A 72,089-nucleotide genomic window follows, 5' to 3' on the forward strand; every position below is an offset into this window, starting at 1 on the left:
AGACCATAGCCTATTGTTGCCAGGAAAACATATAAGTTACCACACCATTGTTGGAAAATCAGGTCTTCTAACTCAACTCTGCCCCTAAAAAACCTGGTGACTCGTCAAGTCAAACCTAGTCCGTGCAATCACATTTCCCTTTAAAACAATAAATATAGATAAATACTTTAAACTAAAAAGGGGGAGGTTTGTGTACATGGCCGTGCATGGTACACGGTTGTGTTTTCAACCATTGGATGGGCATGACCATGTTCAGTATACAGTTTCTCATCCCCATCCAATGGTTGAAGGCACAGTCGTGCACCATGCACGGCTGTGTACGGAACCTTTTACCAAATAAAAATACAGTAAATATGGAAACTGTCAAAAAAAACAAAAAATTAAATCAGAGAACCACAAATTGTTCATCAGCAGCATTCACAAGAGTGATAACTCTTTTAAGGTCCATTTGCAGAGGGTCAGACCCAAGGCAAATCAAAACAACAAACACACAGGAGAGGCAATAATAAAAGTGGATAATGCACTTTTCATATTTAGACTACCAGTCTCATGCTCACAAGGATCAACTAGTAGCAGTGGGCTTGATGTTAAAAAAAAATGTGATAAAGAAATTGAATCATCAAAAACTTCTTAGAAAAAGAAAAGAGATGTAAATCTGTGTGGTCCTTTTCATGCCCAACCCAAACCTGAACCCCTTAAGCAAGTTTATTCGCAGGAAGTTCGGTTCCATTAGAAGTAGTGAGCTAGTGTATCTAACAATTATTTGATAGGAATCATTCTACTTTTTATATCCAAAAAAAACATATATCAGAAATATTTTACTTCACGGCATGCATGCTATAACCATTTCTCTTCAAGAAAACTTTCATATTCATAACAACCCATTCTGGACAAAGTCCAAACATATTTTCCGTAATAAGAAATCCATAATTTGGCCAGGTGATCCACGTGAAATGGCAGCAAGTTTTAAGGGTAAAATTCAAGAAAAAAAATAAAGATTCTGACATTTGCAGTGCTGAGTTCACATCAGGGAGTTCGGCAGCAAAACAAGTGCCAATGGCGTTCAGAAGAATGTTTTCCCAAATAGTGCAACACACCAAGGCTGTATCAACTTAAACTCACCAAAATGTTGTGCCCAGAACAAGACGCCAAATTGTTAACCTTCAATGTTTTGGGAGATAGGACTTGACTGATTCTACAACCACCTGTTTTTCACCAAAAAATTGAAGTTCAGATCAAACTCTCTGCACCTTCAAAGCATGTTTAATTGGAATGGTGAAGTCTTAAAGATTGACTACCTGTTGTCACTCTAAAAATATGTTATAGATGTAAACGGTCCAGTATAAATCACAGGTGCAAGTACCCATATTCCAATTTTTTGACCGTTATTATTGTGCCAGTTTAGGATGGTTCTAACAGCATATTAGTACACAAGAATTTACCACAGAATACAAATAAAATATAGTCAAAAAATGAAATCTGAGGACATGCCAGATACCGAGTGTCAGGGTGAGGGCCCTTTATTGTTTTGGCCAGTAGCACACCCGACCCAGGTCAATGCTAGATATTAATGTCATACACCAAAGTCACACCGAACTAAACCTGGCTTGAGCTTATCAGCCCATTAATACCACATTTTCTGGGAATAATATGCAACCCCAACCATAATACAAGTCTAACAATTAGTATCATGAACAAACAAAAGGGAGCCAAAAAAAAAAAAATACAAGAGAAAGATGTTTTAGGTCAATAACTGTATAAAAAAAAATACAAGAGAAAGATGTTTTAGGTCAATAACTGTATACCACTAAGTGATGACCTAACTGTATACAACTAAGTGCTGCCTCACCACTGGGGGGAACAAGAGAGTGAAGGGAGGGAAATAACATACAAAATGACGCACATGGGACTCACAAAACACATATGATGCCCCCCAAACCTCTAAGCAAAAAGCAGCATCAGAATGGAAAAATGATAAATATATTGCAGCACGATATCTGATTATCTAGTCTAGGAAACAGAAATGCAGCAGGGGGACAATTCAATCAATATGTCTCATCAAAAAAGGTCGAACACCCACCACCTCACGTCTCTAAATAGGTTATATGAGACCCAGGCCAAGCAGTGTTTCATTGAAACACTGCCTCATATTATGATGGGAAAAGTTTCATCATAATAAATGTCAAGAAAAAAAAATATTACCACTTCTCCATTTGTTATCAAATAAATTGCAGAGCTTTGTCATGCAACAAATAAAGTGCTAAGTCATTCTAGTTTAGGTGTAATATTGTCTAGTCGTTTACCCTCCCATCATATGACAATGACGCAAAAATCCAAGGTTCTCGAGAGCTCCAAGCAAGGCCTGAAATAGAAGTCATAAATTAGTCAACCTCAATTTGATTGTAAAAATTAGCCAGAAGTTACTGAAGATACGAGCATCACCATAAACACTATCTTCATAGTCACTATATGAGTTGAGTAATGGATCTACACGCCGAGAAGGTGAATGTAACACCCTATCACCAAGAAACATTTGTAGGATGTGAGAAGAATAACATAAATAGAAAAGGTGATATTTAAACAATTAAAGAATGCAAATTACAGACCTTTCCGATGTTGAACCATCACTGCTACCATAAGAAACTGACCATAAATTGACTGCAGAGTCTGTTCCAGCACTCTGCAAAATTTTACACCTTTAGTCATTGAGGATAATGGCTCAAGAACCAAGACAAATTTTGCCTGAACCACCAGAGTAAGGGAGGACATCCTTCCTACATCTATGCCACTCAAAGTGCACACACCATACACAGACAGGGTATTGAACAGAGTATACAGTTTGGTCTACAAGATTGTCAACCAGAGACCCAATCAGATGGTTTTAATCATACAATCAATAGACAACTTTAGTATGGTGTCATAATGCATTCGCCCATTCAAAAGAAAGAGACAGGTTCTATGGTTAAAAAAAAAATCATGATAATCAAATTAGGATATTATCATGGTCTATGTCTCTTGCAGACAAGCCACAGAAAGTGATCCAACTCCTAAAAAGCCCCCCCCCCCCCTTTTAAGGTTTATAAGACAAATAGGCATTACTGCTTCTTTGTGTCCTTATTCATTAGCCCAAGTGTGTGTGGGACTGGTTAGCTACATGATTCATGCAGAGAAATAATATAGGTTCCAAGAATCTTCCATATGGAAGGTTATGTGGCTACCCAGAAAGCGTCACATATTGGGGACTCAGTCATGTCAAATAACAAAACAATGTAATCTTTTCCAAGGGGGTCTTCAAGGGGGAAATCCAATACATGTCATGCCATGCCATACAGTGTGTAGAAAGGAGAACCAAACAGTAGTCCAATCCAGAGAGTCTCCTATCTTACACACCATTCAATTAAGCAGTTTGTTAACCCACATGGATGAAACAGGAATGAACATTGTGCCAGGGGGGGGGGGGGGGATGAGTGTGTGTGTGTGTGTGTGTGTGTGAGAGAGAGAGAGAGAGAGAGAGACCGACCAAAATCAGTTCATCATACTCAGGGTTGAACCGTACAGCCCAGGTCCTGCCAACATGACCATTCAGAAATCAGATGACAGCTACAAATGCATGTGTATACGAAAGAGACATCTAAACATGCTACCAAAACCCAGACAACTAACAAAGATCATGCAATCAAAGAGTGATGTGGCACCCATAGTTGTCAGGGTATCTAGGCGACCATTGGAGAGGGTCCAAAATCAAGGCGACACCAACAAGGCACACAAGGCGTCCGCCTAGGTGCCTGGACACCTTGACAACTATACTGGCATCAAATATACAAGTATGCTTGTGATGCATAAGCTTGGTGAAACAGAAGTGCAACATTAAGTTAAAAACAGAAGGAAATTAAACAGAAGAAAAGAATGAGATGTACCAGTGTGCATGCCCCGGAAGCTCACTGATAGGAATCTTTGGCATTCTAAGATCCCATATGCGTATCCCAGACTCATCCTCTGCAGTAACCTGTGTAAGTTGGTTGCAATTTTGTAACCTCAATGTGAAAGAAACACTAATTCACTGCCATCATGAGATTAGAAAAAAACCCATCTTCCATATCTTATATTTATTTTTGGCATTTATCTCAAAAAGATAATAGGAACCAGAACCAATTATTTCTATCCAACTGGATAGAATAATTATCACCTCCAATTAGCTGCCCGCTCCAATTTCCTCCAATTCCTCACATAGGAGCGGAAATGACCACCCTACCCCACCTTGGGCAGTGTGTTCGGGCAGGGGGTAGGGTGGTCATTTCTGCTCCTATGTGAGGAATTGAGCGGGCAGCAAATTGGAGGGAATAACGATTCAACTGGATACACTATTGATCCAATTGCCATGAATTAAAGCATCCAAAATAGGGCAATACCCCCTCCCGCCCACCCACCCAAAAAAAAAAGAGAGAGAAAAGTAAAGAAGCTTAGTTAGCCTTAATAATCTTTAAATACTCCAAAAAGCAGTCTAAGAAAAGGAAGAAGTTCCAGAGTTGTCAACAAACAATCCCTGCTGACTCATTAATACTGCTTAAGCTCAAAAGTCTGGTCTATTGATGCAGATCAGAGGTACTTCAACAAGTACGAACACGGGCAAATCCAGAACCAACTAAGTTTACGGTTCTGTTTTTGAATCATTTTTCTGGTTCAAAACTGAACCACAGTTTAGTCTGGTTTACCCCAAATCGCGGGAACTTATCTAGGATTATTTCATTCCAGGTTCTTAATTATTTAGTTCCTTGTAAAGGCTGGAATTTTTAGTAATTCTCAGCCTCTTTATAAGGTCTTTGGATAGAGTCTTGATTGACTAAAACTCTTCCTACATTGGATAGAGTTTTAGTCATGTGGGACACCTATTCCAACTAATTAAATAAGATAGAGTTTTAATCATGTGGGACACCTATTCCTACTTTGGAAAGAGTTCCCTATGTTTGTTTTACTTTCTTCTTTCCCATTCCAGTTTCTATATAAACAATGTAAGGTCTAGAGCCCCACATGGTTTTCACTAGTTGAATAAATTTGGCTTTGCCTCCATATGTTCTGTGAGATTCAGAATAACGTTGTGGGATGCAGTGCAACGCTTGGTGAGAAAATAGGGTCAAGGCTTGATGGGATTTTAGTCTAGTTCCAGGTGAGATGCTTGATCATATCCTCTATCCACTCTTCTTCAACCCATCCATCATCAATCAGGTCAGTACTACTTTGTTTCTGTTCGGATTGTTCACTTTCTAGTAGCAGGATTTTCTGTTTTCTATTGAAGACATCTATTTCATCCAATCTGATTTCAAACCTAGCAACCGGATTCTGTTTTGATCATACTTATAGCTCCAAAATCTGATCTTTACATCAGATCATAAGCGTCCTTCAACCACTTGGATTCTTAAGTACTTGAGACCTGATTCTAGGTTTTGGCTACTAATCTTGATCACTGTTTTCAACTCCTAAACCAGTATTGTTCTGTTGTTTCATTCTGAGTTTTGCTACTTCTGTTCTTAATCTATTTTATTTCTGTATGCTGTTCTAAGATCAGTCCATTTCAGTTATCAGTTCTTGGTTCTAGAACAGACATAATCCAACTAGTATTCTTCTATAACTTTGAATCGGACAGTTGAATTGGTTCCAGATTCTGATATGCTGTTCTATTAATAGAGTAGAGTATTCTCTAAATTCTAAAGTGCATCTGATATTGTGATCTTTGTTTACTGTTCATTCTTTAATACTGGTCATTATCTAATCACTGTGATTCTGATTTTATATCAAATTTCTGGACCTAATCCCTTAGGCTTCTAGAAACCCATCACCTATCCTGCTGACGGGACAAACATGGCCCCCCTTCCAAAGAATGCACCGCTTAAAATACTTCCCTCTCCAACAAACCATCTAAGTATGATCATTAGACGAATTGACTTAGTAACTTATACTGGTCCTCCATAACAATCACTTATGGGAGTTCAAAGTTGAAATGCATAAACCAAACTGCACCCCGTACAATAGGAGGGAATAAAAATGGTTTGCACGAATTGTGTGCTTTAGTACAAAATTTTGAACCAGTATGGACAATTAGAAAGGTAGGACTCCAACTAGGTTGCCAAGAGCTAAAAAAATATAAAACTTCTGGAACACCACAGTTCTTGATCATCCAGTGTATAGTCTTTCAGACTATTTGCCCATATATACTACCAAGTACAAAAACTCCAAGCCCGAATGATTTAACATAGCTGATTCCACCTTGCATCTGGCAAAAAAGGGACCATATGGGCACATCTATCCATATCTTACCACTTGGATTGGCCAATGTGCAATCTATTTCTAACTAGGGTTCCCACTTCCCAGTCGCAGGACGGTTTTCACGAGGTTTGTCATTTCCCTTGCAAACACACCCCTCACTCTTGGTTTACTTAATCTTTTTCTTTTTCTTCTTTTTTTCTTGCTTTTTACAAAGTAGATTTTGCATGGATGAGAGAGAGAGAGAGAGAGAGGACTTAACAAAGAATCTAATGCAATCTGAAAATCCAGACTATGTATCTCAGATGCAAGCAAGTCTGATAATCAAATTTGTTCAGATCTGAGATAAGTATCATCCTTAGTTGTTTTTTCCCTCCCCCGGATTTTGATGTATCATCCGTTTGTTAGATGTTTTGGTCTTTTGATGGGGATCCCCCTAGGCTTGCCTATTTTGGCTTCTATATTGTTTTTCTACTCTTTTCCCTTAATATATTTTCCATTCAACCCCCCCCCCCCCCGAAAAAAAAAAGAAGCAACTGCATTATTAAGGGAAGAAATCAGATTGATGGAAAGGGAGGGAGAAGAGATGAGACCGATCTGCTTGGGAGGAAGAAGAGAAGAAATCAGGTATGCAATACCAATCCCGAATCACCATATGCACTGCTCAACAGCACCAAAACTCTTTAAAAAACTCACATTCTTTACTCAAATCATCTCCAATTGATTGGGGGTGTATTACATATATAGAGACCTTCAAAAATTCCAAAATTGACTCATAGAAGGACTCTTAATCACACCCATGCACTCAATATAGTAAATACTCTATCTAGCTATTAAGTATTCTAGTCTAACTCAAACACTTAACTATAATCCCGTGTACTATATCCCCACCTTATGGGCATATAATTCGGCCCATTATAATAAAACACAAAATAGTTAAAAGGCCCAACCTAAAATATAACAACCCAAAGGTCAATTTCAGCCCATTGGTCTTCTAAACTTATACATAGGCATCCATATAGGATTAATGTCTAATGCAACTGCATCAATTCCCCCTCGATTAAAAAAATCTCATCCTTGAGTTTAGTAGAATGTGAGAATCTTCGATTCACCATCAGCAACCACTCTCCTTGACCCAACAAAACCAATGATCAGACCACAATCCAACAATACAGAATCAGCAATAAGGGGTCCATTGTTGAAGTTATAATGTAGAGAAGCACAAATTCGAGTGGTTCAATCAAAAGATCAGCCAATTTATGCTTCTCCATGGGTGATTCTTCATTACAATGGTAAGGTTGCTCCATTGCGACCTAGTGGTCGCAGGTTCAAGTCGGGAAGCAGCCTCTCTGCGAAGTGGGGGTAAGGCTGCGTCAATTATGACCCTCCCTAGACCCAACAATGGCGTGAGCCTGGTATACTAGGTAGTAGGTACACCCATGGTGATTCTTCAATGATAATTGGATCCCATACGTCTTCCATCATTGGAGGTCCGTTGTCTTTTCCTTCCACCCATTGTTCAATGACAGATCAATTTATCGAACGAAGATCCCATATGATCGCATGTGATCAGCAATCTTAAATTCTTTTTTGTCGCCGAGTTTCTTCAATATTTGTTTCAACCGTTCGTAGTTTTCTTGTACGATTTGAAGTTAATGGCAGATAGCAAACAAGAGGGTACGATCTATTGTATTAAAAGACAGGTTTGGCTCTAATACCAATTAATGCAATCTGAAAATCCAGATTATAGATCTCAAATGCAAGCAGGCCCAATGAAACAAATCTGTGATCAGATCCCAGGTAAAGGAAGCAACAGCGTTGTTAAGTGAAGAAATCAGATCGATGGATGGGGACAGAAAAGAGATGAGATCAATCTGCTTGGAAGGAAGAAGAGGAGAAGAAATCAGGTATGAGACAACAATCCTATATGCACAGCTCAATTGCACCAAAACTCTTTAAAAAACTCATATTCTTTAATCAAATCATCTCCAATTGATGGGAGTGTATTGCATATATAAAAACATTTTGAAATTCATAAATTTACTCATAAAAGGACTCCTAATCACACTGGTACACTAATAAAGTAAATAACTCAAAACAGAACTCTATCTATCTAGAGCTATTAAGTATTCTAATCTAACTCAAACACTTAACTACTAATTCTGTGTACTAACTTTATCCCCACTTTATGGGCTTATTATAAATTAGGCCCATTACAATGAAACTCAAAAAGGCTCAATTTATAATATAACTACCCAAAGGTCAATTTCAGCCCATTGGACTGCCAACTGCTCTTGGGTAGGTATGTATACGGATTGGATTCGGCTCGGATACGGATCGGATGTGATTGGATCTGGATATTCCCTGGCCGAATACGAATACCTCTAAACGGATTCGGATGCGGATTGAATTCGGTTTTTCGACCATCCATTTACATCTCTGCCTTGTGTAACCCGGACCTTCCTCTCCCTAGCGGGTACAATTCACTCCCAATCCATGTATCTTAGATCATGATTCTCTTTTCCTCCTATTCTAGAACCTGTTGAATCTTCAAAAACCCCTCAAGATCATTATTTACTTAATTTTTTATTATTAAGTATTTGGATTTTTTCCGGACAGATTTTTATCGGAGTATTCGGATTTTTTCTGGATATCTCTAAACAAATATGGATGCCCCTAAATGGATACGGATGCGGATCGGATTCGGATTTTTCGGTTATCCATTTACATCCCTACTCTTGTGGGGCCAGTCTAAACTTACACATTGGCATCCATGGGATTAATGTCTCATAAAACTGCATTAGAATCACATCCAGTTCTTTCTCTAAGAAGTGCATTGATTACTGATGAGTTTAGCACATTCTGCATTACTATCTACTATTGTGAACCCAGGCCTGTTGTATTGACCATACCAGGATCAGCTGAGACCGGTCATATGCTGGATCTGATATTTGAATCCTTTTTATCAAAGAGGAAAAAGTTTACTAAAGCAACAAGAAGACCAGATTAGACACTGGTATCTGCACCCTCAAGCATTATCTCACAAAAAGGACCTGAGCTCAAGGGGTACATTCTCTACAAAGAATAAATTCTCAGACATAAGAATTATTCCAGCTAAATTATCAGCAACTCAATTTTCCAATACTCTTAATTCTTGTTTCAACTGCAATCCATGACACTAATGACCATCAATCATTTGAATTCATGTAAATGGGCTCTTCCAAATGCAAGCACCTTTGCTGACACTATGAAGAACCAGTTTCACATATTTTGCTGCATTGCCTCTATTCAACGGAAGTATGGCAGAATCTGAACCGGTTATTCCCAAGGACCATAAGAGTCTATTCACTTTTTGGAGCTTTTCCCATTTCCACCGAGGGGCTTTTCTTGATGGCATTTTCTTTTAGCTGCAGTTTGTAAGAGTACTTGGATGCAATGCAATGGTTGCATTCTCAATTACAACATAAACCTTGTTATAGAGTAATGGAAAATAGAAAATCTTTTCCTTCAACCACTTAATTGTAATGGACAGACATACACGCTATTGGATCTATCATCTGGATTTTTTTTTTTTTTTTTTTGAGGATAGTCTTTCTACATGCCATTTTTGGGAAAGTCTACTTGTTATTGATAAAATTTCCTTAACAAAAGAAATGTCTAAGAAAGCTGATTCATATGGTCCCACCTCTGGCACAGACAATATTTGGCTAAACAATTGAACAGTATATATGAATTCATAAGTGGGCAACTGAGAGTAAGACTTTCCTGCGTCCATTGAAAGAGCAAAGGCTATCACAAGAAAAGGTCTATAATTTGGAGTCCGCATCAATTTTAATCCAACTAAATTACTTTCCGACTCTAGTCCTAACTTCGACATGAATCCAGCACTATTATTGGCCTCCAATCCCAATTTCAACCCAACCAAGTTTTATCCTCTTGAAGCTCTCTAACTCAGCCACTTCTTGATGCAGATAAGTCACATAATGGGCTTATTTTATTGGAACTAAGCCTTGGGTGGGGTTATGTATGCATTGGGCCTTTGATTCTATGTGTTTTCTTTGTAATGGGCCTTGTTAAGAGTAGTCGTTTTATATTTACTAGTTGCTGTGGGTATTTTTGTCTTATTCATATTTTTAGTTTATTCTTTCTAGGTTTATTCTATTGTGAGGGTATTTTGGGGAGTTCACTTGTAATCACTTAAGTGCTGTGTTTATAAATAAGATCACTCTCTCACGATTTGCTCTTAACCAAATCGTGAGAGATTTTACCCTCTCAATCGATCTCTCTCTTTTTCTCTTCTCTTCTCTTCTCTTCTCTACTTCTTCTTCTTCTCTGTTATTCCTTTGCTGCTGATCAGACTTAGGGCTCTAATCTGTTACATGGTATCAGAGCACTAATTCTGATCGATTGTTTGTCCCTTGATTGCTGTTTTGAAGGTCTCTCCTTCCCCTTGCTCCTTTATCGTGGTTCACAGCAACCAGATGCGGTACTTCTTGTTTTGAATCCTAGTCGTATCCTAATGAAAGACTAAGATTCCTTGATATGCTGAAGATATTTTTTATGTGTGCCTATGCTTGATGCTGCTCGAGAGTTTTCTGCTGATCGAAGTGAGGCTTGCTTGCATCTGAAAAATCGATTTTCCAATACCCTGTGAAATCGATTTTTCCCTTTTCTCTTGGGATTTCTTCTCAACATCGACTGCTGGTTTGGGGTTTTTTTATTCCTCAATATTTGCTGATTGTCTCACCAACAATTGATCCAGATTGGACTGTTCAGCCTTCTTCATCTCAAGTTCATCGATTTTACCCTTGTCAGGGTTTTGGGCTGAAATCGATCTCTGCCTGATCTACTGGTTGTGGCTGCCTCTACTACGGACAACTTCAATATACAGATTACCACCATCAAACTGAATGGTGCCTCCAACTACCTCCTTTGGTCTCAAGCTTTTGAAGTTTACGTTACTGCTCGTCGGAAGATGACTTATCTTACCATGACACCACCAGATTCTACAAATGACAAATATGATGATTGGAAGGCAGAAAATGCAACTCTTCTTTGTTGGCTTTGGAATAGCATGAAACCTTCCATAGCCTCTACTGTTATGTTTCATAAAACTGCCAAGGGAGTTTGGGAAGAACTCAAGGAGAGCTATTCTCAAGACACCAATTTATCTCGAATTTATGACCTGTATGAGAGGTTTTTCTCTTTCAAGCAAGAAGGAAAGTCTCTTGGCGAATATTACAGTTCTCTGAAGGGAATGTGGGAAGAACTCAATGTGTACCAGCCTATATCTACTGATGCCTCTGTGATCAAATCCCAACGTTCGGAATTTTTGGTTGCGAAGTTTCTCTCTGGATTGGATCCTGATCTTCAATCCGTCAAAGACCAATTATTGGCTGGTGAGAAGATCCCGTCTATGAATGAAGCATATTGTCGAATCCAGAGAGTTGTTTCTCCTTCAGTGGTGAAATCTGATCCAACGCCTGTCTCCAAGGATAATTCTGCCCTCTTTGTTTCTCCTGGAGGACGTGGTCGTGGTGGTGGTACCTCTTCTCGAGGTCGTGGTTCTGGCTCTGGCCATAGTTGTGGGGCTGGTTCTGGTGGTCGTAGGGCTGTTTCCAACCCTGCTGGTTCATCTTTTGGTGATGGTACCTCTCGGTGGTGTTCTCATTGTGGTCGCCCTAACCATACTATTGACAAATGTAGGCTGAAACATGGCAAACCACAATGGGCACGAGAGCTATTTGCAAACGCTGCAGTTTCTGATGGGGCGGCTGATCCTGTGCATCCTCTTGACACTACTCATGGTTCTTCTTCTACTGATGGTGGTAGTTCCTCTAATGACCTGGTTTCTCAGTTATTACAACGAGTTCAGCAACTTGAGGCATCATCCTCTACGTCTACAACTGTCCTTGCCCACTCAGGTACATCTACTACATGTTTCGCCTCCTCATCTTCTCCGTGGGTCATTGACTCCGGTGCCTCTTCTCACATGACTGGTAAGCCCAATTTATTTGCATCCTTTACGCAGTCCGCTGTTCCATCTCGGATTTCTATTGCCGATGGCTCTTCTATACCCGTTATTGGTCATGGGAACATCCCCTTAACTTCCGATTTTTCTTTGACTAATGTCCTTCATGTACCTAAGCTTCCTTTAAATCTTCTTTCTGTTAGTCAATTAACTAAGACTTTGAATTGTTCTATAACCTTTCATCCTTCTCATTGTGTCATACAGGATCTTGCAACAAAGACGACAGTTGGTGGCGGGCATGAGAAGGGTGGCCTCTACTATTTTGATTTGGCATCTACTACTACGGCAGCGGTTGCTACCTCTACTAGCGTGTCCCCGTTACATTGGCACTATTGTTTTGGACATCCTTCCTTATCCAAGTTGTGCCATCTTGTTCCTAGCTGCAAATCTGTCTCCCGCATTGAGTGTGAAGCTTGTGAGCTTGGCAAGCATCATCGTACTGTTTTTTCTTTAAGTCTAGAGTCTAGGAGTACTTCTTTGTTTCAGTTAATTCATTCTGATATTTGGGGCCCTTGTCGGGTCAAGAGTCGGTTACGTTTTTCTTATTTTGTTAGTTTTATTGATGATCATTCTCGTATGACATGGTTGTATCTCTTGAAGGATTGATCTGAATTTGTTTCTATTTTCAAGCAATTTTATAATGAAATTCGTGTTCAATTTGGTATTCCTTTAAAAATTCTGCGTACTGACAATGCCCTAGAGATGATACAACGTGAGGTTTCTTCTTTTTGTTCTGACAATGGCATCCTTCACCAAACTAGTTGCTCTTACACACCACAGCAAAATGGTGTGGCAGAGTGCAAAAATCGCCATTTGTTAGATATTACTAGGTCATTGATGTTTCATATGAATGTCCCTAAGGTCTATTGGGCTGATGCAGTATTAACCGCTTGTTTCTTGATTAACCGTATGCCTTCCACTGTTCTTAATAATCAAATCCCCTTTAATATTGTTTTTCCTGATCGGCCTGTTTTCTCTCTTCCCCCTCGTGTCTTTGGTTGTCAATGTTTTGTTCATGTGCTTCGTCCTGGCCTTGATAAACTATCTCCTAGGGCTGTCAAGTGTTTGTTTCTTGGCTATTCTCGTACCCAAAAGGGTTATAGGTGTTTTGATCCCGTCTCTCGTCAACAATTTGTTTCTGCTGATGTTACATTCTTCGAAAACTCTCCTTATTTTGCTGGTTCTTCCATTGATGTTGATCTTAGTGTTGATAATGGTGGTGTTGATCGTATTATTGCTGAACCTTTCCCTCCTCCTGTCCCGTTAGTTGCACATCCTAGTTCTACCGCAATAAAGGTCTACACGCGCCGTGCTAAACGGCAGCCGCTGCCACTGCCACTGCCACCTCCACCTATTGATGCCGCTCCTCCTCCGCCACTAGCTGCCGCCTTGCCTGCGGATCCCACTTTAGACATTGATGATCTCCCTATTGCAAAGCGGAAAGGTACTCACACTTGCACTCAAACTCCCCTTTATCCATTGGCCAATTATGTTTCTGTTTCTCATCTTCCTCTCCATTATCGTGCTTTTGCTGCTGCATTACATTCTACCTTTATTCCCAATTCTTATACAATTGCCTTATCCCATCCTGGGTGGAAAAATGCTATGGATGTGGAGATGGATGCCTTGGTCTCTCGTAAGACTTGGTCACTGGTTGATCTACCGCCTGGTAAGGATCTTGTTCGGTGTCGTTGGGTGTACACGGTTAAGTTCCGGATGGCACTGTGGAACGGCTCAAGGCCCGTTTGGTTGCCAAGGGGTTTACACAGACCTATGGGGTGGACTACTTTGAGACTTTTTCTCCTATTGCGAGATTGAATTTTGTCCGTATTTTGCTCTCCTTGGTGGTCAATCTTGATTGGCCTCTCTATCAGATGGATGTGAAAAATGCCTTCCTTTATGGTGATCTACAGGAGGAGGTCTACATGGAGCAACCTCCTGGTTATGTGGCTCAGGGGGAGGATAATGTCCGGGTTTGTCGCCTTCATAAGGCAATTTATGGACTGAAACAATCTCCCCGTGCGTGGTTTGATAAATTCAGCAGTGTTCTGGCTGGTTGTGGGTTCTCTCAATGCTACTCTGATCATTCTATATTTGTTAGACGTCAGGGGTCTAACGTGGTTGTCTTAGCAGTCTATGTCCATGACATTATTGTTACTGGTAATGATGCTCCTGGGATTGCACAGGTAAAGACATATTTGCATGACAGTTTTCAGATCAAGGATTTGGGTAGCCTCAGGTACTTTCTTGGCATTGAGGTTGTTCGCAACTCTCGAGGTCTTCACTTATCCAACGAAAGTATATTCTTGATTTTTTCCCTCCTCCAATACCTAGGGTCACCTAGACACCATGACAACTAGGTAACCATATTCTATAAACTTCAACAAAAAGTATAGGCAAAAGTTTCTCTAGACAAGCATGTTTAGGGTTATCTCTTGATAAGCAATTCATTTCCACAAGCTAAATTTTATGGCCCATGTCAACTGATGACACACCATCTAGTTGATGTTTTCCCTTTCTATTTCCGGCCATCAAATCAGTAGAAGATGATATGGCAATTCTAACCATTGGCTAGATAGGGAACAACACGTAGAATTGTGGATTTTCCATCTGTCTAAATTGAAAGCCAAGCTCAACAATATGGTCCATCATGTGTTGAACTATTTCTCTAGCTGTCCAAATTTAATCAAAACTGACCTGTTGATTGACACAATAGTGTGATGCTTTTGGGCTGAGACTTACCACATTAGTTAAGAAATGATTAGGACAAGAAGTCCACAATATATAAAGTCCAAATACGCACCCAAGAGTTCTACTACTTATAGATTTTTGGATCCAAAACCCATAACTGGAAGACACTTACAATTATATGGTGTTTCTTAGGATTATAATCCACATTACGAACATGAGCATGATCAATCGAATTTGTCTTCCTGGAGATAAGAATATAAAAAACTTTTTAGCCATCAATACTAACCTGAACTTAGATACAAGTCCACAGATGTAGTTGAAACATCCAAATTTTAGCAGTCTTATAAGTTACTTTTATCAGTACAATATATAATTAACAATTAGCTGAATATTAAAGAAATAAACTGAAACTTCACAATAAATATTTTACCAGAGAAAACAAGTGACGAGAAAACTGCAAAAGATGCCCAATTCACTAAGTATATGTTTGATTCAATGGAAAGTATTTCACAGGAATTGATTGAAAGTGAAAACAAATTATATAGATAAAGCAAGAACTTATTTTACTGAAATGCAATAAAAGTTTAGAAACTAGCTCATAAGCGTAGGATTAGATTAGCACCTTGGAGCCTTGGATCCTTAACGGGTAAGAGTCTAAAGTTGATAGATTTTTTATGAGGATGATTAATATTGCGTATATTCAAGGGACTAGATGGAAGATAAAATACCTAAGGCGTTGAACGACTTGAAACTTTGTTATACAGGAGATCAATGTAATAGAAGTGGAGTGAGAATAGTAGCGGACAAAGATCTAAAGAATGATGTGGTGGACGTTAAAAGATTAGGAGAAAGGATTTTATCCATCAAGCATGTGTTGGTGAAAGAGGTTGTCAATGTTATTAGCGCCTACGCACCACAAGTAGGATTGGATAAATGTAGTAAGTTACAATTTAGGGAACACATGGATGGATCAAGCATGTGTTGGTGCAAGGTTTTAGCTAAGGAGAAAAGATTATTATAGGAGGTGATCTGAATGGACATGTTGGGAGAGATCGTGGAGGATATGAAAGTGTCCATGGAGGCTATGATGAGGAGGGAATCTCAGTTCTACACTTTGCGATAGACTATGACTTATCCAGTATGAACACTTTTTTTCAAAAGAGAAAAGAGCATTTAGTTGCCTACAAAAGTGAGTATCATATCAGTCAAATAGATTTTTTCCTAACAAGAAGGTCTGACAGGTTGTCTTGTAAGGATTGTAAGGTTATACCTAGGAAGAGCCTAACCACTCAACATAGATTGGTGGTACTGGATATTTGTCTATCTACACATAATCGCAAGATAAAGGAGCCTATTTGCCCTAAGATAAGGTGTTGGAGCTTAAAAGGTGATTCCTTAAATTCATTTATTGATGAAGTGGTCAAACAAAGAAAGTGGGACTTTGAGGGAAGCACTAATACGATGTGGAACGAGATGGTGGCTTGTATTAAGAACGTTGCTAAAGAGGTTTAGGGGAATCGAAAGGTATACATCATGCCCCTAGGGAAATTTGTGGTGGGATGATGAGGTCCAAGCATCCATCAAGACTAATAAAGCTAGTTTTAAGATATGGGAAAGGACTACAAAGATAGAGGATCTTCAAAGGTATAAATTTGCTAGAAACAAAGCTAAGAAGATTGTGGGAAAGTAAGGGTGATGACATATGATGATCTCTATAATAATCTGAATACAAAGGAAGGGGGAAAAGCTATCTATAAGATAGCTAAAGTGAGAGAAAGGATGAGTAGAGATTTAGACAATGTTAGATGTATTAAGGTGACGATGGTAGAGTACTTAAGGGATGAAGACATTAGAGAGAGATGGAAGGTACGGACCGGGGAAGGTAGTAAAAAACGCAGACAGCTGCGAAGGATGAGGCAATCTCAGATTGTTCATGTTCAGACACTGTTTGCTTCATCACCCATTGAGAAGGCTGTAGAAGAGGTAGCATTCGCAGACCAAAGCAAAGCCTGCAGGGGATTCTTCATAGCATAGCAAGAAGGAAGGGCGTGCTCAATACATAACATAAGGACCAGTAGAGGCAGTAGAGGTTGCAATGTAGGTACTTCACCACGAGGCAATGAATATTGTATGCTTTCGGTTTCTGAAGTTAAAGAAGCCTTAAGGAGGATGAAAGTAGGCATGGCCCCAGGCCCAGACGGGGTCCCAATAGAAGTGTGGAAGAGCCTAAGAATCTATGGTTTATCTTGGCTAACCAAGATGTTTAACAAGATTATGAGCACAACGAAAATGTCAGATGAGTGGAGGAGAAGCATTGGGGTCCCGATTTATAAAAATAATGGTGACATTCAGAGTTGCAATAACTATAGAGGCATTAAACTAATGAATCATACGATGAAGTTATGGGAGAGCCATTGAAACCCACCTGACAAAGGAAACTAATATTTCAAAGAACCAATGTTGTTCTATGCCAGGAAGATCCACGATGGAAGCTATTTTCTTACTTAGAAGACTCATGAAAGATATAGAGAGGGCAAGAAGGATCTCCATATAGTCATTATTGACCTAGAAAAGGCCCTGACAAAGTCCCTTGAGAGTTAATCTAGCATATACTAGAGAAGAGAAGAGTGTCATGTAAATATATGGACATAATTAATGATACATATGATGATGCGGTGACTAGCGTTCAAACTATAGGGGGGTCAAGGTAGTGAATTCCCAATAATAGTGGGGTTACATCAAGGATCAGCCTTAAACCCTCATTTGTTTGCGCTTTTCATCGATGACTTAACCAGAGACATACAAGATGAAGTTCCTCGATGTATGTTTTTTACTGATGATACTGTTTTGGTGGACGAGAAAAAAGCAAGGATTGGGGCCAAATTGGAGGTATGGAGATCAACCTTGGAATCAAAAGGTCTTAAAATAAATAAAACAAAAACGGAATATACGGTATGTAACTTTGGCCGCACCAAGACGGTTAATTAGGTGGTGAATATTGATGAGAGAGAGATTGCTCAAAGTGATTATTTTAGATATTTGGGCTCAGTAGTAAATAAAAAAGGTAATATAGGATGATGTTGCCCAGAGGATTAAAATAGGATGGACGAAGTAGAGAGGTGCGTCCTGAGTGTTGTGTGATCGACGTATCCCTTTAAAACTTAAAAGGGAAATTTTATAGGACCGTTATTCGACCGGCTATAATATATAGTGTGGAATGTTGGGCATTTAAGAAGCGTCATATAGATAAACTAAGTGTAGCGGAGATGAGGCTGTTGAGATATATGTGTGGCAAGACTAGGAAGGATAAAGTAAGGAATAACCAATTTAGAGCAAAGCTAGGAGTAGCTCCGATTCAGGATAAGCTACGTGAGAGTCGTTTAAGATGATACGGCCATGTTCAACGAAGGCCTTGGAATGCTCCAGTATGGAGGAGTGATTCGATTCAGATTGAAGATACTAAAAGAGCCAACGGTAGGCCTAAATTAACCATAGGAGAAGTGGTGAGGAAACACAGGCATAGCTTAGGCCTCGTACCACGTATGACTTCGAATAGAACTGATTGGAGAGCAAGGATCCATGTGGCCAACCCCAGATAGTTGGGATAAGGCTATGTTGTTGTTGTTTTCCAGAAAAAAGTAGAGTTTTGGTCAACAATACAATTGGCCCCCCCATGTAGGACACCAATCCCATCATATGGCTGGATTCCTTTTTTTCAATCAACCATGCCTAAATACTTCCTTGTATGAACAACGAAAAAAAAGGAGGACAAATGGCAGAGAAATACAAGACGATTTTCATAAGTACTTTAATTTCCCTTTAAAATAAACAGAGCCTAAGCATTAGTTTGAAATGTTGGAGAAGAGAAGTCCATCAGCCAAGGATTTATTAATGGTTTTAAATGACGAGTAAGAAGTGTTGTAAGATTGGGTTCACTCTATTTGAGGGAATTATCATGTTCCGTTAGGATTAAAACTCCAGAATTTTTTTATCGAGGTATAAATTCTAGTTGGTCAAGGGAATTAGTTAGGAATTTAGGATGACAACAAAAAATTCCTGTGATTCCCAATTTGTACCACCATCCAATGTGGATCACGTAATCCATTGCAGTTTGGATTATCGAGGATCGACCTTAATAGCAATTTGGATTATTGAGGATCAACACAGCTGCTAAATGGATTTCAAAAGCTAAATTTCAGTCTGCAACAAATGAATAGTTAAGCCGCATGTCAGGGACTTGATAACTTTAGGGAGCTTATATTAAGAGTTTACTTTAGTTTCATACAGAACTATAAAAGGGCCAAAATCCATCTTAGCCAAGGGAGGGACCCGTTGGTGTAGACCTAAAACGGTTAGCATGCCAAGATCGAAAATTGGTAGAGAATAGGGTTGATATAGTCTAAATGATTACGAACCAGGATATTAATGGCTATGAAGCTTGGGTAAATGACAATGGATTTTGTGGTATGGACAGTAGGTTCCAAAGGAACGGTTAGGGGCTGGTTTTAATGATGATGAAAGAGAGTCGATGGGATTTGATGGAGGATTGTTAGGTGTTGTTGGTTAGGACTTATATGGATGATGGGGAGGGCTTTAAAGGTGGATTTATGGTGAGCAACAACCAATAATAACAGCAAAAAATAACAGTGAACAATTAGTAAGGATTGATGGAGGAAGAGGGAAATAGAAGATATAAGGTAACCCGACCTTTGGAGATCCACCAATAGTCCACCCAAGGCCACTTGCTAATAAGTAAAGAACTCACAAGGAAATTGATTTTGCTGGTTGTAATTCATGGTTGCAATAAGCAGCCATGGTCTCTTTATATAGCATGAAGATAGAGGCATAAATCCCTATAGATTACAACCACCAATGATTTTAGGTTACAACCATAAATCCCTCAAATGACGTTAGGTTACAACCAAGACTTTAGTAACCTACCACCAATGACTTTAGGTTACAACCATAACTTCAGTAACCTACCACCAATGACTTTAGGTTACAACCATGACTATAGTAACCTACCACCAACGACTTTAGGTTATAACTATGACTTTAGTAACCTACCACCAATGACTTTAGGTTACATCCATGACTTTAATAACCTACCACCAATTACTTTAGGGAAACTCAAAAGACAAGAATAAAGAGGACTAGGGACGGTGGATCAAGAGTGGTCTGATCTAGTCCTAGGCCCACGAGGATTAGCCATGGGCTAGGCATGTTGCTACTGGCTAGGCTTGGGCCTACGCACATAAGTTCTTAGTTGGGTTGGGCCTTTGGCTACTGCTGGGTTATGGGCTTGGACTCGGCCTTTAGCCAAGTATACTTCTTAACAAAATAGTAATCAAGCCTTCTTAATGGTGGGCTGTTGGCTGGATCAGCTGGATGCTCTGCATCAATTCTCCCCATGTTGAAATCATTCATCCCCGATGAGCGCTGGATAGTCATGTACTCAACATAGAGATCCAGATCAAGGCGTTTGAAATCATCGGCATGGATCCAAGTAAGATCAGCTCTCGGGTGTCTTTTCCATTTGACGAGAACCTTGTGATACCCCTTTACGAGTTGCAACATAATAGTCATCAAGCACATCTTCAATGGTATCCTTCGGGGCAGCCTTGAATTGGGGAAGACGAAAGGAGTGCTCAGTAGTGCCATCATCTAAATGATGACCAATGTAAAGAGTGAGATCAGCCACATTGAATACATTGGTAATATTCATGTTGGGTGGCAACTCCAAAAGATAAGCATTAGGACCAATTTGCTTGAGCACTTTGTAGGGACCCATCTTCCGTGGGTGCAACTTGTGGTTGGTTCCAGAAGTAATCCTCTCAGTAGGAATACGAACCATAACCATGTCACCGGGTGAAAAAGTGACTAAACGCCGGTGATGGTTAGCATTTGCAGCATAAGAATCATTGCTACGGGCAATACGTCGACGTACATCCACATATACCTCAATGATGTGCCTTATAAACTCGTCCGCCTCAATGCTGACCCGGGCATTAGGAGGGAGTAGGATCAAGTCTATTGGACGTCGGGGTTGGACTCCAAGCACTATCTCAAAAGGGGGTGCGTCCTGTGGTGCGCATAGTACTAAAACTCGCGAAATTTCGATCAAGATATCGAATATTTCGAGTATCTCGACCTGTCCGAAACAAAACGCAAGTCCAATATGAAAAAATGCAATATTTCGAAAATCTCGGTAATCTCGTTTCGAAAATTTCGGAAATCTCGGTCATTTTTGGCATTTTACACCCACAAAAAAATACCATATTTCGATTAAATTTCGGTATCTCGGAAATTTCGGTCAGACCGAAACACCGAAATGAAACGAGATTTAGTACCATGGTGGTGCGGTTAACCGAGCTATTATAGGCAAACTCGGCTACTTCAAGAATAGATGGCCAAGTCTTCTCGTAATCCCTTATCAAACAACGAAGGAGATTACCTAAGCTCCGGTTGACAACTTCTGTTTGCCCATCGGTCTGAGGATGGAATGCCATAGAAAACTTCAACTAGGTGTTGGTTTTCAGCCATAGAATTTTCCAGAAGAAGCTCATGAACTTGACATCACATTCCGAAACAATAGACTCAGGGAGTCCATGAAGGCGAACAACTTCTTTGAAGAGTATAGCAATGTGCCGTGCATCAGATGTCTTACGGCATAGAATAAAATGGGCCATTTTGGAGAAACGATCAACAACTACAAATATAGAATCATGCTTGTCTCGAGTAGGAGGAAGACCAAGCACAAAATCCATACTTATATGAACTCATGGCGCATGTGGAACGGGCAGTGGGGAGTACAAACCAGTATTTTGCTTAGTTCCTTTCACCAGTTGACATGTACGGCATTGTTTGATCTCATGCTCAACATCCTTGAGAAGGTGAGGCCAATAGTAACGATCAGCAACTTGTAGGAGAGTCTTATCACGCCCAAAATGCCCCCCTAACCCTCCTCCATGTAGTTCCCGAATAAGGTGCTGCCTTATGGAAGATGCAGGAATACATAAACAAGTGCCCATAAACAAATAGCCATAATGTAGTGAGTATTTGAAATCTGTCCCACCTCGTTGCAAGGTGTTATAGACCTCGGAAAAATTCTTGTCTCTGGGATACTCAGTCTTTGCATGATTACTGTTAATGGCGTGGGCTCAAAAAGTATTGAGCATTAATACTTTTCGGCTGAGGGCATCGGCCACCACGTTCTCCTCGCCTACCGTGTATTTTAGAGCAAAGACAAACTCTTGCAAATAGGCTACCCATTTGGCATGTTTTTGGCTAACCGACTTTTGTGAATGCAAATGCTTGAGGCCCTCAGGGTCGGTAAATAAGATAAATTCTTTGCTAATCAAATAATGGCGCCAATGCTTCAAGACTTGGACCACAGCATACAACTCCATGTCATAAGTGGAGTAACGCCATTTTGCATCATTGAGCTTCTCACTATAGAATGCGATTGGGTGTCCAGCTTGCATAAGAACGCCACGAATACCAACATGGAAAGCATCAGTAGACACTTCAAAGATGATGTCCAAGTTGGGAAGTCATAGGACAAGCACCTCTGTCATATACTTCTTAATTTGAGTGAGGGCTTTAGTAGCAACAGGTGTCCATTCAAATCTTCCTTTGCCTTTGAGACATTTTGTTATAAGAGCCATGATGATGCTGAATCCTTTGATGAAGTGTCGATAAAAAGAGGCCAAGCCATGTAAACTCCGAACTTCGGTGATAGTCTTTGGAATTGGCCAATCGACGGTGCTTTGAACCTTCTCCGGATCAGCTTCAACGCCTTTGGAAGAGACAATGAATCCAAGGAAAAGAACCTTGGGCAGCATGAAAGAACATTTCTTCTAGTTGATATATAGCTTCTCCGAACGGAGAACTCGCATCACACAGCGTAAATGCTCCAAGCGATCGGTTGTGTCTTTGCTATAAATCAAGATGTCGTCAAAATACACAACCAGAAATTTACCAATAAAGGGGGGCAATACCTGAGTCATTACCCTCATGAAAGTACTAGGGGCATTGGTAAGTCCAAAAGGCATGACTTTCCATTCATAGAGTCCCTCTTTAGTTTTGAAATCCGTTTTCCATTCATCTCCGGGCCGGATGCAGATTTGGTGATGCCATGGTCCGAAAACTCGGGTCTCGGAGCCAACTCGGCCCATGAAAAAACCGAGTTGGGCCGAGATCTCGGCGAGTTTTTGCAAATTTTTTTTTTTCTCGGAGGCCCATTTCAGTGGGTTTTAGGGCTCTGTTGGGTCTGAAAATTGGTACACAGCCTATTTTAGGCCATTTAAACACAATGGCATTATTAGATTTTGCAAAAACAAAGTTCAAATATGACTTTTACATCAGACCCTTAGTTGCTAGGTGGCGACGTATTAAAATAGCATAATAGATACATTAATGACATAATTTATGTACATAGAACTCAAACAAAACATTCAATTAATAGGAAACAAGTTAATAAGCATTACAAATGTTTAAGTTACAAGTTACAACTTCATCACATAAAATGAGATTGAATGGCATATTCATTCCCTATTTGTACCACATAGTCTTCCCATGACATATTGTTGCTAAACTGTTGTGTATAGTCCTCCACAGCATTCATATAAGAGTTCTCATCCACATATGCCAACATCCCTAACCTAAGGTATAGTTGTTCCACAGTAGAGTTAGACCGTTGCCATGAAGGATGAGATGCACTGCTTATGCTACTGTCATATTGAGGAATGCCTGGGACTTGGAATATGGACGGATCGATGGACCCAATGCTGGACCCAATGCCAAACTCACTACTTTGATAGTCATACGCATGTGTTGGCTGCCCAAACTGACCACAGGAACTATATTCAGAACCGGTGCTCTGCTGGCCATAATCATACTCATAATGAGGTTGATATGATTGCCACGGCTGATGCTGACTACCAGTATCCATACTCATGCTTCCAAAACTTGCTACCATGGTGTTCATACTCGTGTCATCATACTGAGGTTGGTTCTGTTTGCGACCCGTCCTTCTCTTGTAAGTTTTGTTGTGGCCACCATGGTCTTGATCTTATGTGGCATGTGTAAACTGAGACTCACCTGTGAAACGCACAGGGTCCTGCTGTGTTCCCACTTCTTGCTGGTATTGGTCGTGCATCCCCTCATGACGATCATCATAATAACCACCAGCAGGCATGCCACCACCAGTACCACCACCACTACCAGCAGGAGGGTCATCACCATCACCATCACCATCACCATCATCACCATCATCATCATCATCAGGAGGAGTTCCTGTTGCAACCTCAAATGGTCTCGGGGACTGAGAATGTGCACGCCCCTCTTGCGACATATAGTCCTCAACATCTGTGCCGATTACGGACGCAATAGTGGAGTCAGACCTACCTCCAGGCTCACCCATCTCTGGTACACCACGATCCCTCACCCACTGGAATAGGGGATCCTCATCCTCATCAGAGTCCTCCTGGAATATGTTGGCTAGCTCGATGGGCTCTTTGTCATTCTTCTCAAATTCTTCATGTATGTGCCTCATCCTTAGTCTCATATTATAATGCACATACACCAGTTGCTCTAGTTGTTGACTACCCAATCTGTTCCGCCTTTTTGAGTGTATCAAGGCGAATGTACTCCAGTTGCGCTCGCAGCCAGAGGATGAACAGGTTTGTGACAGCACTTTGATTGCTACCTTCCTCAGGTTGGGTGAACTTGTACCATACAGCACCCACCAGTCAGCTGCATTATAAACAAAGAATATTAAGAATATGTGAATTGTAAAGGGATAAAATTATAAGTCATACATGTAAAATCATGCCACATTGCCACCTATCAGGGTCTGACTTTTGTCTACCCTCCACTGCAGATTTTCGACTGAAACTTGTTGAGGCCTCTCTGAAGGCCTTGATCTATTTGCATTTGAAATTTGAAACAATGTTAGAGGCATCAGTATTTGCTATTTAGTAATTACATTCCTTTACTGATTAGCAAAATACCAAAGTCCCATAGTCTCACCTCATCATTGCAATCAGATTGTGTCTTGGGATTGACCTCCAACTTCTCAATAACAGCTTCAACTGCCAGTAACAAATCCGTGTCCAGCCCAAGATCATGCGAGTACTGGTACTTTGGATTCAAATAGTATGTTAGTAAAGAGGAAACCACAAATATAAGTTGTTAGTGACTTAATACTTTAGAGGTTTGAATATGTAAATGTAAAAACTCACATAAAGTGTATAGATGTTGAAGTGTTGAACTCACCAGCTTTATGCAAGGGATGACTCAAGTGCTTCTCCCATCGCTCATCAATGATGTTAATGTATGAGCGAACACTTCGGGGTATTGCAGCTCGGACTATTTCCTTCAGTTTTTGCAAGGCAGCATATATCTGGGGCAAGGTAGGCTTCTGCTCAGTGTCAACCATCCTTAGTACTGCCACCACTGGTTCTAATATGGCAACAACTTTATACAAGTCATTCCAAAATCCGTTACTTGCAATGGTCTCTTATGCTGCCTTCCCTTCTTGTGTCCTAGAGCCTGGCCAAGTAAACCATTGGTCACTTGCAAACATTGACCTCAGACCTACCACCTTTGACTGGATATTCTTCAATGCAATGTAATTAGTGGCAAATCTAGTGACACCTGGCCTCACTAAATCCCCCTTGCATTTCTCCCTCATCAAGGCTAAAGCATAACCATGGTTATACACAAAGATGGTCACTTGCCTTGCCCTATTGACCACACCAGCCACCGAAGCTTTTTTCCCCATGTCCTTCAACATTAAATCAATAGAATGGGCTGCACATGGAGTCCAAACGAGGCGGGTCCTCTTACTCTTCTTGTTCATCAGTTTCTCTCCAGCCTTCTTAAAATTAGAACCGTTATCCGTCACAATTTGGATAACGTTCTTTGCTCCTATAACTTCCTCTACCACTTGCTTCAGTAGCTTGTACAAGTATGATGCATCCTTGACATGCTTTGATGCATCAACAGACTTCAAGAAGACAGTCTTCCCATTACAACTCACCATGAAATTTATAATGGATTGTCTAGTAGGTCCAGTCCAACCATCAGCCATAAGAGTAACCCCATATGTGTCCCACAATGGCTTCAGACCCTCTATGTACTCTTTCAGCTCCTCTACCTCTTTAGGCAAATATACATTATACAACTCATATGGTGTAGGCCCCTTCCATCTTGGGCCAGCCCTCCCTGCAGCATCAAGGAATGCATTATAATAGGTTCCTTGTGCTACATTAGCTGGAATGCCATTGTATAGCATGAACTTGCTGAAGGCTTTCCGTGCATCCTCTTGTTTACCACCAAACACTTGTGGGATGGTTGGCTGGAAGGCATCTTGTTGCCTAAAGGTAGATGGATCCTGCTAAAAAATGGTATCTAGGGAACGTGCTCATGGTCGGGCTTGGGGCCGTGGGATATCTCTTGTGCCAGTGCTTCTCCTCCTCTCATCTTCTTGCACTGGTGCAGCTGAGCCAGATCCACCAGCTCCTCTTACTTGCTCATATGCTCTAATATTGTCAAAATGAAAACTTTGCCTACTCGCTGCCAAAGTCTGCTGATAAATCCTGCATTCAACCTCTGATTGGAACTCACCAGGTGTAGGCCTATATTCAGTATCATCTCCTACTCCCCCAAGGATGTCTACACCAGGCCTCTCTAGCACTGCCTCATCGAAAGCTATTTGTTGTCTCTCCCTCTCAGCTTTCTTTGTCCATACTCCTCTTAAATTTTGTGCCATTGCCAGTTTCACTTGGCTCGGAACATTTTGGCATTTGGCAACATTCTTGCCCAGACCAAACAAATGTTCCTTTAACCTAGTTGCTCCTCCAGAATTTAGAATCTTCCCACAGTACTTACACCACAGTAGTTACACTTTGACTTCTTTTTGTCCTCAGACATTGGAACTCCATGTAACCATGCTATATCCCCCATTGTGTAACCCTTATCTGATTTTTTACACTGTTACATAAAAAAACATGTATTAGTAACTATTACAGACTTAAAGTAAGGTAATAAACACTTAAAATATTGTATTTATAACTATTACACATAATATGAAGCTACTAGAACAATCAAATACCTATCTCTTATTTATTCCCTAATCCTAGTATTTATTTATTAATTAAAAATAATATTACAATTTTTATTAAAAATAATTATACCTTCAAATATAAAATATTATAACATAATGATGTATTTGACATCATTTGAAGTTGGACATTATGTACAACTGTTGTGCATAATTTTTCAACAAAAACAGGTATTTTTCCTTAATTTTATATATTTTTTAACTATTTAAATAATATAATTATTAAATCTAAAAAATAAAATATTTTTTTTAATGGGTGAAAAAAAAAAATGACTCAATGAGGCTGTAGAGCATGCAAACTAGTCTAACATACATCAAGATCACATCCAAACAATAAATATTTATCCTATTTTTTTTATTTCTTTTTTGAAAAAAATCATTTTTTTTTCAGAAATTATAATAAATAATTTAATAACCCAAAAAAATTTCAGCCTCCATCAAGTGATAGATCGGCCTAACTTGTATAACATAACTCAAAATCACACCCATCTACCAAGATTTCATCAAATTTTTTTCAAAAAAATAAGTTTAGGGAAAATGGGTTTACCTTTCAAAAAACCTTCACAAACTTGAGCAATCCTCCAAAATTGAGCAGCAATCTTCACTTTGCCCCCAAATTCAGCTTCCAAATGTTTCAATCCAACCAAAAAATGAACATGGGAAGAGAAGATTGAGAGAAGAAGAGAGAAGAAGAGAGTTGGAGAGCTCTCTGTCGACAGAATAGGCAAAAACAAACTTGTTTTAAGACTTAAAACAAGTCATTTGGGTCAAATCATGGTGCCCATACCTGAGATCCACTTTTTGACCCGAGATCTTGCCGAGATTTTGCATTTTTCCTCCTGTTTTTTCACTGGTTTTTTAAGCTTTTTCGAGACGTCTCGCAAGATCTTGCCGAGATATCGCCGAGATCTTGCACTTTTATGTTTCCCCTTCCATCTCGACTCGGATTTCTAAAAAACCGAGAATCTCGGCGAGATCTCGCGAGATTTCGGACTATGGGTGATGCCCGCTCTTTAGATCTATCTTTGAAAATAAATTGGAGTTGGAAGCATGTCCAACATGTCATCGCGCCGAGAGATTGGAAATCTGTACTTCACGGTGATCTTGTTGATAGCGCGGCTATCGATACACATTCGCCACGAACCGTCTTTCTTTGGGGTGAGAAGGGCTGATACAACACAAGGACTCATGCTTTCTTGGAGAAAGCCTTTCTACAATAATTCTTCAACTAGCCTCCTTAACTCCGCATGCTCCATTGGACTCAAACGGTACGCGGGCAGATTTGGTAAGATAGACCCTGGCACAAGGTAGATAGCATGTTGAATGTCCCTCATTGGGGGTAACTCGTCTGGAAGTTGCTCCGGGATAAGATCTACAAAATCATTCAAAAGAGCCTGGATAGGCTTGGGATAAGTAACTTTGGGGATGGGGGTATTTGCTTTTGTGATCAAGGCCAACACAAAGCCTGTTTTAGCACTTGTTTTTACAAACTCCCGGCGTGGTACAGCTAGAAGCTTAACACCACCGGAGGCACCTTTTTCCAGCTTATTGTTGAACTTTTGAGATAGTGTATTGCTGGCTGGTTGGTTTTGTGGCTTTGGATTTTGCAGGTTCATTGGATTGAAGATGATCTTCTTTCCTTTGAAAACGAAAGAACAAAGGTTCTTCTTACCGCCAAGTGCTACATCATTGTCGTAAATCCATGGTCTACCAAGTAGAATATCGGTCATACTCATAGGAATGACATCACACCAGATTTCTTCTTCATAGGAACACAACTTAAGGGGAACCGAACATCTTTGATTAACCACTATAGAGTTCCCATTGAGGAGGGATACCTTATATGGTTGAGGATGTTTTTCAGCTTGGAGGTTGACCTTTGGAATAAAACTCTGTGAGACAACATTAACACAACTACCGTTGTCCACAATAACTTGTGCTACTTTGGGTCCACAAGCCATTCTATCATAGAATATGCATTGCCTTCGCCTCACCTTGTGTTTCAGCCACTAAGATTCGATGTACAACATATACATCATGAGATTCCAACTCCTCTTCTTGGTTTTCAAAAATCTGTTCATCCTCCTCATCAACGGGTAAACCATCATTGATTTCAACATCATCATCATCAGGTTTATGTTCAGCTACAGTAAGATTAGCACATCATTCTTTCAGTGGACATAACTTAGCAAAATGGCCAGGTTTGTTGCAATGACAACAAGTTTGGCTTTTGTCACTCTCTTGCATAGGGGACTTTCTTTTGTCAACAGTTTTAGGGACAGCACTTGAGTGAGAAGGTGGCCTATTGTTGGTTGATTGGTTGAAAATAGTCTGATGCAGAAGCCGAAACCATGATTAATTTGGCTGTTCTTTGATTTTTCGTTGGAGCCTTTTTATTTGTTTGTTCTTTTAGCCTAGGGTTAAAACAGTCTTTTTCATGGTTTATCTTCTTAGTTCCCCTCCACGATTTTAGAGGGATTAGTATTTTATTTTATTTGTTTTAGTTGTTTACACTCATACTCCTATTTAGAGTATAAGTCTATTCTATGTTTTATAATTAGGATTCAGATTAGGAATCCCAACTCCTAATCTGATTAGGATTGCTTTAGATTGATTATTTGTAAGGCCTTTTGCCCCCCGCCCCTTTATTATTATAAATAGTAGAATCGTGGGAGGCTCCCCCACCTATTATGTTTGAAATTTTGTTTCTTCTTGCTGCTGCTGCTTCTCTGTCTTGTGTGTCATATCAAGACCCCTTGTGAGTTATATCAAGGGCTAGGGTTGGAGAAATCCAGCGACTCCTTGCATCTCGCAGATCGGGAGGTTCTTCTTCTTCTTCAATCAAGCTCTTCGAGTTGCTGCCATTGAAGTTCTTCTATTACAAGTAAGCTGTTACAGAATTCTGCAATTAATTAGTTCCTTCTTATTCCCTAACCCAGCCCTACATCCTCTATCAATTTCCATAACCCTCAACCCCATTAAATCTGCAACTCCTATTTTAACTAGGATTCCTTCGTAACTACAGATCTGACCATCAGTTTTCATTAAACTTCTAACCACAGATCCCTCACAGCAGACCTTCCACTCGACCAAACCTGCAGCCTTCATCTCAACAACTAAACCCTAATTTCCTCTCTTCTCCATTACACCCCAACAACCCTAAACCTGCCTAGACCCAGCCAGCCATCCAAATCATCCCATACTTCAGCCGAACCCTATCCCCTACCTCTGTGACACTCGGCCAGAAGCTCTTGGCCTGATTCCCTCTAGAAACCCTAGATCCCTTTATCCTCTTTAGTCCTAAAACCCAAAACCCTAACCCTAATATTCTGAATTTCTATTTCTTATTTAAACCTAGTTAGATCCTATACTAATAGACTCCTAAAAACCTGCAGACCATTATCCAATAAACCCTAACTCAATCTCCCATTCCTAACCCTAACTTCTGCCCTAGTAACCCTAATCTGTCCATTCGGCCAGCCCTAAGACAGAACCTGGTCCTAAGTGAGATTTATTTCACCTAGGCTACATCATAGTCCTCCTAGCATCTCTAGTGGAAGTGTTAAAAGACCCAGATGGTAACTTTAACAAATCCTCAGCTTCCAAGGCCTTTTGATAACAATCCCTAATATCAAAGATACTAGTAGTTCCCATCGCTCTACAAATCTCAAGTTTCAAGCCAAGCTTGAATTTGGACATAAGTTGAGCATTACTGGCCTCAATACCAGTTCGAGAAAGTAAGGAAATGAATTGTTTCATGTATCCAACCACGGATAAAGTTCCTTGACGGAGGGTGTTAAACTGATCATGAAGTCGATCAATGAAAGAAGGGGGAAGATAGTTATCTTTTAAATCATCTTTCATTTCCTCCCAAGATGTGATGGGAGTGCCCTTGGCAGCCATTCTATTTTCATGCATTTTTCACCAATCTCGAGTAGGACCAATTAATTTGGCCTTGACGAGTTTGATTTTTCTCAACTCAGGCATCTCATACCAATCGAAGCAATCATCAATAGCATTTAATCAATCAAGAAATACCTGGGAATCGAGCTTTCCATTGTACTATTTCAGCTCCATTTTGACCTTGTGAGTATCGTCTTGCCTTCTGGGATGTTGGCCCGCATTTTGCTCAAAATAGGTTCGCATGTAATTCTCAAAGGTTGATGGCTGATAAGCTGGTGGTGGTGGTGCATGTATGTTGGTCCTTAAAGGAACCCTGCTGGCTGCAAACAATCCGGCTAGTGGATGATGCTTACTTCCAGCCTCCATGTTGTTGATTAGAATGTGAGAATTAGAGCATTGTCGCTGCTCTATTGCTAATATACGAGCTTGCATGCAGTCAAGCATCTGCCTTATAGTAGCAGAAATTTCCTCAAGAGATTGGGAGTTATTCTCTTCACCCGTCATAGCTCTGATACCAATTTGGTGCAGATCTAAAATGGTTAGCACGTCAAGATCGAAAACTGGTAGAGAATAGGGTTGGTGTAGTCTAAATGATTACGAACCAGGATATTAATGGCTATGAAGCTTAGGTAAATGACAATGGATTTTGTGGTATGGACAGTAGGTTCCAAAGGAACGGTTAGGGGATGGTTTTAGTGGTGATATGGATGATGGAGAGGGCTTTAAAGGTGGATTTCTGGTGAACAACCACCAATAATAGCAGCAGAAAATAATAGTGAACAATTAGTAAGGATTGATGGAGGAAGAGGAAAATAGAAGATATAAGGTAACTCGACCTTTGGAGATCCACCAATGGTGCACCAAGGAAGATACACCCAAGGTCACTTGCTAACAAATAAAGAACTCACAAGGAGATTGATTTTGTTGGTTGTAATTCATGGTTGCAATGAGCAGTCATGGTCTCTTTATATCGCATGAGGATAGAGGCATAAATGCCTATAGGTTACAACTATAAATGCTTTAAATGTCGTTAGGTCACAACCAAGACTTTAGTAACCTACCACCAATGTCTTTAGGTTGCAACCAATGACTTTAGGTTACAATCATGACGTAACCTACCACCAGTGACTTTAGGTTACAACCGTGGCGTTAGTAACCTACCACCAATGACTATGACTTTAAGTTATAACCATGACTTTAGTAACCTACCACCAATGACTTGAGGTTACATCCATGACTTTAATAACCTACCACCAATGACTTTAGGGAAACTCAAAAGACAAGAATAAAGAGGGCTAGGGAAGGTGGATCAAGAGTGGTCTAATCTGGTCCTAGGCCCAAGAGGATTAGCCATGGGCTAGGCCTGTTGCTGCTGGCCAGGGTTGGGCCTACGCACATAAATACTTAGTTGGGGTGGGCCTTTGGCTGTTGCTGGGCTGTGGGCTTGGACTGGGCCTTTAGCCGAGTATACTTCTTAACAAAATAGTGATCAGGCCTTCTTGATGGTGGGCTGTTGGCTGGATCAGCTGGATGCTCTGCATCACCAACTAATGAAGAACACTAACCTGTAGGACAGATTAATGGAACAGAAACCACAGGAGAGAATCACAATGATATGATGATTAGAAGAAGAATGATAACTTGACAACCAGCACTTGGATGTGGCTGGAAATCAAGTTGAATGAAGTAGAATCCTGCTGAATGTATGCTCCAAAATTGGGATTGATCCAATGGATGGATCTGTAGAAACTCACAAGGACAGAAATTAGAAAGTATTACAGAAGAACTATAACTTCAGATCTAAAATCCTGATGGTAACCAAACTAGGGTCGAATGGAGGCCTACAGGAGGAGAAGAACCCCTCCAAATATTGGCCCAATCAGATGGATAGATTGGCTGTAGTAATATCTCAAACAGAAGAAAAAACAGAAATCGTATGATGGAAAAATGGATAGAATAACTGCAGGAAAAGTGATTAACAAATAGATATAGCAAAGATATAAGAATAAGACATAATAAATATTTAAAAATACATAGTGATAGCCACAGTAGGAGGGACGGTGGCTGGAATTCGACAGAACAGTAAGGTAGAATAAGAAAGAGAAAATGAGAGAAGGTGGGGGATATGAATTGGTATCACCACCAAGCCTAGGTTAGCTCCACCACCAACCAGCCTAGGTTTCACCACATAGGAGCATCTGACTCAATCATCACAGCAGCCATTCACATAAGACATTAATTCTTCAAGCATCAAAATCATGAGCAGCTTGGCCTTCTTTATTTATAATAACCAATCAACAGCTACAAAGAATAATAACCCACCCATGCGTGAGGGTTACTTTGTTGCCAAGCTACTTAGAAGATCCAATGTAATAACAAAATAGAAACTTGCTAAAATAAAAGGGAGATTCTTAGTTGCTATTACTATAACTAAGAATCTACTACATAAATAGGAACTGAATCACAATAGAAGTCAAAACATTTTAGTAACTAAGATAGCTTGTATAACTCCACAAGTGGGAGCAACATGGGCCCACGCAATCAGCCAAAAAGATCTTTCAAAGCTTGCTGGCTGATGGCTACATATGGGCTCTTTATGGGCTTAAGTTTTGGCCAGTGTATGAGCCTAAGTATGGGCCTGACTATAACTTAAGTCATGGTCTAATGTGGGCTAGTGATGACTAAAGTATTTGGGCCTTAGTATGAGCCTGATTGGGCTGGCCTTTCTTCCTCCTTGAATGCACCCTTGGCTCTGCATCACCAACCAAGAAAACTTCAGCTAAAGATGACACCATCTTTATGCTCAGAGAGAGCTTCACACAAATATCTGATCTCCAGTTTCTCTCTCCTAAACCCATTCCATCTATCTCTCTCATCTCTGATTTCTCTTTCGTCTCCAGTCCCCATCTCAACCCTTTCTGGTAATGACATTGCTCACCTTTGATTTGTCTTCCATAAGTGATATTTTCATTGTTTTTTTTTTGAGGAACTCTTTTTGTAATGCCCTGCATTTTGATGCCTATATTTAATTATTATTTATTTCTGTACCGACAGATTGGTATTCACAGTAGTGGGAAGCCGGTGCAGGAAGACTTGTATTTTGAGGTATGTGCATATTTTATTATTTCTGCTATGTTCTTAGATTATTTTATTAAATATATTCTTGAATACTTGAGGTGTGGACTATTGTTGCATGAGCCATGAGTGTTTACATATTATCTTATTACTCTTTTATATTATTTATGTGATTATCTAGTTTATTTTCCTAAGCTTTGATTTAAATTGTATAATGTTATAAACTTATCTATTAATATATAAATGTTGATTTTTATTGAATTTAATGTTGGGTTGATTGTGAATTTGTGATTGTGGGCTGAACCATAGGTTTGGTACACTTGGTTGGTTCATGGTTCAACCTATGAGATGAAATAAGATTGTAAATGAAGGTTATGTCAAGGGCAATTAAGGAAAGTGGAAAAGTTAGGTGAGAATGCATGAATGTCTATTGGACTATTGCCTTAGTGGAGATGAAATCTGTTAGGATATTATTGGAATTTCACTTGAGAATTAAGGGAATTACAGTTTTGCTATTGTCTATTAGAATAGAGTATAGAGCTTTGTTGAGATTCAATTCAACATTGCTGAGTTTAGAAGAGATATGGAAGAAGAAGGTTTTGCTGAAATCAAGTGTTTAGATGGTTGATTGCATGAGCTTATTTGATTTAGCTTATGGATTGAGCTGGAGATGATCTACTCAAGTAATTGAGTTCAGATTTGAGGTTCTTGAAGGTAAACTTGCTATGGATTGATTTGGTTTCATAACCAAGCTTTTATTTGAGTAATGAATGGATGATTTATTTGATTCAATGTATGTTTATGCTAGATTCAACTTGGTTTGTGACCACGGTGTTGTCAAAGAGATTGAAGATTCATGGTGTTGAAACCCTAGTTTTAAGAGCCTATTTCATTTGTGATTTTGCAATTTATTGATGGAATTGGAGCTTGTTTAGTGTGGTTATGTGAGTTCATATTAGGGATTTAAGGCTGCAAGTTCATGGTTTTCGTTTGGGATGAAAATCCCCTTGAGAAGCCCAAATCCAGATTGAGTTTCAATTTCAAGGACTGGGTTGAAACCCAGGGACCGGTCAGACTGGTAGTGTACCGGCTGGACACCGATCAGACCAGTTGCCCAGAAAGGCCTTTTTTATGATTTTTTATTGGGGACCTTGTAAGGACTGTTTTGAGAGCTATGTTTGGGATTTGAACCACATGTGAATGGATTGTTTTTGCACTGTAGGGTATCGGAAACAATAGTCAAGTACTTGAGGACCTCAGACTATTTGGTATTGCGACGAATCGAACGAACATTGATTGAGGTGAGTGGTTCTATATTGATCTATGGATGACCATGAATGAAAATGTTGGATGCTATAGTTGTTACTGTAATGTATGGTGTTTGATGTGATGATTGCCATGAAATGATGTAATGGAATGGAATGTATTTCAAAAGTGTTTGATGCTTTATCATGACATGAATGAATGGTTGTCGTTACATATGTCAAGAAATGCATTGAATAGTTTATGCTATGAAATGATAAATAGACATACTGTTAAAAAATTATTTATCCACCCGTGTCCCCCTTTGGATAGTCCGCCGTGTTAGAGCTCCTGTATGATATACATATTGTTTCCTCCCTATCCTACAAGGTTGGCCTTTTAGAGGAAACGGTTCCAACATGGTATCAGAGCAGGCAGGGGGGTCATGGTATCGAGTCCTCCTGGGAGCGGGCCATAGTTGTCACGTCGTCACGGCGATCCAAGTCGGTGGAGAGGTGTCATGTCGATATATCAACATGTCGCCCGCCATGGCGATCATATCGAGCATGTTTTATTTTTTATTTTCTCTATTTTTAATGTCATTTAGTATGCTCAAATATATACCCTATAACATTAAAAAGTAACATTAAAGTGTACTACTAATGTACTATGCTTTAATTCATGAAAGTGTAATATCCAATAGTGTATATGAAATCATGGATTATCAAATAATTGATAGCAATAGTCTTGCTGATAATAAAGTTGAAAAATCATGAGAGTTGAGATATGATTCATAAGAAAGTGACTACAAAAGTAATAAAACAAAAAAGCAATTACAAGAACGTAATTTATATTGAGTGAATAAAGCTAATAAACAACCCATCTAAATAAAATAAAAAAAATTGCTGATGTGAATATGTGATTGTGTATTAGTCAATAGTGTATTAGAGTTTTCTGTTTGATGTTTTTTTAATTTTTTTATGTTAAGGAAAAAGCATTAAAATAAAAAATGGTAAAAAAAAATTAAGTTTTATAATTTGAAACAACCATGTCGCCCGATATGGCCATATGTCGTGGTATGGTGTCCATGGCGGGGCCATGCCAACGACATGGTGGCCATATCGGTCGATATTCTTACATCATCCATATCGGTGGTCAATATGCCCACTTCTCCAGCGATATGACGCCATGGCGTCTATATGGCGACCCCATGACAACTATGGAACGGGCAGGTGTTAAAAAATTATTTATCCGCCCATGTCCCCCTTTGGATAGTCCACCGTGTTATAGCTCCTGATGATATACATATTGTTTCCTCCCTTTCCTACAAGGTCGGCCTTTTAGAGGAAGCAGTTTCAACACATACCAAACTCATTGAGATTTCGACAAAGACATGGGCGGTAGATGGGAAAATCATCTGACTCATTGAGGTTTTGACCAAGACATGGATGGTGAGATGAGCCAAGTCACCAGACTCGTTGAGGCTTTGACCAAGACACAGGCAGTGATAGGGCTGCAAGTTTGGCCCTGTCGGCCCAAACCTGCCCTAGCCCGCCCTGAGCCCGAACAGGGCATGGGCTAAGATTTCTGGCCCTGAGGGCGGGTTAGGGCCAGAAATTCCTGGCCCTGAGTCAGGGTCGGGTCGGGTCGGGTCAGGGTTGAGACCTCGGGCTCAGCCCGACCCTGATTTTGATCCTGATTTTAGCACTGAAGAAATTTATTTATTTATTAAAAAATAGAAGCTATTACTAATATAAACAAGTGCTTAGTGCACTTGGCAGTTTGTGTAGTGAAAAAACCAATTGCTACCAAAAGGTCTTGGGTTCAAGCCTCCTCTCTCACATCTTCTCTAGACTTGTTATTTTAATTTAATTATTGCAGGGCCAGGGCCATTAGGCCAAGCCCGACCCAATCAGGGCTAATCAGGGCGGGCTTGGGCTGGGTTTGGCCCGTCAGGGTCAGGGTTAGGGTCAAGGTATTTAGGCCCTGAGTCAGGGTCAGAGCGGGTCTGGGCCCAGCTAAGGGGACTCAGGGTTGGGCTAGGGTTTTAAAAAGCCCGGCCCAACCCGACCCTGTTGCAGCCCTAGGCAGTGAAATGAACCAAAACACCAAACCTGTTGAGGCTTAGACCAAGACACGGGCGGTGAGGCATGTGAATGAATGTAGTGATGATTGTGTGAATGATTAATATGGTTTCACTCACTGGGCTTTTTAGCTCATCCCTCATTGTTATAACATTTTTCTAAAGATGATGGATCAAAAGATAAGGACAAGGGAGTTGACCGGAAAGACGATGAGTGAAGACCTATGTTGTCTTTATTTTGAGAAATTCCTTTTGAAAGATATACATGACTTGTAAATATTCATGTTAATGACTATTGATGGATGACTGTACTTATTCTAATGTAGGCCTTTTAGCCTTGTGAATGATCTTAACACTTAACAGTTCATGTTTTGATATGATGCTATCTCTTGAGGATAAGCAAATGAAATGCCATTTATTCGAATTTAAATACTAATGAATCTGATTTTTCTTAATTCCAAGAATCTAATTTCATTTTATCTTAAAGTCTTCCGCTGTTAAGATTATGGTTAAGCACTAATTCTTTCTAGCTGTCATTGCAATGTCATGGAAGGTTTTACCTATGCGGCTTCCGGCCAGGTCTGGCCTCATGAGCCTGGCTAGGCCTGTAGATTGGGGTCGTTACACTTTTACCTTAAAACAGCTTCTCTCCCCTGCAATGTCACCCCCATGGCAAGTGAAGAAGAGAGAAACACTTGACTGCTCAAGGAAAGGAAAAATGATACTTTTTCATTTTACTATCCCTGTGCTAAAACCCAGCAAGACGTGGGACCCACCCCCCTCAAAATTAAAACCACACCCTCCCCACCAACCAAACGGGGCCTCTTTAGATGGATAAGATACAACCATGTTGAGAGAATCCAGTAACCAAGTCTAACATATAGAAAATGAAGAAGAGATATGGAAAAGTTGCACAGTGGCTCAAAGCATTACAACATATCAAAATGATAAGTATCTTTCATCCAAGAGCCAACTATACAAATTACAAACACATGGAAACCTAAAATAAAAAACACTTCTTCATGAAATGACAGAAGGATGCAGTAATAAAGGAAACCATACTTCATCGTTCGGATATCCCAAAATTGTATTGATGAGTCACAAATAGCAGAAACAGCATTCTGGTTGTGTGGATCCCATGCTCCACCAGATAAGCTATGCAGCATACCAACAGATTCCTGTGATTGTACCTGAATTTTTTAAACAAAATGTATTTTGATAAATGCAATTTTTTAACAAAGTATATTGAGCATAAATGAGAGCAATAATAACATAGCCTGGCAACTAATATCCTCATGGCAGGACACAATAACTACATGGCTACAAAGCAAACACACCTTAAATTCACACCTCTCTCTCTCTCTCTCTCTAGGAAAAATGAGAATGATATGTAAACAAACTGATGCAGGACAAACCCTAAAAACTAAGGTATCCCGCAATAGGACAGGACCACAGGTTGTAATACCCTAATATGTACTTGAAACAAGGGCTGGAATTTGCACAACGTTACATTCAGCATTAGAAATAAATAACAGAATTTTCCAATAGCAAGATATCACCATAAATCAAATGAATAAACACCTTAAGCTTTTAGGAAACAATTCTAGCAACAAGTATGGTTAGTTCCACAAAGCCAGGTAAAAAGATTCAGGGCATTGTATTGAAAGAATCATTAAACATGCATGACAGTCCACAAAGATTAATAAACCACTAATTAGAAGCACTAGGAATATATTTAATATCATGACAATGCAACCAATTCAAAATACTTACTGTTTCAGGGTTGAAAAGGGTAGGAAAACCATGCAAACATAAATATAAAATTCTGTTTTAAGGTTAAGAAGAAGGGATAGGCTGTAGGGGTTGAGTTAGGGTTAGGGTTTCCAAGATAAACCAAGGAATGGGGCTGGGATGGCTAGTGATAGGGTTAGGATGGGGAAGAAGGGGTTTCGGTTGGGAGAGATGGAGAGGAAAGGTGCTTCAGTTGGGGAGATGGAGGGGAATGGCGATAATGGGGGCTAGGGAGTTTCGGTCACAAGGGACAAAAGGGGGGGTTTCGGAAGCAGAGAATGGGAAGGGTATTCACGCCAGCAAGGGGGAAAGAGAAAAGAGAAAGGAGAGCTGAGCGAGAGGGGCAGGGAAAGAAGGAGAGAGAGATAAGAGAGGAGAGTCGTACCTTGAGATGGAGAGGGAGAATCGTAGAAAGGGGGAGGGCGAAAGCTTATGCAGCAATTCTTTTCTGCATGAATATCCCTAAAATACCCTTAGCCTAATTAAAACAAAAGAAACTAACAAAATGCTCTCACTTAAGTTATAAGGGCTGAAACGAAACTGTAGGATTAAACAAAAAATACTAAATGCCCTTCACTTATTTAACATAAGTACTAAAATAAAAATGACAAAAATAACCCTAGGTGTCTAAACAGCCTCGCGCTAGCCTGTAGCCTCTTAAATCATCATTAAACCATAGCAACTGGCTCCGTGGAAGTAGTCACCTGCGCCTCTGGTAATGCTGCACAAAGAGGGGCATGATGTCCCCATCACAAACCCATCTAGTCTGGAGGAACTTCTCATAGAAGCCTTTCGAACTGATTGTGGCCTCTCTGACCTAGCTTCCAAGCACATTCTCCCTACTGTGATTCAACTCTCCCAATTTCTCTCTTCCTCTTTTTCGGCTCATCACCTTCTCTTCTCCTCTCAGAATCTTATGAAGCCTCTGCGCAAGCAAAATTGCCAACCAAGACTCTTTTGTCCAAGAGAATGGTGTCGAAGTTGTCTTGATCACTTTCGAATTTGTGTTTTCATATCTGATTCTGATTATGCCATCATTCGAGTTGTGGACTGCAGGTTAACGGGAATGTTTCTTTTTCAAAAACTTGTGTTTTCCTCTATGTTGTGCAGTGCATGACTGCATGTGTTGTTTCCTTAGCTGCTTCACTAATCCAAATAGAGCAACAATATGGACAACTCAGTGGGTATTTCAATGAAGGGCCTTTGGGAGATTGGGCCATACTCTACTGGGGGCGGGAGATTCAGTAGCAGGGTCCAATGTAAGGCAATTTACTGTTATGCTCATAAAGACAAGATGCTGGTTCAAATAAACCTTTTCCACACATTTGAGTGGCATTTGCACAATGACTGCTTTTGTCCATCATGTGACACAGAGTTAGTCTGAGCAGAAGGGCAATGGAATGTATGTTACAACTTAGTTTTCATCGACTTTGGTTACAACAAGGTTTTCCCTTAAATATTTCTAAGGAAAACAAAAGAAAGTCTCCCAAGTCTAAACCTCTTAGGTAGCTAGACTAACTTAACAAACAAGGACTCCGAAGTCTGAAATACTTGTATCTTCTAGACAACTTCTAGGTAACTTGAGCCCCGCACAACTAATCATAAGAGGACTCTTTAGTGACTAAACTAAAGCCAGCTACAGTACCTAATGGACCCCACTACTTATTAATATCTATTACACCCCTTTAGACCCCTTTTGGGCTTTATAATTCAGCCCATTACAAATAAAACCCAAAGAATTAAAATTTCATGCCTAATAGATATCAAAATAAGACCAATTTTTGGATTAGGCTGCATTAGCAATGGCACCACGCAAGTTCTGGCAAGGTACAAGAACTTTAAAATTACATGAAACAACACAGGCCTAGTCAGTGAAAATAATGTAAACTTTAAGGCATGCAAGTGTATCTCCCATTGGGCAGGTCAAGCAATGCCATCAATTATGGTTTCCGATAAACCTATCAGATTAGAGGTGGCTTTGGTGTGGAAAGAGAAGGGTGGCTGCCTGCAGTACAATTATTTAAAATTTTCATAGCAACCGCTCAAGTGGTGGACAGGCACATTGGAGAATGAAGACAATTAGGCACAAGTGTCCAGAATTATAACTTTTTCCCTTTTCTCTTTTTTTTTTTCTCCCCTTCTGAGGGAGCAGGAGATTTGGAAAAGGCAAAAAAAAGGTTGAACCCAGTGCACAAGGCAATAGAACATGGTAGGAGCAAAATGCTTATACAATCACCCCCTAACACTAGAAGAAAGAAAGGCAGGTGAAAGGGAATCAATTCACCAGAGACGACCTGAAGGAAAGCCACCATACACAAATGGTACCCAACATCCATATTGATTCTAGGAATTGCTTAAACCTTGGGATGCCCCAGTACAGAGGACTAGAGGAGTGATTGATTCAGATTGAGGGAACTAAAAGAGCCAGGGGCAGACCTAAATTAACCATAGGAGAAGTGGTGACGAAAGACATGCTTAATTTAGGCCTCATTTCTTGTATGACTTCGAATGGAGCTGATTGGAGAGCAAGGATCCATTTAGCCGACCCCATTTAGTTGGGATAAGGCTATGTTGAATCGCTTAAACCATAATTTCATGTTGACAAGTTATTTAGCTCAAGAAATACCGCCATTATTATTATCAGTCCAAAAAAAAACTGAATATTGATGGTCCAACACTTAATAAAACAGGTAAGAATGTTCTTTGAGCATCCTTCCTTTGGTTATAGACATTGTCAGAGATTTATGGAAATATTTGGGGGAAATTTTGCTTGATGAATTGAATTCAAGTCTGTAAAACCCACATTCCTAGTTTTTTTTAATAGATAACCTACACTTCTTAGTTAAATGCGATAAATTTTGAAGCTAGAAGCTCACTCACTTCCAACCATAAGACTTTATTATTGTAATGTTTTAGTACGGATTGGTACTAGAATAGGTGGTTCTATAACTTTTCTCCTCTTCTTCTCTCTTCAAAATGTCTTCCTTATTAAGATGTCAAGCAACCTAACCACATCTCAAAACCTTATTCTTGAACTATAGATCATTTCTTTTAAAGTTTCTATCCAGAACTTATTTCCTTAATAATAAATATTGAATTTAATAATGATGATAATACCATAACTCTTAGTTTGGGTTGTAGAGTCACATATCCATTCCCTGTACTCCATTTACACTATTATTTTCGAGCTACCACCATTCTTCAAACTTCAACACAGAAACAATGGTAAAAATAAATTACTACAACAGCATGAAGAGGTGAGATATAAGAGCATACATGCATGTCCTTTACCAGGACAGAAGACCAGGACCATACACTCATAATAAGAAATAATTATATGATCATTCAATGTCTGGAGAAGAAATATGACCACAACTAGCATGAGATTGCAAAATATTAGGCAAAGAAGCACCTAGCAGTTTCAGGAAATTAAAATTTCAAAAGAAGGGGTTATTATACTGTCACAACAGAACAGAGAGAAACAGAAAACCTTAAATTCAGCAACGCATTTCGTGTGACACATATCATAGATAATTGACATTGGACCACTCCAAGGATTTCCTTGTTGACCACACCTGTGCGATCTTTTTTGAATAATCCAGACTCCATAAGAAAATATTTCCTTCGTCAATGCTAATCAACTTATCATGCCTTCCAGATGGCCACCAAAGAATGCTGTCAATGATAGAATGATTAGAAAAAGAGTAAGTTAAATAGTCAAAGAAAAGAACTGCTACATGACTTGGGGAGGGACATACCAAAGCTATAGAAACCAATATAAAATAATTTCAAGAAATTTGAACTGACTTAATTATCAAGAAAATACAGCTCAAGCCCCATACACAAAGATTCTGCTGTAAGACGGTGATCAACAAAATACTTTCTCCCCAGTTGCTTCAAATAATGTTTAATTTGGAGAAACTTCTCAAGCACATGCATTCATAACCACTAGAAGAATGCTTCTATGAGTAGAGGATTATAACTTGTAAGCAAGCATGCCCAAACTTTTGCAGACAAGACATTGAATGGTGATGAGGTGGCACCACACTCAGACCTATTCAGCAAGCATGCCCAAACTTTTGCAGACAAGACATTGAATGGCGATGAGCTGGCACCACACTCAGACCTATTCAAATCTAGAAATTGAAACGCATCCATCTACATCTTTAGATGGAGTAAATAGAAAATGAAAGATGAAATTAGTAAAAGGACACAAATACACAGGTATGCATGCACACAATTTTGTTACACAACCACAGAGGCACGCAACAGAGATCTAATTCATTTCCTAGTGCCAACACTACATCATAAATGGTCTATGTTGCCACAGGAGCAAAGAACAGAAGTGTGAATCCAATTACAAATAACTCACCTTTTGATATTCCCAGCATGTGCATCTAGGGAAAATAGTTGTTCCAATTGTGGAGAATTCGATTGGCCATATAGCTCAGGGATTCTCCAAACAGCTGCTCCAAATACTTCACCTATTACAGCATGGAGTGCCATCAGACCACCGTGGCAGTGTCTTTGATTGGAAAAGTCCATGTAATATTACAAAACTCAGCAAAAGTAAGCATTGTAATTGTCACACACACACACAAAGTAAGGTTTTTAAGAAAAATAAATTTCCTTTATTCAACCTTTTCTTGTTTGTTCATCTAAAACACCACTGAAATTCTTTTTTAAATGAACCAGATCATATGGTTGAACCATTTGGACCATGAAAGATAAATATTTATGATTGAATCAACCTTAAGGACCATGATTTCTCTCAAAATCATGGTCAGTCAAAAGATGATTGAAACATGACAGTCAAAGCATTTGGAAACCCAAATCAAACATTTAGGCCATCAGACGCCCACTTCTAGAACTACCATATACCTATTTCAGATACATAAATAATGATATTTAGCCGACCCCACTTAGCTGGGATAAGGGTGAGTTGAGATATATAAATAGTGATATAACGATTTCGCTCCCAGACCAGTTTTAGAAATTTCTAAAATCTGCCACAAAATGGATGTAATGATCTTCTGAGGGTTTTACTTTGTAGTGCAACTAGAAACATAAAGAATAAGATAGAAACATCAAAGTTGAATTTCTAACTTGTCAAACTGACAGCTGAACCTGATCACCAACCTACAGTGACACACCAATTTGCTGGAAACACAGGAGAAGCTTCTGGAAACCCAAATGCCAATGCCTACAGCATTGCTTGAATTGAAGAGTCCTAACTCATTAAAATGTCTCATGATATACTATCAGTGATTTAATTTCGAAAGTCTTTGGTGATGTTATGTAGTGTTATTATTTGGTTATGTGATGTTATATAGTTCTTATTTGGTTATGCCAAATTGTAACCGGTTACAAGATCTATTCTTAGATTTGACCCCACTAGAGTATATCATGTATTTATATCTGTATTCACAAGGGGAGCGTCATTCGCTCAATTTTAATGACCATCTCATGGATGAATTATCGCAGTGCAGAGACCATATTAAAGGTGTTTCCCTTATCCTTTTCCATGGTAAAAGGAACATGTACTTTATTGGTGCCAGTTCCATCATTTTTATTGCTTAACGGCCAGTTAAGCGTGTATGGCTACCATCTGCGGCAACATTGAAACAGGTGAACAAACAAATTAAATCCATGACTCACCAGAAGAGAAAACAGTGGAGAATATTCGTTGATCGAAGGGGCAGGATGAGAGATCCCAGATCTCATTAGGATGCGAAAATAAACCCTCACAAATGAGTTCCGTTCCGGGCGAAGAAAGCCGTATCAAGTGGACCTGAAATTTTATCCCAAAACCAAGAAGAAAAGTACTAAGTTCGTGAAGATTTGCTTGGATCGAAAACAGACTACAAAGCTGGAACTGCTGAAGACAAATAGGTTCAATGGGATCTTCGTAGATTACCTCGTTTTCTTCCTTGAGACTGAGAGTACCAGCGATGAAGCTGGTGTTGTCTGTGTCTGCCTTCACATCTGCAATGCATCGAGCCTGTACATGAACAGATAACGAGAAGAATTGTGAGCTTAGGGTTCAGAATGCAACGGATTTGTAGTGTCAAACAGAGAAATGATCTGGATTTTGGGTCACCTGGTACTTGAGACCATAGCCGACGCCAGTTGATCCTCCCTGCATTGCTGTCAGCAGAGAACCGTTAACAATCCGGTGATCCAGCTCTATTTTATTCTTGAAGTCTCAAGTCTTTGCCTCTCCATCCCACCACCCTCAAAACGCCTCAATCGACATCTTACTACAATGCGCATTGTGCGCTGTGCAATAACACTAAGGGGTACGACTGGGCAGGGTTTCAAAAATCTGTGAATCAGATCAGAACTCGGTCGATTTGAATCAGAATCGGCTGAATTGATTCCAATTTGTACGTTCTGAATCAGAATATTCATCCTAGGATTCCCCCGATTTCGGCTGTTTCAGGACGATTCTAGGGATATTCAGACTGATTCCGGCCGATTCCAATCCGATATGAATCAATAATCGGCAGTGGCAGATTCCGTCACCGATTCCTAGTTCTAAAACCCTAGGGTAGGTCCCTATTTTTGCCACATTCATGCTCTTTTCTCTTGTTTCTTTTTCTTTTTCTTTCTTCTTTTTTTTTTTTTTTTTTTTTTTTTGACAACTAAAGAAAAATGAAAAAGTTCTCTTAACCTACAACATTTTCTACATTTTCTCACAGGGTTATTTTGTTTTTTTTTTTAGGAAGGAGAAAAAATAATATAAAAAACTTAATCTAACTAGTATTAAAGAAGATAAGTGTTTCAAATAAATATGTAGACATAATTAAATATATGTATAACGGTGTTGTGACAATTATAGAAATTGGGGAGGGGGGGCCAAGATAGTGAATTTTTTTTTTTTTTTGGGTAAAATAGTGAATTCTCAATTACAATTGTGCTTGTTTGCACTGATTTAACCAAAGACATTCACGAGGAGGTGCCTTGGTGTATTCTTTTTGTTGATGATATTATTTTGGTGAATGAGACGGTTAAGGCAAGGATATTATTGACTGTAATCCGTTGAAAAATCTTGTATTACATGTGGTTTAAATGTACAAGAGGGAACCCCAATCGGTTGGGTGATACACAAAATCTACAGCTATTATCACATGTGATAATAATTCTTATAGAATGGCCTATCTTATTACACCTTTGCATACTTAAAATACATTCAATCAAATCTTCAATCGTATATAGAGTTTCTATGTTGAAGTTGAACTCTACATACGTCCATACACCCCCTCAAGTTGGAGGAGAGAGACAACGAACCTTCAACTTGTCCCACATGAACTGGAATCTAGCCATGGGAAGTGCCTTTGTTAATATATCCACTATTTGGTCAGCAGTGGAAATAAACTGGACCGAAAGCTGCCGTTTGGCAACGCGATCACGGACAAAGTGAAAATCAATCTCCACGTGCTTTGTCCGGGCATGAAATACAGGGTTTGCCGATAGGTAAGTGGCCCCAATATTGTCGCACCATAAAATTGGGGGTCCACGGATGGTATAATCTAGCTCACGAAATAAAGATTCTAACCACAAAAAGTTTGGTAGAGGCATCAGCCACCACCTTGTACTCGGATTCCATGGAGGAGCGTGCCACAGTTTGCTGTTTTCTTAAATTCCAAGATACTAGATTTGGGCCAAGGTAGACCGCATACCCGCCAGTAGACTTACGATCCTTAGAGCTACCTGCCCAGTCTGCATCAAAGAAAGCCTGGAGAGTGTTGTCAGGTGACCGTTCAATAAGCAACCCATGGGCCCTTGTTGCTTTAAGATAGCGCAAAATGCACTTCACCAACATCCAATGGTCTTCTGTGGGGGAATGCATGTACTGACAAACTTTATTAACGGAGAATGCCACATCAGGGCGTGTAAGAGTCACATATTGGAGGGCACCAACAATGGATCGATATTGAGTCACATCTTTTAAGGGCACACCCCCTGCCTCAGATGTAGTTGCAGTAGTAGACATTGGGGTGAGTAAGAGCTTACAATCAGCCAGTCCAGATCGGGTGAGGAGATCATCTATATACCTTGTTTGACAAAGTAGCATTCCCTTGGGATGATTATGAGCTTCAATCCCAAGAACGAAGTCTAGGGGACCCAAGTCTTTAATGCTGAATTCTGTACTTAATTGGTGAAGCATGGCAGTAACCCGATCTGAATTGTTTTTAGTGACCAAAATGTCATTGACATATACCAAAACATACATTTGAGTTGTGGCACTACTATATATAAATAGGGAAGGATCGGTTTTGGAAGCATGAAACCCCATTTTCTTAAGAAGCTATGACAAACGTTGAAACCATGCCCGAGGGGCCTGTTTGAGTCCATACAGGGACCGATGAAGGCGGCAAACATGGGTAGGAAAATTGGAGTTTGTGAAACCCTGAGGCTGGCTTATATAGACTTCTTCATTGAGAATCTCATGTAGAAAAGCATTGCGAACGTCCAATTGTCGAATACCCCAGCCCTATGAAATTGCTATAGCAAGGATGGAGCGAATTGTAGTGGGTTTCACTATAGGACTGAAGGTCTCTGTGTAGTCAATTCCTGGTTGCTAGTGATAACCTTTTGCAACTAATCTAGCCTTGAACCGTTCAAGACTACCATCCGCCTGACGTTTAATACGATATACCCATTTAGATCCGATTACTTTCATACCAGGGGTTTGGGGGACCAGGGTCCAGGTCCCGCTTCTAACCAGGACATTCATTCTTCTGTCATTGCCGCTCTCCATTCCGGATGAAGTTTTGCTTAGCTGAAGCAAGTAGGTTCAGTCATAGTAATGGAGGTGCTTAGAGTGGTGGGTGCGCCACTTGTAGAATGCAGCTACATGGGATGCAAACGAGAGGGAGGCAGGTTGGAGGGTCTCATAGTGGAGTTTTGGTGGTAGAGGTCTCTTAAAGATCGAGTGCGCTGGGGTGGTGGGGAGCTGCTACCGCTGCCAAGGATGAGGGGGCTGCATTGGTCATGGGGAAGTGGGTTGTAGTGATTGTGGTTGGGTGGGCTAGATTGGTCATCGTGGAGGGGGTCTTGGTGATCTTGTGAGTGGGAGGGGTGAAATTCAAAACAAACCCCGTTGTCAAGGGCAAACTTTGGAATGGACAATAAAGGCTTTGAAACATGAGGAGCATGCAAGGTATTATGTAAAGCAAAGGACTTATTAGATGAGGGAGAGGATAAATTAGTTGAACCAATGTGCGATATGCGAAGATTCTTACCATTGCCAATTTGCAATTGATCCTGGCCGGTGTAAGCCTCGAAGGTCCTGTACGGCTGGCCACCACCACTACCACGCCCATAACCTCGCCCTCGCCCCCCACGAAATGGAGAAGAACCACGGCCAGGGGATGATTGCATGGAGGGTGAGACCCGGTTAGCATAGTTGGCAATAGGTGCAAAAGAGTCAGTGAAACTTAAATTCTATAGTGTATTGAAGCGCAAAAACTCATAACTCAACAATAGGGCATGTAAATCATCATAACCAATTGGATCAAGACAACCGAGCAGCGACGAAACTATGTCTTGAAGATGTGGTTGTAAAGCTTGAAAAATATGCATATTAAAGGTTGCAGTGGTGATGGGTTCACCAACGGCGGCAAGCTCGTCGAAGATGAGCTTGGCACGTTGAAGAAAAATGGTGACAGATTCATCAGGGCGCTCAGAGAGTTGGAGACCTAAAATTTGTCACATCATTCTTGTGTTTGAAGTGGATCCAAAAGTATTGCGGAAGCAGTCCCAAAGAGCACGGCCTGTGTTCTTATCAACAATCAAGGGGTAAACCTCCTCAAAGAGGGAGGAGATAAGGAAAGAAAGGAGGAGTGCATCGTTTTGCATCCAAACAGCAGCAGCTTCAGCGTTAGCTTCTTCAGGGTAGGGGACTGAGCCATCGATATGGCCATAGAGTTTCTAAGCTTTTAAAAAGGAAATGATCTGAGCCTTCCAGTAGTGGTAGTTCTTGGATGTCAATTTCAGGGAAAGGTGGTGATGGGTAGAACCCACAGAGGGAGGAGAAATGAAGGTTGAAAGTGGAAGAGAAGTCATCGTTGCTGGATAGAAAAGTGGAGAAGAAAGGGAATATAAGAAAGAGAAAAGGGTTGAGTGTTGTTTTGTTCTAGCTTAATGTAGGAATAAAGACAATAGAAATGAACCGATTGGGGAATTAGTGAAAGAAAGATTTGAGAAAAGAAGATTTGAGAATCTTGGGAAAAGGAAAGTATGAGAGCCTTGGCTCTGGTACCATGTTAAGGCAAGGATATTATTGATTGTAATCCGTTGAGAAATCTTGTATTACATGTGGTTTAAATAGTACAAGAGGGAACCCCAATCGGTTGGGTGATACACAAAATCTACAGCTATTATCACATATGATAATAGTTCTTGTAGAATGTCTTATCTTATTACACATTTGCATACTTAAAATACATTCAATCAAATCTTCAATCGTATATAGAGTTACTATGTTGGAGTTGAACTCTATATACATCCATAGAAACAAAAGCAGTGATTAACATCAAGTTGGAGTTCTGGAGATCAACATTGAAATTAGAATACTTAAATTTTTTTTTTTTTTGGTAGAAAAAATACTTTAAGATAAGTAGAACGAAAACGAAGTATATGGTGTGTAACTTTGGTTACACTAGAACGGATAATGAGGTAGTGAAAATTGATGAGAGTGAGATTTTGCAAGGTGATTATTTTAAGTATCTAAGCTCGATCATAAATAACAAAGGTGATTCAGAGGATGATGTTTCATACAGAATTAAAATATAAGTGATGAAGTGGAGAGGTGCATCCGGAGTGCTATGTGCTCGGCGTATTCCTTTAAAACTTAAAGAAAAATTTTATAGGACAGTCATACAACCAGATCTGATGTATGTTGTGGAATGTTAGGCTGTTAAGAAACATCATATAGATAAACTCACTGTAATGGAGATGAGAATGTTGAGATGAATGAGTAGCAAAACTATGAAGGATAAAGTAAGGAATGATCATATTAAATCTAATTCGGGAGTGGCTCTGATACATAATAAGATACAAGAAAGTCATTTGAGATGGTATGACCATGTTCAACGAAGGCTTTTGGATACTCATGTATAGAGGAGTCATTTGATTTAGATTCAGGGAACTAAAATAGTCAAGGAAAACCTAAAATGACTTAGGAGAAGTGGTGAGGAAATATATGCATAGCTTAGCCTTAGCCTTTGTATTAAGTATGACCTCAAATAGAGTTGATTGGTGGGCAAGGATCCACGTAGCCGACCCCATTTAGTTGGGATAAGACTGAGTTGTTGTTGTTGTAAAAAATTAAAAAAAAAAAAAATCATTTGTGAGAGGGTGTAGGAAATACCTTAGACTCATATTTTTTTCCAAAAAAAAATTTGGCAAAAGTTTCTTTCACTGGAAAAGAAAGGGAAATTTACATATCCACTTTTATAGTGTGTCGTATTAGCATCACTAAATGTGGACTGTTGGAATAATGTGCACTATAGTCCAAATTACATACCATTGTTCTATGTATAAACATACACCTCGAATACCAATATAATTAAATATATTATACAAATATTATATAACCTAAGTATTACCTTAAAAAAATGCAATACAACCTAATACAAATCACTCAAATACAAGTATATAACTCCCCTAAATACGAAAAAAAAATCTTCCACTCGATTGTAGCAATAACTCTAGAGCTACCAATGATGCCGAAGAAGGCATTGTTGTGGGGGAAGAAATTGATGATGAAAGGCCATTGTTGTCGCATACACAACTCTCTCTCTCTTTCACTCTGGTAATCTCATGCTCTTTGATTATAGGGGGCATATTGTTTTGTAGTAAGAGTTTTGATAAATAATGTTACCTTATGTTAAAAGTTGATGGCTACAGTGAGCAAAACATTGGATCTTGTGCTCATGTGAGGAAGAGAACAAGTGAAAGGAATTTGAATCGGCACATAACCATACATATGGGCTCGATTTGGTTGTAATGGAGTAAGAAGGGTTAGAATGAGAGCAAGGGGAGGATTATGATTTGAGGGTTGGTGATTGCTTGTTTACCCTCGTAGTGGATATTTATGGGCAAAGTATTTTGAGGATATATTTTCATCAATTGGGATGGACATTGGTATATTTTCTTAGATGAGGATCTGGATGCAGGTAAGGTAGTAATTGAGAAGGGCATAGATGGATTTGTGTAACATCTTTTTGGTTTTTTTTTTTTTCATTCTTTTATTTATGAATTTGTGTTTGCAAGGATGGAATTTATGTGGATGGTTGTGACGAGAGGTTGGTAATTTTTCCCTCTCATAATAGTTCCACCAATCTCAGGCTAGTCCTACTAATGTAGTCTATGTAAGTTCCATTTTCTTAGACTTTGTTAGTTCATACCAATTGAATTAATCATCCAAAAATGAAAGCCAATCATAGAATACATGTGGATCGTGCTTGCCATTGTATTCACTTAACTCTAAATATGTTTTATGTGAGTCATTGGTACGGTATGGCAGTTTTGCATCAAAGGATATTTGAACATGGTCCTTAAAAAGGATGTGATAGTATGAAGGTTCTTTGAGCTCCTCTTCTTTGACCATGTTTGGCAGTGGAATATACTCGTCTCTTCATTGGCTCTAGGTGGTGTGATGAATTCAACCATTGGGTTATGAATTCTTTACTCTACAATAATTATTCGGTTGGTGAGTTGATTTAAGGATTCTTAAACACTTAGTAGGTTAAAAGCTTGTGGATAACTGTTGGCTATGAGCTCTGATACAAATTGATATGTTTTAGGGTCATAAAGATAAGGTTTGTCACACCCGCAGCCACCCCCTAGAAGGATTTGGCTAGTGACCCGGATATCCTACGATATCCGTTAATCCTCCAGAATCCAGAAGCAGTACTTACATGTCACAAACCACCATAATGAGGGTAGAAAGATAATAAATGTATCTCAGAGTGCAACGGAAGACCTGAATTACCCATAGATGATATATATCATTTGTAGTAGTATCTCAAATACCTATGTTGTACCATATACATATCCATTTATGCTCAAAAGTATAATATTTTGATAATTACACTTCTTGAAAGAAAGAAACTTAAATAATCACAAAATCGTCGTTAAACAAAAAAATGAGAAAGATCTACAGTTCCATCAACAACGTCGTCGCCAAAAAGTAGACCAGTACCTGTAAAATCGCCTAAAAGAAAGATTCCACGAGTGTGAGCTCCACCAAGCCCATGAATGAAATATAAACCATGCATGCACATGCAATACAACCATGAATCTATATGCATGAGATTCATTTATATTAATTAATCTGCCTAACAACAAAACTAAGTCAAGTGAAGGTGCTACTACAATTCTCAATACATGTATCCCTGGTGCGGGCTTTTAACCCCATCCCGCGATACACCTATTGAGTTGTCGTAGAAGACCAATCGGCTCCAACATTCTCTCCATGGTGAGACTGACTAGCCCTCTGTGATTATCCTGTGATACCATCCCCCTTTCGAAGGATAGGTACCAAATCGAAAAATACCCTTAGGAATTAGTGCTCTCACAGGCATCCAACACCTTAACCCCTGTTGGCAAGGGTTCGTAGCACGAGTGGTGATATTGTCACGCTCCCATCCCAAGCTTAGGAATAAGTACAGTCAAGAGGGTGATTAGGATGACACGCGTCATCCCATATCCTACCAGGATCAATGACATAGTGTCCCAATCCATAGTCAACAACCAAGGACCCACCCAAATAGTTACATTGCATAAAAGGAAGGAATATTCCATTCAATATCAGAGTTAATATAAGCGGAAGCAATATATATAGCAGTTACTATATGCTCAGCCGGCTAGGTGATACAATAATAGTTTAACACTAACTACCAACTGACTATGACGTAACTACTCAAAAGAATAATAAGTTATTATAGAAAATATTCATAATGGGCACAAAGCCCCAAAAGAATCAAAAGAGGGGACAATCCCCAACAACATCACGGCCCGTAGGCACAATCATCACAGGGGCAGCTGTCACTGTGCTCCTTTGACACAGCCTCAGGTTCCTCCATGCCGATACTATCATAATTCATCGACTGGGCCTCTAGGCTAGCCAGATAGCCTCCATCTGCATCAAAATCTAAAAAGGTGTATACACAGGGGGTTAGCTCCACTGAGCCAATGAGGAAAAATGAGAATGCACAAACACACAATCACACATAGTCCATGATGCATGTAATGTTAAATAGATTTTCCACCAAGCAAACAATCTAAGTCATGGTATATGCTACGATGATAACTCGGGAGACACTGTGGGTCACTTAACTTATCGCCACAATGAAACCTCAATTATCACTAGGGAGCCTACGCCGGTAGAAGCCATCAGACCACCCAGTGGTAGACCCTGATAGCCATCACTACCCCTGACCTGGCCTCTCTCCCCTCCACAGGAAACAGGTGCTCAGATTATCAAACACATAAACCCCTATTGACAAGGGTCATAGCATAAAGGAATAAGAATCCTAGCCATAGATATACTACATGCAAGTCCTATCGTCCCGAGAGGTATTTCGGGTGCATCAACATCCCATTCCATCTAGTACCCGGATACCAGCACGACACGGTGTATACAGACCAGGATGACAATCAATAAAATCACAAGCATTTCCAGGGTTCTGACATCGGCATACCCAACACCGTAAATCGATACAATAAAGTAAAGTAAACACAGCCACATTTCATTAATTCGTATCCAACATGGTTTTATATGCAAAGATGCATCATGATAACAATGAATGCAAGCATAGGCAAGATTATATGACCTATATAAATTACATATAAATATATATAGCAAGCCCAAACATCACCCAAAATTCACTCACAGTTTGCTTGCTTGTTGTTCGGTGTGTTCGGTAAGATTTACCTTAGTGCACGTACTCCCATACAAGTTACAAAATCCGAGGATGCGTGAGAACAATGTTAGAAGTGTCTAGGTGGGTCCCATGAGGGGTCCCAACAATTTATCTGAAGTTTGGGTCAAGACAGCACAGGCGGATACAGGGATGGAGGCAGCCAAGTGAGTCCGTTCCTGGATCCGTCCAAGCCAATCAATGAAAATAGATGGAACGGATTCACGGGTGGAACTTCTAAGTGAATCCGTTCGTGCATCCGTCCAAACCCTGAGACATTCCCGGGAGCGAACGGAGTTACGGGCGGGTGAATCCACTTGTAGCTCCGCCCGGGCCAAACGACTAGGTTGTACCAGATGGATCATCGGACAGAATCACGACAGTGAATCCGTTCGTGGATTCGTCGACTCTTTCTTTAAAATCTAGGAAGATTTCCATCTCCAGCCTTTCATCCATGAAACCATAAGGGTCTTAGGGTTAGGGGGTGAGTCCATTCCTTTGTTGGGGGTCCTAAACATATAGCCTATCATAGGACTTAGAGGATTCAAGGGATTGGATCCATCTCCAAGGTTTTTCCCAAACTTAGTTCTAGGTCTTCTATGCTTTGAACAACAATCCAGGTCATCAAGACCATGAAGGCAGCAAGGGAAAGGGAAGTGAGTCTCAATTTGGGGATCTATTAGAAGTTATTGGGTTCCCAATAGAAACCCTAAGCTGGAGATCGATCCCAAGGGGATCCCCAAACTTGAAAATGGAAAAGAGAGAGGGAAGGGAAGAGCATTCACCTCAAGTATGAACTAATAGAAGGCTTCCACCTCCATAGCTCCCTCCAATCTTCCCTTCAAAGCTTTCAAAGCTCTCCAAGTCTCCAATGTTTTGGGTAGGTTGGAGAAGTAAATGAGCCTTAATGGCTGAGCTTTGCTTTTATAATTAGCTCCCACTTAAGGCATGTTTAGCTTGGGGCTTTAAGAGTTAAAACTCATTTAAATGCCAACTTAGGCAAGTGGGTCCACCTAGATGGCACACACACAAGCTAAGGAGACCAAGGGCGGGCCCCACCTTATCTAGGTGCTTAGGTAGGATGCCTGGGGCATGGTGTGTGGGTCCCACACGAGGAAAACACCCAAAAGCCTAAAATAGTACTGATGGAAGCAGTCTCGTGAGTTCGTTCGTGCGTCCGTTGCTGCTGTAAAGGGCGAAACCCTAAAGAAATTGATTGGGCTTTGGCCCACACTTTAAGGCCAATAAGGGGAGGGTATACTAACATTCAAAAGGGCAGTGTCTTACCCCTCGACCATCACGACGTGTTCTTCATGATTTCGAAGAGTTTCCCGATCGCGATGCTAAGTTCATCGCCGAAAGAGGTGTCTAAGTTTAGGGACACAGGAAACGTCTTCTGGTACTCTTCACTCCGGGGACTCGTGCTAGGAGGATGGTCGACAAAATCACCATCAACAAATCTCCCCCGCTGTCGGTTGAGGAACCTCTCTTCCACAGGCAGGCTTGTGAACTGGTCAATGATCTTGTGGCTAGATTTGACCATAAGTGAAAACAGCTCACCCGTGTACACGGCAGCAAAATCTACACTTCACAAGAAAGAGAAATTATAATTAATAGCAAATCGGGGTGCGAATGTAATAGATATCCTAACCATATGCATTCTACATGACATCGTATAATTTGGTTGGTGCCACCGCATACCATACCACTGGCCACCACCAGCCTCGTTTCCAAGCCGGCTATGGCATCTAGGTTAACAATTTAGTGATATCGTATGAGTCGGGTGGTGTCAACCGCATCCCATTCTACAGACTACCACCAGCCTCATTTCCAGGTAGGCTAACAGTTTATATATAAGCATTCCCAATAGTTACATCATATCATCAATAGTTTCTAATATAATTCCAAACAAGATTAAGAATCAATAAAAGAAAATAATGTAAATTATTCTTCACATTACAACCCATTAGCTATGTTACACCTAGATGTATGGTGTAATTCCACTCACCTTGACTAATCCTTGTTTGCTCATTTGATCGTTGGGTCCCGGTTGGACTTTGACACGTCTCGTCTTGCATAAAATTATAACCTATGTTAATTGGATCATTAGCACATGTTAAATAATGTTTAAAGTGATTTAGATTCCTAGGGTTACCTTGGTGTCAAGTTAGAATCAAGTTCAGACCCAAAACAGGGCTTGCAACAACTCTGGATGATTCTTTAGACCTTTGGATCATCCAGAGTGGACCATCCAGAGATGAAAATACAGTAAAAGTGAGGGATCCTCTTGGAGTTTCTATGTGTCTCCACTCCAATAGCCCTAGGGAATAGGTATAAGGGTCTCCAATTGATACGCTCAAGGTTTGATCTTAAGACCCGACTCTGGACTTTCGCACTGGATCTTCCGGATGAGCCAAAGTGGGTCATCCAGACATAGGACAACAACAAGGTTGGAAAAGATAGAGGGTTATCATGTATTTTAGTCCTAATGGCCATTATAAGCATTGGTCCAAGTCCTATGGGGTTTGGGTAAAGGTTTGACCATAAAAACCAACATTGGACGATCCTCTGGACCTTTGGAACGTCCAAAGTAGATCGTCCAATGCCTATACAACACGGGATTTTTGAATATCTACAGGGATTTCTCTGTAGATTTAACCCCAAATCGATTTGAGATGATGCTCAGTGATTAGGAACACATCCAATTAAGGTCTCTTGATGAGATTACATGGATCTAAGATGGATTTCACCATGCATGATGGAATGGCTTCATATTCCATCAAAATGCTTATGCAAGGCTGTGGTTTGATTCTTAGCATACCCAATTACCCAAAACAGAGTAGGAATGGATGGAATTAAATCATCACAGTGATTAGAACTAAGCTAAATTCTTTGGATTGAACATGCATACATGAGAATTGAATTCTAACTTGCCAAACCATATACTAAGTTCATTAATTGGCATGTTAGATTGCCATTTCCATGGCTGCAATTCCTGTCCATGATAACTTCAGGTTTAGGAAGAATGGAAAAATAAATTAGAAGGGGTTTTGGGCATGCATGCAAGGGGATTAAGTTCCTAAGCATTCAATTTAAAGGAATATAGCATGGAAGCATGATGGATCATGAATTTATGGTTTGATTTCTATAAAGATCAAAATCAGAATACCAGAAAAGCCTAATGGATGAGGGAAATCGATATAGATGGGAATTTACCTAAAGATTTGGGGACAAGGAGGCAATCAAGCTCTTCCTCCTTTCTTTCCTTCTCTTCTTTCCTTTCTCCTCTCCCTCAACGTTTTTGAACAATAGGGCCCCTCAAAGGATGGGTTTTGTTATATAGTTTTAGTTTCTTAAGGTGTGTTTGGCTAGGAGCAGTTTTGGGAAAAATGCATTCTTTGGTCTAGTCCTTCATGTATAAGGGGGGTGTAAATGAGTCTAGCTTGGTTTCATAGTTGGGGGATCATTCCCACGGGGTATTGGGGTCATGGTGAGGGGGATCTCCAATGTGAGACATAGGGCCCCACAAGTCTGGAGTGAAAAATACTCAATACCACATCTCTGGACGATCCTTTGGATCTTTGGAACATCCAGAGTGGATCGTCCAGAGATAGCAACAGCAGAGTTAAAAAGAAAAATAGAGGTTTTTCCTAGATTGAAATGAAATTTCAGTTCACTTAAAGGCATAATTAAATAGTGGTTCCTTATAACAAAATGAAGCTCTATGAGTCTAGTTTCTAATAAATTTAGAATCAAAGAAAATGAGATTCAGATGATAGAGTTACATTATTTTTATTAAACAGGGGTCAATCTATCAGAATAGAAGGATTCGGTTTTTGACAGCAACTTGAAGTGAAGTTTCAGCTCACTTAGAAACATAATTGGACAATGGTTCCTTCTAACAAAATGAAGCTCTATGAGTCTAGTTTCTAACAAAATTAGAATCAAAGCAAATAAAGTTCAGATTATAGAGTTATATCATTTTAACTAAGCAGGGCTCAATCTTCCAGAATAGCAGAATTTGATTTTTGGGTTGGGATTTAACATGCATGTATGGAATTGAGCTCTCACTATGCCATATCATGCATGCAAGAATTTAGATGGTTCATCTACAAACCCAAATAGGATCTATTGACAGTTCTAAACCTAGCAGAAGATTAATACACAAAATTTGGGTAGAATAGAGCATGCATGTATAGAATCGACTTCTAAATCACCCATTTCAAGTTAATTACCTAAGCATATAGAATAGAAGAATAAATCTTTAGCTGATCCAGTATTGCAATAACTAAGTTTTAGGTCTAGAAAGAAGTGAATAAGGAATAGATTAGTTTCAGAAAATTTTATCTTGGATCTCAAAGCAAATCGGTGGAGTTCACATTATTTCTTATTAATTCGACTGGACAAAGAGGAGGGGTTTTGGTTTTAGTAAAACTTTATGAAAATAGACTAGTAAGGGAGGAGCAAACGGAAGAAATGAGGCCTCTTACCTCAGGTTTGGGGTTTGGCATCCAAGTCCCACTTTCCTCTTCTTCTTTTCTTCCTCTCTCTCTCTCTTTCAAATTCTTCTTCGTTTTCAACTTGTAGAAACGAAACCAACGAATATGAGTTTTCTTTATATTTTGTTTTTCTATTTTAATTATATTTAATTTATGAAAATACTATTTTACCCCACCTTTATCCTTATAAAGCCAATATGTTATATTTTTCTTTTATTTAGTTTCTTGGGTACCCATCTAAATGTGTAAGGACATCAATTTTCCCATACTTTAAATGAAATGACTTTAAGTCCCAACCCTATGAAATTCCAATCATACCGTACCTTGCCTCCATTTTCCACCAATAGTGATTAGTCTTTTTCTTTGACCAAAGTACTCTTATAAAGGGAAAAGATTTAATTACCCTTTAGTCTTAAATTTTATTTCAATTATATCTAGCCTGTCCCAATTTGCCACCTATTTATTAATTTGAAATTTCTTAATTCTCACCAATAGAGTCCTCCTCCCACATGGGATGCCATGTGGCATCCTACTATTGTATGCATGGAACATGCAACATAGGTCACTATACTTGTGTGTGCCATGTGGCTGCCACATAGTTGGGCCCCACATGCTTATTTGTTTTAAAATTTGAATTTTCACCTCATCATTGCCTTCTATCTAATTTATCTAAAATTTATGTATATGTAAAATATACATGGATAAGGATTTGAACTTGAGACCTTTCACTTAAATAGCCAAAGTAACAACTAATTTGTTAACTTTTCAAGAATAAATTATTTTATCCTTTTGTTCTTACTGTTTTGATCGAAATTTTATCTAGGAAACTCGGAATCGACTTCTGTTAGTTATATAGGTTTCATGTCAAGTTTTTTCTCAATAATTTATTGATTGTATAAATTATTTCACGTTGTCACTATTCAATTTTCTCGAGTTAATAAAATTACCTTAATGCCCCTATATTACAAATATAAATTGTTTTATTATTTACCGATCATCAGGTTAGATTGACGATGCACCTGTTGGCAGTCAAAGTTAGCGGGTAACATTAACACAAAGATGTAGGCATTACATTACGTCATTTATCTCGACCACTTGGTCAATGATCCACAAAGTACTGGTAGTTTTGACCTCGGGTTCTAGATCTACAATAAAAAATTCAAATTAGCCAAGATTCTTGGCACAGGTATAACAAGGTTAATAGAAATAATGTCAACGGGACAGAAATACAACAAGACACAATATGACATATGAAAAAACAAATCAAATAAATCAAGATCCAACATTTCTAATGGAATTGATATTTGAATTTATTAGACCCCACACTAGAATAGATAATACCTCCATAGAACAAGCCGATTTGGTGGTTATTAGAAGATATCACTAGTTCACTGAAATGGAAAGTTACTAAAACTAGGATTCATATTTGGTAAAGAGTAAGGAAACAACTATATCATAGAATAGCAAGATTTTGTTAAGGCCGCGCTAGAACCAAGCAAGAGCCCAACTATATACAACACCTAGCACGTCAGAACAAGCAAGAGATGAGCCTCACAGAAAGTCGACGCACGCGTCAGAACCAAGCTGTAAAATTATAGTGTGTTCGTTAGTGCAACGGTGCTCATAGATTTGCTTTACCTAAAAGTGCGGATATACAAAAATAAAAAGTGATATGGAATTAGAAACTATAGAGAATCGACAACTAAACGAAAGTAAGTTGGTAAGTGAATATCTAAGAAATAGAAATAAAAATAACCAAACAAGATTAGTTGCTGAAAGTACAAAAACATCATTTTTGTTTCTATTTCTTACCAAACTTAATATCCAAGCACTTGCAACAACCAATCTCTAGAAAGCTTCTTCGCACAAAGGTCTATGGGACCCATAACATCTATCAAAATACCTCCATGGAAGTTGTTGGTCAATGGATATATGGGCAGAACATAGGACTGAAAATATGGTCTTAAGTATAACCAATATATAGGCCCAAGTATGGGCTTGACTATTACTAATTAAGTCGGTAGCCAGAAAAGAGGCTTAGTTGGACTAGTTACAACTTAAACCAATAGGACATTGGGTTGGCCTTGTATTGCATCAATAGTACTTTGTGTCCTCTTCTTCAACCAAAAATGACATGTAATGCTTCAAGACATTTTGATCACTTTATGCATATACCTAATGGGATTTTTTAGTTTATATACATGCTTATAACAATTCTATTTTGAATTGAATTTCCTTAGCCAAGTAGGATATTAAGGTTTCTAGTTCCATTGGTAAACTTTTCAAGTGAAGGCTTAAGATCCTCAACCTTGAGAGATAATTCTTTTTTCTTTCTTTAGGAAATCATCCTCTTATGAGACCTGGGAGATTTTCTTTTCCAAAACAAGACTTTTACTATAGCATTTTCAGATTCTCGATGTTTCCAAATCATTCCTTGACAACTTGTTGTAGCTCTCCTTAAAGAGTTTCTTCATTTTCTTCATTATTAGTCTCATTATCAAACTGAAATAAGCCTTTGATGCAAAGATGATAATTTCATTGTCTGATTCATCTTCTAATGTGCTTGAATCAAGATTATTCCAATTAGTTGTCATGTTTTTCTTAATATATTTTTCATCTTTGACTTTAAACTGCTATTAACTTGCACTATGTCCAAATTTGATATAATTAAAACATTTGACATCTTTGTTGTCTCTATCTTACTTCATATTCCTTTTGTAAATGATATATTTTTTTGAATTGTGTTAGAAAAACACTGATATCAAAAGAAGAGGACAAAGAGATAGCCTGAGTCGAACGAGAACGCTCTGTCCTTAAGACAGTATTTATACCCTCTTACTGCACTGGGTTGCAGTAAATCTGCCTCCTAAGATGAAATAGGCTGGACTGATTACTGATTTGCAGAGATAGTAATCACTTGAAACTATCAGAGAATTAAGAATTTGTTAGTGCCTGACTGACTGAAATCGTACCAAAAAAATTGAATGATTTGGGCTGTCCATTTCACCTTTATTTATAGTGGTGAATGTATCCCTTCAAGACACCTCATGGAATGGGTGTGTCCATTGACATGAGTGGATAGGATTAAAAGATTCTAATCCAAGCACTTACATGTAAGTGTCTTTTGAAGATAACCCGTGGTGTAGGTGTGTCTCTTGGTTCAATGGATTAGATTAAAAGATTCCAATCCAAGTGCTATGAATGCACCTATATAAATGGATATGTCTCTTTGAAGATACATGTCCCTTGGATATGTTTATTTGAAGACATAGGTCCCTAAGCCATTCTGCTTTCTTTACTGCCATTGCTAAAGCAATAAATTCAAACTCCATAGTTGAGTGTGAAAGCACAGTTTGTTTCTTAGATCCCAAGAAATTGATCCTCCACCCAAAGTAAATATTTAACCACTTGTGGACTTTAATTCATCAAATCCTGTAATCCAATTTGCATCTGTGTATCGTTCTAGTACTGCGAAAAACTCCTTATAACTTAATGCATAATTCATTGTTCCCTTTAAGTACTTAAATACTCTAGAAATCGCATTCCAATGAATTTGTCCTGGGTTATGAGTGAACCTACTCCAAACACCAACTATAAAAGCTATATCAGGACGAGTGCACTGTATGACATACATTAAGCTGCCAATGATATTAGAGTATTCAAATTGAGATATGCATTTTTCTTCATTAGAAATTAATCTAATAGAATGATCACATGGGGTAGCAACTGGTTTACAATCCTCATGATTGAATTTCTTTAAGATTTTCTTTATGTAATGAGACTGTGTTAAAGAAATAGAATTAGAGGATCTAACAATTTTGATTCCTAAAATTACATTTGCTTCACCCATATCTTTCATATCAAAACATGAAAATAGGAAAGCCTTTGTCTCCAAAATAATGCTTGAATTAGTACCAAAGATTAACATATCATCAACATATAAACATATTATAACATCATGTTCATTTTTGAATTTAGAATAAACACATTTATCAGATTCATTTATTCTAAATCCACTTGCTACAACCTTTTGGTCAAATTTTTCATACTATTGCTTAGGAGCTTGTTTTAGACTATATAAAGATTTGATAGTTTACAAACTTTATTTTTAAGGCCTTTCAAAACAAATCCTTCAGGTTATTTCATGTAAATTTTTTCTTCTAAATCTCCATTTAGAAAAATAGTTTTAACATCTATTTAGTGTATAATAAGTTTATTAATTGATGCTAAAACAATTAACAATCTAATTGTACTAATCTAGCAATCGGAGCATATGTATCGAAATAATAAATACCTTCTTTTTGCTTAAAGTCCTTGCCTACTAGCCTAGCTTTAAACTTATCAATGGTTCCATCAGCTTTAAGTTTTCACTTAAAGATCCATTTACAACCAATAGGTTTAAATTCAGGAGGTAAATCTGTTAAAACCTATGTGTTATTTCCCATGATAGAATCCATTTCATCATTTATAGCTTCTTGCCAAAAAACAGAATCTTGAGAATTCATGACTTCTTAAAAAGTCGATAGATCATGTTCAACATTATATACACAAGAATTTGTAACTTCATTTTTATTTTCTTCCATCACGTATTGATAGAAATCTGGACCAACGGATTTTTCTACTCTAACTCTTTTACTTCTTCTTGGTTCAACACTCTCATTATTCTCAGAGTTTGATTGAACTGTATCTTGATCCTCCTTGTTTGTATCTTCATTCTTTCGTTTCCTAGAGAATGAATCTTCAAAGAACTTACCATCTCTAAATTTTAAAATTGTATTTTGGCTAACGGTCTCTATAGATTCCATCGTTGGGAATTTATAGGCCTTGCTATGTTGGACATAGCCAATAAAAATTCATTTAATTGTCTTTTCATCTAATTTAGGTCTTTTAAGATCAATTAATCTTACTAATGCTCTACATCCCCGTACTTTGAAATGTCCAAGAGAAGGTTTTCTCTTCATCTAATATTCATAGGGAGTAACATTAGTCTTTTTATGGGGTATATGATTAAGTATATGATAAGCAACCATTAATGCTCCCCCTATAAATTCTTTGGTAAATCAGAAGTAAGTAAAATTGTATTCACCATTTCTGTTAGAGTCCTATTTTTCCTTTCTGCTATACCATTTTGTTGAGGACTGTAAAGTGCTGTTGTTTGATGGATAATTTCATAAACTTCACAAAAATCACCAGTAAAGAAATATTCCATTACTCTATCAGTTCATAAGATTTTAATCTTACGATCTAATTGATTTTCCACTTTGGCCTTGTAGATTTTGAATTTCTCCAAAGCCTCATCTTTAGTCCTTAACAGGTATACATATGTATATTTTCAACAATCATCTATAAAAGTGATGAAATATCTTTTACCACCTCTAGTTAGAATGCCTTCTGACTCACACAAATCAGAATGTACCAATTCTAAGAGTTGTGTATTCTTTTCTACTTTCTTAAAAGACTTTCTAGCAATTTTAGACTTGATGCATACAGAACATTTGTCTTGACTAGAAGATGTGCATTCCGATAATAAACCTAATTTAATCATATTTCTCATGCACTTATAATTAATATGCCCAAGTCTAGAATGTCATGTATCAAAAGTAGAAACAATATAAGCAGAAGATGAATTTTCATTAATGATATCAAACTTATACATGCCATTCGAAGCATATCCTTTTCCAACATAAATTCCCCATTTGGACACGGTGATGTTCCCTGACTCAAACAGGATTTTGAATCCATGTTTGTCAAGCAAGCTTATAGACATTAAATTCTTCCTAATATCAGGAACATGAAGTACATCATTCAAAGTAAGCTTCTTTCCAGATGTGAGATTTAGAACCACTATGCCTTTTCCTATGACCTTAGCGGTTGAAGAATTTTTCATAAAGAGATATTGTCCATCTGCTATAGGTTCATAAACTTTAAACAGATTTTTGTTCTTGGCAATATGTTTGGTTGCACCAGAATCTATCCACCATTCCTCATCATCACCAACTATGAATGCTTCAGATATCACAAGAGCCCAATGATCATTGTCAGCTATGTTGGTTTGTTCCTTTTGTTACTTCTCCTTGAGATAGACTCGACACTGTTTCTTGAAATGACCGACTTTCCCATATTTTCAGTAAGCCGCTTTAGGGTTTGTAAAACTACCCTTCTTCTTTTTCGAAATAGAACCTTTTTCATCATACTTTCTTTTTTTACCCTTAGAATATATATTTTCTAAGACATGAGCCTTTGGAGATTTTTCCTCCAATTCAAGTTTATCCAATTTACGAGAATTCTCTTCAACTTGGATATACTTTATCAGTTCTTACATAGTCATTACATTTTTCTTTTGTTTTAACTCTTTTCGATAATCTTTCCAAATAAGAGGTAATTTTGATATAATTGTAGATACTTGGAAAGATTCGTCAAGAGTATTGTAGGATCAAGCGCTTGCCAATCCCCCAAAAGACGCCTTATGAAGGAAGGTGTAACTTTAATTCCTTATTGCACACCAGTCAACACGCATCACTCTCACCCGAGCCGGGATCTGGGTAGGACATTTTGGGTCACTCTCAATAATTTCCACCCAAATGCACGCCCAATAACAGAGCACCCATGACACCGGGGAGACTCGAACTCGCGACCACTTGCTCTGATACCAATTGTAGGATCAAGCGCTTGCCAATCCCCCAAAAGACATCTTGTGAGGGAAGGTGCAACTTTAATTCCGTATTGCACACCAGCCAGCGCGCATCGCTCTCGCCTGAGCCGGGATCTGGGCAAGGCATTTTGGGTCACTCCCAACAAGTATGACCCTCAGAGATGATTTGATTCATGAGATCTTACAACTCATATGTTTGTGAAACAATAGATTTATCACCTACCATTCTGTAATCAAATAATTTACTTACAAGAAACTTCTTGTTGCCAGCATCTTCAATCTTGTATTTTTTGTCGAGATCCTCCCATAGTTCTCTCGACGTACTGTTTGTAAATTTGGGTTTATACACATCATAAAGTGTGTTTGATAACCCATTGAGGATGTATCATTTGCACATGAAGTCATCTTGTTTCCACTTCTGGCGCTACTATTTTTGTACTGATGTCTCTCCACTTGAAGCTTTTTCAATGGTGTTTGCAGGTGCTTTTGGCTTCTCTTCATTCAGGACATGTGCAAGCTTCAAAGCAGTGAGAAAGAAATACATCTTCCCTTTCCATCATTTAAAGAACGAACCTTCAAACTTTTTCAGTTTGGTGATCTCATTCCTTGGTATCTTCATTATTGTAGTCTCCTCCATTTGATCAAATATTGTGTTAAGATTGTTAGAGAAACACTGATATCAAAAGAAGAGGACAAAGAGATAACCTGAGTCGAACGAGAACGCTTTGTCCTTAAGATAGTATTTGCACTCTATTACTGCACTGGGTTGCAGCAAATCTGCCTCCTAAGATAAAACAGGCTGGACTGATTACTGATTTGCAGAGACAGTAATCACTTGAAACTATCAGAGAATTGAGAATTTGTTAATGCCTGACTGACTGAAATCGTACCAAAAAAATTGAATGATTTAGGCTGTCTATTTCACCTTTATTTATAGTGGTTGATGTATCCCTTCAAGACACCTCATGGAATGGGTGTGTCCATTGACATGAGTGGATAGGATTAAAAGATTCTAATCCAAGCACTTATATGTAAGTGTCTCTTGAAGATACCCCATAGTGTTGGTGTGTCTATTGGTTCAATGGATTAGATTAAAAGATTCTAATCCAAGTGCTATGAATGCCCCTATATAAATGGATATGTCTCTTTGAAGATACATGTCCCTTGGATATATCTCTTTGAAGATACATGTCTCTTAGCCAAAAAACCAGGCCAACATTTAACCAAAGAATGACCTAAAATCGTCCACACAATTATTGAAAAATTCTAACAAATTGTTTAGTGAGAAGAGAAATATTATTGTCAACACCGCTTTCATCAATATCAGATGAAGCCTTTAAAGCATTGTTATTTTCAATTTTGTCTCATTTTTATCCCCGATCATCATCTGATGTGTGATGGATGACCACACTAACTCATCTACCATCAAGGTTCTTAGGTCTTTGGCTTCTAAATTACTTGTCATCTTAGCTAGGTTCCCAAGCTTTGGGTGGAGACCTAAGTATTTTGTCTACCATGTCCACTGAAGGATATACTTTTTAAGAGATTTGAATCCATTCACTATATTAGATTGCGTTTGGTTGCATAAATTTCTAGATGTCTGCATTGATTCAGATATAACATCCATAGATCAGAGTATCTGTGGATGAACGAATCTGATAGAATAACTATTTGGTTACCCTGATTCTGAAACCTGAATCTACCAAAATAACTGTTTGGTTACCCTGATTCTGAAACCTGGATCTATCCAAAATGTGATAAAATGCAATATGAAATAAAATTAATTATACTAATTATTTTATTATTTAATAATAATAAAATATAATCACAATTAGAATATAATTATTTAAAAATTTTAGCATTTTTAATTAATAATTTAATTATGTGTGCACACTGCCTTCCATGCAACCTTAGCCCTTTAATTAATTATATGAAATTTTAATTATATGATGCTTTGGTTGAATGATTTTTTTCCAACAATAGAAACGTTAAATAGAATTCAATCAAACATGTTGTTTCACATTTATGTGTCACTTGATTCAAGTACATAAAACAAAAAAACAGGGTCCGATAATGCCATGTGATTTTTGTCACATTCTCCTCCTTCCTCCCAGACAATGTATAATGCTCATGATTGCCTTAACTGACTATGCTATGAATAATTGAATAAAAGGATCTCGGCGGATTCGAACCACCATACCCTTGGAACATGCTCATGTTTCAAGTGCTCTACCAATTTGAGCTAAAGACCCAACAAGTACAACAACAGACTATTTATGGGACGTAGACGTATATATAAATAAAAAAAAAAGGTACAGCATATGCATTTGCTCCTGGGAAAAAAAAACAGAGGTGAAAGAGAGAAGCTCTAGAGCACCAAGGATGAGATGGACCACTACTCTACATGCCCATTTTGTTCATGCAGTAGAGCTTCTTGGTGGCCATGAAAGTAAGAAAATCTCCATTTTCCTTCTACCAAATTAATCAATTTTGTGAGTTATTTTTGTGTAAGGGAAACACCCGAATCAGTTTTGGAGTTAATGAATTCTTAGCATTGTGGACTTTGTATAATTCTTTTCTGTGCTTGTTCATGCAGATGTACAGAACAGTGAAGAGCATTGACAAAAGAGCATGTATTTGGATCTCCCCCCCCCCCCCCCCACATACCCCCCCTTCTCTCTCTCTCACTCAAGATTTCATTGGTACTAGACTGGCTTTAGTCCACAAGAACTAATTTTTTCTGGGTATCTGGCTTTAGTCCCCCATCAATATTTTTTTAAGTTAAGTGGGGTGGGGTTTTTGTTAATCGAAGGGCTGTCTTTTCATAATGTATTAGCATCTGATATAGCTTCTCTCCTAGTCAGAAATACCCACGAAACCTTCAGATGTAGAGATCATTAAAGATTGTCTTGGCATTCTAAATGAAGGTGTTCTATCAACAAAAAAATGGCTTTGCTGTTCTATCATTTCTCTTTCTGGGTTTTACTTAAAACATAAGATATTGATGTAAAGGTCATAAGGTTTTGCCTCAAAGGAAGTAGAAAGCAAAATAAAAGAAAATAATATTCTCTAAACAAGAAGAATAGTAAAGTCCTAACCTTCATAAAAAAAATCCATCCATTAGCTATACAATCAAACCATCCATGAACAACATAATTAAATTTTCATTGCAATTGCTCTCCATCAATTTTCATTGTAATCGACCATGATGATCCATTAATTCCTTATTCTAAAAATCTGAGAATGATGTCTCTGCAAAGGAGCCAATCTCTAATATTTGAAAGTGCAAAACAGTACACGAAGGCACAACAACAGAAAAATTGTTGACATAGCTCCATTGTAAAGAATCCATGATATTTCAGTACCAAAAATAAAAACAGATTTCGTATGACAGAATCTCAAATTGTATCAACAAGCTTACATCTTAGAATTTAATGGTGCGAGGCTCTATTCCTAACTTTCATTTTACATGGACAGCCAAGAGGTTAACTACGTATCATCATGAATTGCAAAGGATACAATATCAGGATCAATATGTTATTCAACAAGAGCAATTGGTTTGCTGCACAAGCTGTTTGAATTGTGTAATTATGACTCAGATTACCAAAAGGCAGTACTTCAATAGCTTGAATACCACAAATCCCACTTCCACAAAATACAAATTTTAGATTTTTTTGAAATCTTACCTGGTACCTGAGATCCCACTTCCGCAACCCCTACAACCCTAGTTGCAGGACGAAACTCCAACTTTATCTTCTATATTTCCCTGCATAAATCAAGTTGATAAAAGGAAAAACAAACTTTAGAAACAAATCACAAATCTGACAAAAATAGAAGAGACAGTGAGCAGAGATATAGAGAGACGAACAGAGAGCAAGAGAGAGAGACACGAACATAGAGAGGTAGAGAGAGTGAGAGCGATAGCTTGAGAGAGAGCGAGAGAGAGGAAGGAAGTACTTGCAGATCTTCGAACCTTTGCTCTTCAGACCTTCAAAGGATAGAGCTGTCGGAAGAGTCATCTTCTGCATCACCATCAAATGATATCCTCGTTCTAACAACAGAGAGAACGAATCGCAGACTGGATCGAAGAGAGGGAGGTTGAAGATGAAGCGGAGCGTTGAGATCGACATCTTCTGGTCGATTCTTGGAGCGGCATCTTCTGATCGATTCTAGGAGCAGCGCCAATATTACAAAGGGAGGTTGAAGATGAAACAGAGCACTGAGACGAAGCACATTGGTTTTTCACGATTTTATTTGCATCTGAAGATGTTAGCTATAGGGTTTAATTTCTTGAATCTCAAGATTTCACCTCATGAGGTGAAATCCAAAGATTCAAATTTTTAGTGTAAAATATTGCATCTTAAGATTTGGTGCATCTTAAGGATGTAAATCGATTTTCTCAACCAAACGGTGAAAAAATTCAAGATTCCTATATCTGTAGATGTAACAACCACGGATGTAAGCAACCAAACACGTTCAGTGAACCTAGAGACTGTTTCATTTATAGTCTCATTTAGATTCATTTTGAAAAGTTCATATTTATAAAGTAACATTTTAATTTTGAAGTACTTACCTTGGTTGGTGTCATCCCCCAAAACGCACAGACCTAGTGGGGTCCATGACACCAGATCAGGCTTGGGTCGCACAAGGAGACTCTACTTTAACATTCTAATAGCAATGCAACGGAAAACAAAATATTTAATGCTATAGTCAAGTAAACAACTAAAAACATAAACATGTTTGATGGCCATTCTCTACACATAATATACATCTCTGAAATTGTGAGTCTAAACAGTGTTAGCTCACAAAAATAAAACATTGTATCTCTTAAACCTGAACTGAACATTTTTCTTACAAGATATACATCATATTCATCAAAACATGAAATTGTTCATCATATACATCATCCTTCCATCGGGTAAAGAACTCATCCTAAACAAAAGGTTATATACATTATGGACAAAAATACATCATAAAAAGTATAGGGTCTAATTTCCTCTACATTTCATCGAAAATAATAATTCCCTTTCCTTTTTATTGTCTTGCATCATCTAAAAATGGTCAACATGGAGGGATGAGCTTATAAAGCCCAGTGAGCAAAATAACCCAATCATGCTACAAACATTTCATATAAATTAATATACTACATGTTATTTATAGAATCATGGATCTAACAATCTAAATTATTCATTTTCTTTTTGTATCAATCATAATTATATTAGATCATATCATTTTCTATCTTTCTCTTAATCTTTCATTTCTTTCAGTAAATTAGCATTTCTCTTTCTTATATCTAGCCTCAATTTCTAATGTGGTTGTGTACACCTTTGACTCTATGGATGTAAACACCCGTGTCATGATCAATCCTTGGTAAAAATCTCATAAACTTGGACTTTTCTATGCCAAGACTTACATTACCCGAGGACTCAAAGAATTGGACTTCTCTTATGCCAAATCCGTCACGGGCCAAAGCCTCAAAACCTAGACTTCTCTTTGTGTTTGCCACAAGGTCATATTGGCCAGTTCTCTCTTTTATCACTTCTCTTTATTTATGCTCTTTCCTCTTTCATTTCAACTATTCATTCTCTTACATTTCAATAGCATGCTCTTTCATTTCACCTACATAATCAAATATCAATTTAATTATATTTTCAATCATGCTCTATTCATTTTCTTTATTCAGTTTTTTTCAGTTAAACACACATTATACAGATAATGCATAGTGGTAACATTCATCCAATTGCACATGAACATATGTTTCATTAAAATCAGTATTATGTACTAAGATCAATAGTAATCATTAGCACACATCATTCATACATTACATTCACATTTAACCATCAATTAAGTTAGACCATGCATCACTATTCAATACATATCCAATTTGTCACAAAATCCAATTAATCTTTGAAATCACCAAACTCTTGCTTAAAGATGATGTCCTATAATAAAAACATCCTATTTAGGTGTGGTTGTAAACACCTACAAGTCCCTTAACAATCCTTGAACGAAACTCCAAAGAAAACAGTCAAGATTGGCATCTACAAGGTAACTAAGCGGACCAAACTGCAAAATTTGTCATATATCCTCGAATTTTCAGGGAGTTGTTGACCCTTTTCCATGCAGGTATGGGAAAATGCTATTTCACAAGAAATGTAACTTTATGAATTTACTTTCATACAGACTTGGAATCACTCAATTTTTCATCTAAAATGAGTGAGATATGCCATTCTCACTACATAGGGGTCAGTCTGCCCAAAAATGAAAAATACAACTTAAATGAGGTTCAATCATGGGTGTTTCAATACTCAGATCATAATACATCAATTAAATCCTCAAAACACTTCATTTTTAGCATTCTAAACATGATAGCATGCTCATTTAACATATAAATCAACTATTTATGAAACCAATTGAGGTTTCGGGAAAGATTTACCTTGTTCTTGATAAGTTCTTCCCAAAACCTAGGGTTTGAGCTCTTTAACCTTTAATTTCTTCAAAGATTCAAAACCATTGTTCAAACCCTTAAAAATACAACATAAACACATTACATACAAACCATCAATTCCATGAATCGAGCACTGGTTTCAAAACCAAATCTTCTAGAAGGCATTTTACTTTCAAAATAACTTTTGCTCTAGTCCTTTAATCAACTCAAAAATAACGCCAAGCTCTACCATAATCCTTGCATCAAACCACAGTTTCATTACTTATGTTTAATCCCTCTAACATCCTTCCATCAAACCTCAACATAACCAAATGAAAATGCAAAGTTCCTTACCTCAACCTTGAGCCATTCTTTGA

The 72,089-nt window shown here is 38.7% G+C and overlaps 2 protein-coding genes across 5 annotated transcripts; both read right to left on the minus strand.

Annotated features, from left to right (window-relative positions):
* Positions 1-645: 645 nt before the first annotated feature.
* LOC122662452 (WD repeat-containing protein DWA2-like) lies at positions 646-45,442 on the minus strand. Of its 4 annotated transcripts, none has more exons than XM_043858087.1 (14): positions 45,302-45,442; positions 45,119-45,202; positions 44,860-44,992; positions 43,574-43,685; positions 42,777-42,876; positions 38,473-38,600; positions 15,153-15,222; positions 3,918-4,006; positions 3,521-3,566; positions 2,607-2,680; positions 2,443-2,510; positions 2,304-2,362; positions 1,124-1,205; positions 646-1,037 (listed from the first exon to the last, which is right to left on the minus strand). In XM_043858087.1, exons 1-13 carry the CDS (start codon positions 45,344-45,346, stop codon positions 1,164-1,166), a joined length of 1,050 nt encoding a protein of 349 aa, XP_043714022.1. In that variant the 5' UTR covers positions 45,347-45,442; the 3' UTR covers positions 646-1,037; positions 1,124-1,163. The 4 variants fall into 4 exon arrangements, with proteins under 4 accessions (XP_043714022.1, XP_043714019.1, XP_043714021.1 ...); XM_043858084.1 differs by having other exon boundaries at positions 2,443-2,516; XM_043858086.1 differs by having other exon boundaries at positions 646-886; positions 1,123-1,205; positions 2,443-2,516.
* A 1,296-nt stretch (positions 45,443-46,738) lies between these two features.
* LOC122662865 (uncharacterized mitochondrial protein AtMg00810-like) lies at positions 46,739-47,437 on the minus strand. The gene has a single exon (XM_043858573.1). The coding sequence runs from the start codon at positions 47,435-47,437 to the stop codon at positions 46,739-46,741; it is 699 nt and encodes a 232-aa protein (XP_043714508.1).
* Positions 47,438-72,089: the final 24,652 nt, after the last annotated feature.

The sequence above is a fragment of the Telopea speciosissima genome, chromosome 5, assembly GCF_018873765.1.
Source record: "Telopea speciosissima isolate NSW1024214 ecotype Mountain lineage chromosome 5, Tspe_v1, whole genome shotgun sequence".
Taxonomy (NCBI): Eukaryota; Viridiplantae; Streptophyta; class Magnoliopsida; order Proteales; family Proteaceae; genus Telopea; species Telopea speciosissima.

Coding starts and splice junctions, on each gene's coding strand:
- LOC122662452 (XM_043858084.1), bottom strand. CDS start 45,346: ATGCAGGGAGGATCAACTGGCGTCGGCTATGGTCTCAAGTACCAG. Junction 2,517..2,606: donor GATGGTTCAACATCGGAAAG/GTCTGTAATTTG, acceptor TCTTGGTGATAG/GGTGTTACATTCACCTTCTC. Junction 1,206..2,303: donor CATTGTCATATGATGGGAGG/GTAAACGACTAG, acceptor GGTGAAAAACAG/GTGGTTGTAGAATCAGTCAA.
- LOC122662865 (XM_043858573.1), bottom strand. CDS start 47,437: ATGTATGTTTTGGTATATGTCAATGACATTTTGGTCACTAAAAACAAT.